At 49.2% G+C, this 71,015-nt stretch overlaps 2 protein-coding genes across 2 annotated transcripts in view; one reads left to right on the forward strand and one right to left on the reverse strand.

Annotated features, from left to right (window-relative positions):
- Positions 1–1,083: 1,083 nt before the first annotated feature.
- GASK1A (golgi associated kinase 1A) lies at positions 1,084–60,155 on the forward strand. The gene is made up of 5 exons (XM_058555959.1): positions 1,084–1,368; positions 37,731–39,026; positions 56,329–56,451; positions 58,311–58,414; positions 59,053–60,155. Exons 1-5 carry the CDS (start codon positions 1,366–1,368, stop codon positions 59,261–59,263), a joined length of 1,737 nt encoding a protein of 578 aa, XP_058411942.1. The 5' UTR covers positions 1,084–1,365; the 3' UTR covers positions 59,264–60,155.
- A 7,860-nt stretch (positions 60,156–68,015) lies between these two features.
- POMGNT2 (protein O-linked mannose N-acetylglucosaminyltransferase 2 (beta 1,4-)) overlaps positions 68,016–71,015 on the reverse strand; it is a 19,295-nt gene continuing 16,295 nt past the window's right edge. Inside the window, exon 2 of the mRNA XM_058555974.1 lies at positions 68,016–70,350. Within this exon, the coding sequence (XP_058411957.1) occupies positions 68,504–70,246 (1,743 nt within the window). The 5' untranslated portion in view covers positions 70,247–70,350 and the 3' untranslated portion in view covers positions 68,016–68,503. The remainder of the gene's footprint in view (positions 70,351–71,015) is intronic.

The raw sequence follows: 71,015 nt of genomic DNA on the forward strand, positions 1-71,015 counted from the left end.
CCCCATACACACACACACACACACACACACACACACACACACACACACACACAAACAATTTAAGGACACTCTCTGGGTCTTTGCTCACCTTAAGAGGCACTGTCATCAGTGACAAGCTCAAAGCATTCTGCAGCAAGTGACTCCTGGGAAGATGCCAGTTTCTATCCATCTAATAATGATTTTTGTTAGTTTCAATCTTGGAGGGTAATATTTCAGTCTGGTTCCCAGATTCTCTCAGGCACCCTACTGCTGACTCTGCCCCCATCTCCACTTTCTTGCCTATAGGCTCTTAAGAATCCTGAGATCCAAACAGTGGACTTACGGACACAGGTTTCAAAGAGGTCCAGGCACTGGTTGAAGGTCACTCAGCTGTTAACAGAGGGGCAAGCCCCCAATTCCACGGCAAGCCCAGTCCTCTTTCCAACAAGGAGCATGCAGACCCTTAGGTCCTGCCCCAACTGCCACAGCCCACGTAGGTGACCCGGGGGACACAGGGCACTGTCTATGCATCCGTAGCAGATGGGTCAGTATCAGCCACTTACTCCAGCGAGTTAAACACTGATTAGTTCTCAAGGAGAAAAATTGTTCGTTTTTAATGACCTTAAGTGGTCAACGGATTTTCCTTCCAAACCGCCCTTGGAGATAGAGCCCAAACAAGGGTATGAAATGCCAGTAAAAAAAGACTTGTCTTTCTGAGGCTTTGCAGGGGAGAGCCATGTTTTGGCGACCCTCTGCAGGTCCCCCCAGATTGCCGCGGGCTCACACAGTACCCGCACACCTTGGAGGCGGAGTCGAGGCGATGCACCCAGACCCTGCTCCGCGCTCCTTGCGGCCCGGCCTGGCGCCCCTCGCCGCCCTGCCTGGGCTCACCATCCGGCGGGCAGGACCGTTTCTCCTTAGCACCTGGGCCCGTGCTCCAGGCGGCGCGGCTGCTCGAGCCCGGGGCAGGGCTTTTATTGTGAAAGGAGCTCCCCCCTCCCGCGCTTTCGGGGAAGTGGAGAGGCTGGGCCGGGACGCGCGGCAGGGACTTTGCAAACTCTGCAAAAGTCCCTAGCTGATCGCGGAGGCTCGGGCGGCGGGAGGGCTCCCGCAGGACCGCAGACCCTCGCAGACCCGCAGATCTCGCGTGCATTCACCCAGACCTCCTCTAACAACCCCACCCATAGAGCATCCTGGCGCGCGTCGCACGCCCTAGAGTTGTCGTGGGGCCACTTGGCCGCTGGGAAGCTGTGGACCTTCAGTCCGGGAAACCCGCGTCCAGGGAAGCCTGGAGAGCCACGGCGCCAGGGGCGGCCCGGGGGCGGCGGGATGAGCTGGCGAGCCGGCTGAGCGCGCCGAGGAGCTGGTGCAGTCACCGCGGAAGACATGGTAGGACTCGCGGGCGGGTGGAGTGGGCACCCAGACAGGTGGCTGCGGGCAGCGCGCACCCGCTCTGAGCGCGCGGAGCCTGCGCGGTTTCCCCGGGCGGGAATTATTCCCCAAAGGGTGCGTGGGGGGGCGGCGGCTTTCATTTCTGCACCTAAGATGGGGGGTGGGGAGTGGGGGAGCAATCAGCTTTGCTGCTTCCCTTGGCGGAAAGGACCGTAATAAGGGGTCTTTCATTATGGACCGGCACACCCTGGCTGAACCGTAACCCACTCGCAGCGCTCCACAAGCTTCATCCAACCCGCAGGGCGGGGAGAGGAGCGGATTCCATGGGGGCAACCACGGTAGCCTCTGATGGGAGAGACGCCCCTGAAGTCACTTTATTCCTCTGAAAAATGCATGTGATTTTTGTATTATCTTCTATAACTTAGCCATGTTTTAATATTAAAAAGTAATGCCATACTTTTATACGTTTATTACCATAGAATTAAATTGGCCCTGGTAAGGTTCCAATGCTTGGCTCTCCGTGCCCCACCTCCCTCCACCTCTTGGGACCTCAGGGCAGATGTGGGAGCGCTGGTCGGCCTGGGATATCATTCGTGAAGCCAGGGACCCTGTGAACTTTGCCCTTCCATTGATAAAGCTCACGGACACCGACAAGCAGAAGATAGACCCTTTGAGAATGCGATCCGGGCGGCTTCGCTAAAGCACATGTGTAGCCTCAGGGAAGGGGCTTCCCCCGGGACTGGCTGCTGATTAGCTCCCCTTCCAGGTAGAAGCTACCTGCAGCCCCACCCCCATGCACTTCTGAAGTTCACTGCCCTGGCCTGGCAGGTGTCAGCCCCTAGGATGAGTTTGAACTCTGAAGGAACCCCCAGGGGCTCTCCTGTCTGCTTCTGTGGACAGCCCCCCTCCCCAAGCTCACAGAGGGCTGACTGGAGCTCATTGGAGACACTTCTCAGGGAGTTTAGCTGTGGGCCTGGAGTTCAGAAGGGCACCTAGAGATTCCCCTCTAGGATGGAGGGCCTCTGGGAGAACAGCTGCCTGCGTGCAAGGGTGTTCTGGCAGTGTCAGGGGAGAGGCAGCGGCTGAGGGCTGGTCCGCAGGAGCTGGGGGCTCAGGGACAGGTGCCTGTGAGGCTGTGTGTGTGTGTGTCTGTGTTTTGCCTTCCCCCCACATAACACTGTCCCCCCAATCCTCTAGGTTTTTTTCTCAAAGCTGCTAAAGAGAAAGAAATAATGGAATCTTAAGGTTGGAAAAGGAGATTGATCAGAGGTACAGGATGTGAAACTGCATAGTGTGGAGATTTTTACTACAGAATTCCCTGTTCAGGGGCAAGAGTGTTGCCAGAAGAGAGTAGGGGGCCAAGGCCATCCACTCAGAGGGCCATTACTGCTGTGCAGGAGTCTCCTGGCTTTAAAGGTGTCTGTGGTAGAGCCTCTCAGGCCTTCTGCAGTGGAGGCAGAGTAGCACGGAGGGGAAGGTTCCTGGCAGCCTAGGGCGCAATGCTGTGTTTGCTCCACTGCCAGTGTGGGCTTCCTGTTCCTGTGAGTAGCAGTCTCCTGGCTTCTCATCCTTAGTCCTGGGGTTGTGTTAGGAAGAGGACTTGAGTCAGGATCTCACTGTGTCAGGGTCCACTTGCCAGAGAGAGGGGCCTGATGGGCGACCTCTGGCAGCAAAATGGCCTTGGAGATCTAAAAGTTTCCTTTGCTTTTACCTCTGAATGAAGGGTCCTGTGGTCCAGAGGCCTGGGGGCCCAAGGGGCAGCCTGGCACTGGCTGGAACCAGCAAAGGAGGAGGAAGGGACCTGGGGATCCTTTGGGGAGCCTCAGTTTCCTCCTCTGTAAAATGAGAGATTGAATTAGATGTCCTCTGAGTTGTCATTTAGTTCCGAGAATGGATGATACATGAATAATTCTGAGGTTGGACGCCAACCCTGGTGTTGACCTCTTCTTAGCATGGACAACTAAGAGGGTGTGAGGAAGAAGTGGTTCTCAGCCCTGGGTCTGACTGCTCCCAGACCAAATCCAGGGTGGGACCCCAGCAAGGGATTTTTTTTTATGGCTCCCTGTGTGATCCCAGTGTGCAGCCAGGAGTGAAAACCACGGGGCTAGAAGGCTGAGGGAACAGCAGCTGCACTCACCCAGATGTGCCTGCATCTGTAGAAGGTCACCCATGGAGAGAGTCCTAAAATAGAAGGCTTTGGGGAACTTCATCTGGGAAATGATACGTGTGATACGCCCCTCTGGGGGTATCCCTCCATAGAGTAACCTCTTTTAATTCATTAAAACTGAGATGTGAACTTCTCCAACTTGTTTGAGTAGGCTATCCTTCATCCAGTAATTCCTTAACACCATCATATTACTCACCCAAGGTACATAAGATAGGAAAACCTGGGTTAGAAATATAAAGTGAAAAGTCTGGAATCCTTAAATGTCTTTTTGCAGAAGTGAGCACTGAGCTGCAGGCCCTGTGAGGGCATTTTTGATCATCCTGAAGGGGGTGTGGGTCTCTGCGGGGGCTTGCTGTGTATATTTCCAAAGCCAAGATTGGAACAATTGGCACCTTTCCTTATAATAAAGGAGGGAGACTTGATGTAAGCCAAAGACTCTGAACTCGGATGAAAAATATTGATAGAAGTTAAGACTATTCCTGCCAACTTAAAAAAAGTTTTCTTCCTGATTCTTGGGGAGTAAATATATATATGTAATATAAACAGCCATGCTGCCAACTTCTACAGGTAACCACAGTTATCGTTTCAGTGTATTTCCTACTCTCTTGGAGTGTTATTTTAAATAGTTGAGATTATACCGAATATGCAGTTCTGTAGTCTGATTTATTTTAGTTCACTTTTTATCAAAGCATATTTCCATGCTAAAAAAAACTTCATAACTATGCTTTTAATGCTCAGTACCATGATTTGGATGATCATCTCCCTGCTTGTGGCCTTCAGGTCGTTTACGCTTTGGGGCTGTTTTTAGTGGCGTGTGGCCAGCTTCTGATTATCCGTGGAAATGGGGATCTGAGTGCCTGGCTAAGTGGAAATTAGACAAGCGCACAGGAACAAATTGCTTCAGCCTCTTTACTACAACCACCCCCGAGGGCCCAGAGCATGGGTGTGAGGGGAGTTTCCTCTTGTCTGTCTTCACTCTGTGCTGTGGGCGTGTCATCAGGCAGGTGGCTATGGAGGGACAGGGGTTCCAGGAGAGCCCCTACATGGGTCACTTCTCCTCAGAAGAACCAAGAGCTCAAGATCCTGGAGGTTAAGACTCGGAGGGGGAATCTCCAGGTGAGGCAGCTGAGGCCAGAGAAGGGATGTGATTTTCCCCAGGTCACTCAGAGCTGGGCTAGAGCGCAGGTTTCCTAGTTCTCCCCCTGCCTCTCTCCACCAATGGTGGTCCCATCACAGACATGGTGGCCTCTTCATATGCTTGAGGCATTTGGTGCAGCTTGGAGTGGTGGAGAAAAGGCACAAGGTTTTAAATCAGAATGAGGTTTGTGCCAGACTCGGCTACTGTGTGGCCCTGAGTAAACACTCCAGTACTCTGGCCCTCAGGCCCCACATCTGTAAAATGGGGTTATAATATGGGATTTTATGAGGAGCAAATGGAATCATGGAGGTGAAAACACTTGGTGCCCCAAAGGTGCTATAAGAATGGGGGTTTTATAGAGGGCCCACAAAAACAGGTTTACTTTTTGTTGGGACCTAAAACAAACGGCAAGGAAGCCACCGATGCATTTCATTCCATACCAGTCAAGGGAGTGCTTCTGGGACTCCTCTCTAAGTGTGGATGAAGTATTCTATTTATTCTATTCTAAAACAATTTTCTTCCTCCTTTAAATCTCTCTTCTCACCAGGCAGGAAATACCCAGCCTGTGGGAGTTGTTTGCCCAGTCTGTGTGCCCTGGGCCTCCTTGCTGAATGCTGGCTGAATGAGAAGGCACCCTCCACTCAGCTGCAGGCCCCTGAGTGTCTAAGGCTGAGTGCCTGGCAAATCACGCTGCCAAAGGTCTGAGTGAGTCCCTCGGGTTCTCAGGCTCAGCCGGAGAAGAGGTTAAACTGGTTTTGGAATCAGAATTGGGAAACATGACATCCAGTCTTTGGAGCCTGTGGGGAACTGGATGCCCTCTCTCTTATGGGCACCCCCTCGACTTGCAGCTCCTGCTGCCTGCGTGAGCCAGGCTCTGCACAGAGCTGGCCGGGGAAGCAGAGGGTTTTAAACAATCCACTGGCCCCAGCCAGACCAGGCAGGGGTTGGTTCAAAAAATGGTGGAATGGGAGTTGGGGGGAATAGGCCTCACAAAGAAATGAGTTCCTTAGCTGTTTCAGGGACCAGTGAGAGAACTGTGCTTCAGATGGGCCTCAAAGATGCTTACAACTCCCTCAGAAGAGGCCTGGGGGGTCCCAGCCCTCCTTTGCTGCCCAAGGTACCAATGTAGAAGCCGAGCACATCAGGTTTCCTTGAGGCCCGGGTGCTCTGAGCACCCTGGGCTGTCTTTGCTTGAATCATTTTCTGATGTGACTGCTAAAGCGTTTCCATCTGGGCTGTTTGGGGTGCAATCCCTGTATTGTCTGGATGTGTCTACACAAGCCTGTGTCTGAAGGGCCACCTGGTCTGAGAGTGAGGAGGGAGCAATGGTTTGTGGGTGACCCCCAGGCTGTCCTTCTCTGTGGCCCCCCCCCCCCCACCACACACACAGACACAGACACATATTCTTGGAAGTGGCCTGTGGCCTGGGGTCTGGCCATATTCCCAAGGGCCTGGCCTGGTGGCTCCAGAACTGCTGAGTGGAAGCTGGAAAGTGCTTTAAGATGGCAGCTGGTGAGTTCAGGGGTGAAGGGAGTAAGAGTGAAAGGGAGGGAGAGGACGTGGAGGGTGGGGGGACAGTAGGGGCCTCACGCTGGGCTCCAGGCCTTGACTGGTTCTGAATGAACGCACCTCTCCTCTGGGCAGGGCCTGAGTTTACTCCCAGGGGCTCTGGAATTCTTGAGCAGCACTCCTAGAAGGCCATGAAAGGGGAATTCACAATCAATGTATAAGTGTGTATTAGTGCTCCCTCTCTCTCCCTGCTGCCTTGCTATTCATTTGTTCATCCATCCATCCATCCATCCATCCATCCATCCATCCATCCATTTGTTCATTCATTCATTTAGAAAATACCTGTTTTAAGCCAGACATTTTGCTAGGGCAGAAGATATAATGGTAAATAACACAGATCCTTTCCCTGGGGAATGTGCACTCCAGTGATACTGCCTGTGTGTGCCTGTGTGTGTGCCTGTGTGGGTGTGTATGTGGGGCGGAGCAGGTGGTAGGTTCAGGGGAGAGGGAAGCACAAAGAAATGTTTCTGTCCTGTGATCTAAATGCTCCAATGAGGATGCAGAGAAGGGTGCTCCTCATGCTGGATGCCCCCCAGCGTGAGGAGTGAGGGGCACAGGAGGCTCCAGGAGTGTCTCAGGATGGCCTGATTTTATCAAGTGAAGACAAGAGAAGCCACTACATATCTATTAGAAGAGCTAAAAAACAAAACACCCTGACAATATCAAGTGCTGGCGAGGATGCAGAGCAGCTGGAACGCTCCTACAGTAAAGGTGGAAATGCACAGTGATGCAGCCACACTGGAAGTCAGCGTGTCGGTCTCTTATAAAGTTAAACACGCACTTACCATATAATCCAGCAATCCTATTGCTATGTGTTTACCCAAGAGGAATGAAAACATGTCCACTCAAAAACCTGGATCCAAATGTTTACATATGGATAAATGTTTATAAATACAATGTTTATATCCAAAGCTTCATTCATAATTGCCCCAAACTGGAAACAACCCAAATATCCCTCAACCGTAGATTGGATAAACAAACTGATCCAGCCATACCTCAGACTACTACTCAGCAATAAAGAGAACAAACCATGGATATACGCAGCAACGTGGGTGGATCTCAAAGGCATTATGCTGAGTGGAAGAAATCAATCTCGAAAGGTTACATTCTACGCGATTCCTTTTATATGACATTCTGGAAAAGGTGAAACTGTGGGGATAGAGAACAGGGGTTAGGGATGGAGAGGCTGTGACTACAAAGGCACGGTATGAGGGAGGTTTGGAGTGATGGAGCTGTTGTATCCTGATTGTGGTGGTGGTTCTATCCATGTGCTAAAACCCACAGAACTGTACACAAAAATGTCAGTTTTATTGTACGTAAATTAAAAAAATAATATAACAAGAAGAAGAGGGAAAGGCAGTCTAGCAGAAGGAACAGCATGTGTAAAGCCCTGGAGGCAAAAGTGAGCTGTCAAAAGTTGGCTGGGAGGGAGTTGGGGGGAACCCCCTGGAAATGGGGCTAGAGGCAGAGCCTGGCTCTTGTGCATGAGTGGTCTCCCCACCCAACTGGGGGTTTGTGTTGTAATCCTGAGGGCAGAGGGGGCAATGGAAGGGCTTTTGAGCTTGGAGACTTGGGATTGTGTTTGCATTTGAGAGAGAAGTTTGGAGGGAGGGGAGACTGCAGGGAGTGCAGTGGAGCGGGAACACCTGGGGAATGATCTTGATCCGAGGGGACAGGATACAGGAATGGGCCCTGCGGCTGGCCAGATGGAGCAGGTGGGAGGGATATATTTGGGCAGGAGAAGCTCCAGTCCATGGCAGCCTCAGATGGAGCCTAAGGGCAGGACAAGAGTGACTTCGGTTTCTTGTTCAGGCATCTGGGTATACAGGCCTCTGTCTGCCTTCCTCCTCTCTCTTCATCTTCATTTTTATTTATCTTATGGTGTCCTTCAACTAGTCACACTTAGAAGTAATCATGATATAGAAGTAACATTTAAAAATGATACTAATCATTTTAATTCTATAAACTAGATTATTATGTTATATTCTTAAGAGCCACGGTGAAGTGTTTGACGTTTCTCCCTTAATCCTCCCAATTGGTTTTACCATTATAATCATTAAAATAGGATGGAGATAATTGCAATAATGAATGAGTCCGGCATTATTTATGTCGCCCTAGCCACCTCGCCTGCAGTCCCCAGTGCCCTCTGCCAGCCAGTGCAGCCGCAACGGTTCCCTTCCTCCTGGCCCCCAGCCCCCACTGACCACCCTGCTGGAGGGTGGGCAGGGGCTGCGACCACTCTCTCTCCTAGCCCGCCTTCCCCTAGTCCTGTCATGGGCTTGGACTCGGGTTTCTGCTAAGTGGCCACAGGAAGGGGCTGTGTCACATGCTGTTTACTTGTGGGCAGTTTGTGTTTGGCTTTCGAGGGTATTTGCTTGCAATGATCAAACAGCCTGTTTCAGAACCATCTGGAGAATTCAAACCCTTCCATCTTGGCTTGGGCAGCAGGTTCGTGGTTCCATGTTTAGGAGCCAAGTCAGGTAGGGATTTTTCCAGAAACACCATCAGCCAGAAAACTGGTCAAAGACAGCAGAGGGGATAGCACTAGAAGAGAGAAAGGGAGAGAAAAAAGAGAAGAGTCAGAGCCAGAGATGTCTGGATGCGAGATGAGGAGACCGAGGCTCAGAGACAAAAAGGATCGGCCCGGTGGGGGTCCTCTCACCCCTCGGGCAGCTGTGCTGGAGCAGGCAGGTGTCCTCGCAGCCTGTGAGCATGCCGCTCCGGAGGCTCGGGGCCCCAGGGCTGCGTGGGCACGGTGTTCTGGGCTGGGTTTCAGCAGTGCGTCGCCCTCCGGCAGAGCAGTGATGTTTTCCCCTGGCCTGGCTGGCGAGGGCTGACTGCCACTGCCTCTCTGTGCTTCACATGCCCGGGCGTCAGCCCTGTGCTCCTGTTGGGGGAGCGTTATCGCAGAACAACTCAGCTCGTCCAGCGGCCGGCCTTGCCTCTGTCCAGACTGGTTTTGCACCAGTGCTATGAGGTGACTTCCAGTGCACCGGACACCGGGGAATTCTCAAGACCTTCTGCCTCTTACATCTCATTCTCCACATTTCCTGGAAGGAGACCATCCCTGTGAATCTACTCCTCCATTCCAAATTCCCTTCATACACACACACAAGCAACTTACACCTCCCTCAGTGATTTCTCCAATCCAACTAAGTACTTGGTGGGTAGTGTTGTCTGTGGTTGTCTTCCCATCTGGACTGCAAACTGAGGACAGAGGCCACACCTTTCTTCTTCATTCTGGCAATGATTTAAAAAGTTGCTTTTGTACTTTTAAATGCTTGGTGCCAGGGAAGACCCAAATATAGTCAAACCTGCGAATCAAAGGGTCGTAATTTCAAAAAGTATAGGATCCATATCCCCCTTCATCCTTTTCCCCGAAGGAGGTAAATGAACTCCAGCCCCAAGGATAGGTGATAGCCAGCCAGGTGGGAGGCAGGGAGTAGGAGTACTAGGCTCAACCTGTGCCCAGGACGGGGTGGGGGTGGCTTTGGGTCACACTGTCTGGGATGTCTGGGCCTGGTGGAGGTGGAGGCTGCAGCCAGTTTGAGGGCTGGAGGCTGGGATGGCCAGTGAATGGGCCATTTGGATGTCCATCCCTGTGTTGGGAGGAGGGTGGGCGGGACACACAGGCCTCTCTCTCTGGGACAGAGTGGCTCTGTTGTCTGTTCACACAGAGGCTCAGTGTGTACCTCCCGGGGAACCTGGACCCTGGCTCAGGGACTGGCCGCCGGCGAGGTGGCCTCCTGGACAGCACGAGCTCTCCTCCGGGCCTCCCACACACCTGGCCACTGTCTGCAGCCCCAGTCCGAGTCAGCTCACACAGTCAGTGACCGAGTTCTGTCTCACCCCCTCCCCCAACTCCCCCCACTTCTCCGGATGCTCTAGAGATCCTGTTGCAGCTACAAAGATGCTATTGTATTCCTTTCTTTCAGGACATTGTCTCTTGAAACTCTAGTTAAAATCCCTTCATTTCCCTTTGGGGAGGGGGTGCGGATGGCTGACTGGGCAATGCCACCCTCTTTTGTCACTTTGCTGTGAGTCAGGAAAGGCTTCTGGCTCCTGGTTCACACTCACTCATCTCCCTGGCAGTGGCCCAGGGTGAATGGGATTAAACGGTAATTGTCACAATTCCTTACTTGGTACAGTTTAAAGCATGAAGGGTTCTGAGGGTGAGTTGTAATCAGAGCTGAATTCAAACCCTTCTTACCACCTTGGGCAAGTCAGTGAACCTTTCACCTCTCAGCCTCAGTTTCCCCATGAAGATAACACTGCCCCCTTGTGGGCTTGTGTGTTTGATGCTGTGATGAGTGTAAGGCACCTCATACAATAGTCATCAGCACATGGTAAGTGCTCACTTAATGGGAGCTGTGATGACATTGTCCCTAGATCACAGACAGGGCTGGAGATGCAGCATGGCTGGGCCCTCTAGGATGTTAGTAGGACCCTTCAGTGCATCAAGGGAAGCAGGAGTTGGGGGGCAGCCTTGGACCCTCGCTCCCCTGCAGAAGGGGTTCTGGAGTGGGGGAATATATGCTATAAAGAGACTGCCTTTATACCAGCCATGTGGATCCATGCCTACAATGGTGAACTAGAGAAAGGCGGAATCAAATGGTAGGGAGAAGGGGGACAAAGTTCAGGTGTTCTTGACCTGGGGTCCATGCTAGAATTCAGGGGAGCCCTAAACCTGGTTGAAGAAAAGTTACATCTTTATTTTCGCTGGTGTCCAACTGAAATTCAGCATTTCTTCGATAATGAATGCAGGCGTTAAACACAGTGGTGTCAGCAGGACCTGTGACTTTGTTACCAAGAGGAATCAGATGTTTTCTATCGTGAGAGCAGAAGCAGAGACTTTGAAATATAGTCTTTACTCCTCACTGCTTTGGAAGTACGTTTGTTATTAGACCTGCTGATAGATCTTGTTATCTAATGTGTTAATAAATAAGCACATGTATTATTATATCACACATTTATTTTTTAGAATATTTTGATCACTGTATTTCAGTATAATTGATTGCCTTTGTAATCCTATGTCTTTTATTTTATACATTTAAAAAAAAGCGTCCTGAGAAGGAGCCAGGGCTTCACCAGGTGGCCAGAGTAGTCTTGGGTACTGAAAAGATTCAGCACCCCTGCTTCTGTGCAGATATTCACCTGTGTGATCTGATCTTGGGGCATGCCCAAAGCCCCCTTTGCCTAAAAGTGTTTTTCCTCAGCTTCTACTCCAGGGTCATTAAAAAAATTATCTGCAACAAACTTCTAGTGTGTGCTAGACACTGTGCTGGGTGTAGGAAGATAATTCCCCCTTATACTAATAACATTTATTTGCACTGGGCTTTGTAGCTTTGTATTTTTTTATTATCTCATCAAATCATTAATCCTTCAAATGTTAAGGCTGGTATTATTAGACCCATTTTAGAGATCAATACATAGAGTAATTTAGAGATCAATGACGCCGAGTAATGGCCGAGTCCCGCCGTTCATAAATATGAAGGACTTCAAGTGGGCTCTCCAACCACAAATGTGATGCTCTTCCCACTCAATCAACTTGAAAATTCTTACACTTAGACGTAGCCCTTTTATTTTGATAGCTAGTCTTTGGAAATTTTCTGTTAAAAGTAAATAGCCTTGGAAATGAGTTCTTGTGTAGAGCGTTGCCCTGAGGGTCTGTCCCGGGAGCATCTTGTTTAGACACAGGAGAGGGAAGGGCACACAGCTGGAGCAGGAAGCACTGGAATTGGGCTGGATTTGGGGAGCCTGGGGAGAGGACAGCCTCGGGGGGCGTGAGGGCAGGAGACACAGGTGGTGGGGTGTGTGGGAGCCAAGTGTGGGGGGATGGGGAAGGCCAATGCTGGGGGAAGGAGCTCTGACAGGGAGGGCGAGCTCTGAAGCCCGACTTGTCTCTCTTTTGGTGTTTTGCTTGGGGAGCCTCCAAACCATGTGGGGCTGAGCCCCAGACATCTAAGTGGCATCTCCATGAGGGGCTGAGGGAGTCTCTGTTTCTGGAAGCCTCTGACGAGAGTGCCTGGGACTGGGCCGAGAGGGCATGTGATGGACAAGCAGAGCATTTTCTTTGTGAAAATCATGAAAACAGAGACCTGCTGCTCTTCTCTGACTCTGAGAGCGTCGCTATGACACCGCTGGGCACTTCCCATTGTCTCCTGTCCTTGGCACGGCTTTCTCCCTCAGTAGACGGTGAACCCCTGGAAGGCAGCAGTGCCAGTGCAGTGTGGATGCAGAGGACGTGCTCAACAAGGGTTTTCATTGGTTGGTAGCCTCTCCCATCTTATATTTCAGCCTCTCCAGAGTTATCCAACAGAACTTTCTGAGATGACGGAAATGTTCTATGCTGTGCTGTCCACCATGGTGGCCAGTACTCACGGGTGGCTATAGAGTACTTGAAATATGGCTAGTGCAACCAGGAATGGAAATTTTTCCTTTTAATTAATTTAAATGTAAATAGTCACATGTGGTTAGTGGCTCTCATATTGGACAGTGCAGCTCTGCACCAAGAAGTATAAACTGAAGTGCTGATAGAGCCCAGGCTGCTGGCATAAGTGAGAGAAGTGGGCTGGAAATAGTGAAAAAAAAAATCAGTCTATGTTTTATTTTCTCAAGTTCTATTGAACTATGGTCAAAGAAGTGTTTATCTTCTATGAAAAGCAATAAGGCAAGTGAGATTCCCAAGGTAACTGTCCTTCTTCCTCCGTGTTGGGAGACAATAGGGAGTGGTGGGGCCTGTGGTGAACAGCAAGGAGGATGTCATTGAGAGAGGGAGCCATACTCTACTCCGGCCATGTGAGAATATGGGCCCAAATTCTGGCTAAAACTACCCCTTTTTCAAGGGAAGCTGGCAACCTGTATTTTTATGTGAAATATCCTGGTTTTTAAACACTGGCTCAAATTTATTTAAAGTATTTCAGGCCAAACAAAACACATCTGCAGGCCAGATTCAGCCCAGGGATCCCAGTTTACAAACCTTCCTTTAGGCCCTATCCTGAAGAAGTCCATATAACCTACTATGACGGGGATGAATTTCAAGCAAAGAGTGAGGTGGATTCTTCCCTGAGCATCCCTAAATGGCTCAGCCTCCCCTGTTGTCACGAGTTGGGTTAGAAGAAGGGAGAAGTGTGTCTGGAAGACACAGATCTGCCCCGTCCTCTTCTTTGGGGTGGTGTCCTAGCCTCTGAGTACTCATAGAGTAGAATCTCTGGAAGGCTGGAGCTGATCCACCCAGAGAGCAACTTGCTTTATTTTTTCAGCAGGAATCTCCACTCCCTCCCCACCCCAACCCCACTCCCTCCCCGCCCCAACCTCACTCCCTCCCCGCCACAACCTCATTCCCTCCCCGCCCCGACCTCACTCCTGGGCCTGAGAGCAAAATGTATGGCTGTTAATATGAAGGCAGCCAATAATTCCAACAAATGACAGGGTCTCCAAAATTCCATCTGGCCTGTGGTGTTCCCACACTGATGCTCTTGTGAGCTGGAACAAAATGGTAATTCAGTTATGGATATGGAGAGGGCTCCTGGGGCCAGCAGGGCTGCAAAAGCCCCAACAGTATAATCAATGTAGAGATTGGAGCAGAGCACCAGCCAACAGGGAGGGGGAGATAAAGGACACCAGTTAACCCCCTCCCATCTCAGGAGCAGGCAGAGGGCTCACACGCCCACCTACAGGGCTTACTTTCTCAACAGAGGTCCAGGAGCCCTACCCTGGAGGTAATCCCATGGATGTTGCTAGAAAATTATGATCATATTAATAGTAACAATACTCACACTGACTGAACTGAACTATAGGCAGGCTCTGTTTTGGATGCCTTACCTACAACAGCTCATACAACGCTCACGGAACCCAGTGGAATGATTTTGTTCTTATGAGTGACAAGTCGTATTCTTTTCCCACCAGAATGTCACCATCATAAGGGGAGTGACTTTTGTCTGTTTTGTTCATGATGTATTTCTTTTCCTGGAGCAGTGCTTGGCTCAGGTATATCTGCTCAGTGAACTAATGAGTGGACCACCCTATGAGGGAGGTACTGTTCTTATCCCCATTGTACAGAGGCAGAAATTGAGGCAGAAACACGGCAAGGATGCAGTGGAGCTAGAATCAACATTGGGGCAGTGTGGCTCTGAGCCCATGTGCTATTCATGGGCTGGTGGTGGTAGGCAAGCCTGGTGAGCTGCTGCCTCCCTTTGGGCCCAGCGATGAAGCTTGTCAAATAGTTTGGGGACTGGAGAAAGGTCGTGATGAGAAGATTTGTTCTGGGGGCTGGTCCTGTGGTCAGGGACTTAGTGGGTACCTGGGGCATCTATACTGAACCCGAGGACTAATGGCCTCTCTGGAGAATGTGCACAAACCCGGAGAGGCACTCTGTCCCTGGAGCAGAGACCTGGCAGCTGCATGTGCAGAGGACCCTGTGCAGAACCGCACATTCCCCGCTCCCTTCATGTGCTGAGCAGTGGGTCAGAGCTGAGCTTGGAACCTGGGCTGGAATACTGTCCCCTCTGCTGTGAGGCCGAGGGGCCCTGTGATGGGAAACCCCAGCAGCCAGGATCCTTGCTTGGGGGAGGAGATGCAGAAGTTTTCCTTCCTGCCCATCATCTACCCTCTGTGACCCACACCTTGGCTGACACCTGCAACTCCCTTTAGGAATCACAGGAAGGTAGTTTTGTGTATGACTGTGCCTGGGGATCAGTGAGGGGGTCTGGGATCAAATTGCTGGTCTGAGGTGGGCAGGCCCTCAGCAGGTCCTGCTGGTCGTACCTCTGGGCTCTGCTCAGCAGGGGCTCCCTCTTGGCCTGACTGTTCCTTTTTTGCTGAGGAAGATCGGCCCTGGGCTAACATCCATGCCCATCTTCTTCTACTTTATATGTGGGACGCCTGCCACAGCATGGCTTAGTAAGCGGCGTGTAGGTCCATGCCCGGGATCCGAACCCGAAAACCCCAGGCCGCCAAAGCAGAGCACGTGAGCTTAACCACCATGCCACGGGGCCAGCCCCACTGACTGTTCCATTTTTCAAGTGGGAGGTATGAAGTGTGCAGCTGCTGTTTTCTTGAGAGAGATCTGGGATCCACAGATGGGGACAATCTTCAGATTGGAAAACAACATTTTCCCAAAAATACACCTCCTGCGGGCTTCTCATCCATGGGCAGCTCTGACGCTCACTGTGCAGCTCTTCCCCCAGCTGCACCTCACGTGACGCTGCAGGGAGGAACCTGCCTCCCCCTCCATCTCCCCCCCGCTCCTCCTGACATTTATTGAGCATCACTGTGAGTCTGGAGTAATTGTAAGCTTCCGGCAGTTATTTAATTGGCATAACTTTCCTATAAGGTTGTGTCTCAGGTTGGCCTCCCCCAGAAGCTGACATTGAGACGAGGATTCCAGCAAGTAGTTTATTTGGACGATGTCACCAGAAGACAGCAGTGGGGGGCTAGGGGAGTGAGACGGGGAAGGCAGCTGATGCAGGGTGTATGGATGAGCAGGTTCCTACCGTGGGCAATGGGGGCTCATTCCTGCTGGGGACTTCGGGGAGACGGCAGAACATGCCTCAGAGTTGTCCGACCTGAGGGGTGAGGAAGATGGAGCCTTCACTCGCCAATTCCTGCCTGTCATGGTGGCGGGCTGGGGTGTTAGCCTCCCAGCAGGCATACTCCTGCATCTGAAGGAAGCCTGCAGGCAGGGTGCACAGGGTGCCTGTGGGAGGGAATGTGGGCGGGGCACAAACAGCACCTACTATAGGCAGGTGTGTCTGTTTCCCTCGATTTACAGGTAGGGAAATTAAGGCATATTCCACATTAGTGGGTCACTACCAGGTTCTTTTTTTAAGGGAAGGGAAGAGAAGAGAGAAGAGAAGACAAGAGAGAAAGAAAAGATGAGACATTATACCTCTTAAGGGTAAGTATCACTTCATGAAACTTGTATTTCAGTTATACACACATACATACAAATACACACACACACATTGGGTCACAATGTCAAACGTATTCCTGTGGATATTGGTAAAAAGAAAGTTTGAAGGCCAGTGGGTAAAGGACACAGCTGTGGCAGTTAGGACCCAGTAAGAAACAAAGAGGGTAAGTCACTTGCTCAAGATCACACAGCAAGTAGGTGGTGTTGCTGGGATTTGAGGCCAGACAGTCTGACCCCAAAGTCTCTGTGCTGAATGCTGTGCTGCCGTTGGCCACTCCTGAAGTCCTTTCAGTGGTGCTGGTCATTGCCTGTTGTTTATCGGTAGGGAGGATACTGCTGGGAGCACAAACTCTGTAGAATGAACAGCTGGAAGAACTCAAAATTTAAGGGGTCTCCACCCAAGAGTCTGTTGGGCAAAAGACCAGCTGTTCTGGAATATCCTGGGGACCTCAACACCGGAATGAGGAGAGGCTAAAGGAGAAGAGGTGGGGCGAGAGTGGGGAGAGGGCAGGGCCAGCGAGACGGGCATGCTCAGAACCAGGCCTCCAGAAAGAGCTAATGACTGGTACCTGGCGTCTAGGGATTGGACCTGTAGCCAGCTCCTCAGCCCAATTTGTCCTTTGTTGTAGTGCACCCTTAGTGGGACAATAATAATGGCAGCTACTGTCTTTCGAACAGTTGTATGTCCCTGCCACTTCTTTATGAGTTTGATACACATTAACTCGTTAAACTCACCGTTAAAGAGGTCGGTGCCAGTATTTCCACCATTGTAGAAACAAAGAGCTAGGACACTGGCCCTGGGAGTCCTCCCCTAGCAAGGGCCTGAGCCCTCTGCCTCCCGGGGTGATGGGCATGGCCCTGTGTGGGGGGCCCTCCTGATGGCTCTTCCTTCCCACCGGTTCCCCACCCCCTCCCTATGACCCTTGTGCTAACTGGGGTTTTGCTGGTGCGAATTCACCTGTTACCACCTCTCTGGTCATGACTAGCACTGACTTGGTCTTTGGGGTCATTGGCAATGCCCACATTTGGGTGGGAGACTTTCCTGTCAGTGTCAGCTTTCTTAGGATAAACAGCGTGGGAAAAGCCTCTGGTTTCTTACCAGGTCCTGACTGTCACAATGTCACTTAACCCATTGGCTTTCAAAACTTTCTTTTACCAATGTGCCTAGGAATACATTTTACATCGTGACTCAGTATGTGTGTGTCGGTGTGTAAAACTGAAATAAAAGATTCATGAAATGATACTTAAACTTATGAGGTACGATGACTCATGTTTTCTTTCTCTTTTCTCTTTTCTTCCTTTCCCTTCCCTTAAAAAAATGTTGATGGTGACCCAGATACTACTAATGGGTTTCAACTCACAAGGTGACAATCTGATTGAACTCTCCACTCATTTTAATAGAGCCATTCCCCTTCTTGAACTTCAGATTCCCAGGAATGAGGCCAGTTTGGAAGGCAATGTGCCTGTTTTTGCATTTTCAAATCATGGTGCCTCCCTGCCAACATATATTCCATGTTCTGGACCAAGCTGGTGCACACTGGTGCTTCTTCACAGGCCAGTGCCCGCCACACCTGGCAAACTCCAGGTGAAGGTACTCAGCAACCTCTGTCCGGGACCAATTGTCAGCCCTAAGACCACTTCCTTGCTGTTCCTCCTAGAGTGGGGTGCGGGGGAGGGGGTTGTCCATTGGGTCTACTATGGCTGCCTTCCCCTACTGTCCACCCTGCCATAGACACCCAGATTCCTGAGGTAGGCATGCCAGACATGGCCCTTTTGGAACCCTTGTGCTCAGGGACTCCTGCAGTAGGAAGACACCTTCAAGTAGAGGCCACATGGCCAATCCCGGCAGCAGCCAGGTTAGGGGCTGTTAGTTCCCTCTTGCAGCTGTAACAAATTACCATGAGCTTGGTGGCTTAAAACAACACAAATTTGTTCTCCTACAGTTCTGGTCAGAAGTCTGAAATCAGTTTCACTGGGCTAAAGTGAGGGTGTCAGCAGGGCTGGTTCCTCCTGGAGGCTCTAGGGGAGAATCCTTTTCCTTGCCTTTTCCATCTTCTAGTAGCCACTTTTATTCCCGTGGCTTGTGGCCCTTTCCTCCATCTTTAAATAGCATCTCTCCGATCTCTGCTTCCATCATCACATTGCCTTCTCCTCTGTAGTCAAATCTCCCTCCTATAAGGACACTTGTCATTACATTTGGGCCCACCCAAGTAATCTACGATAATTTCCCCATCTCATGATCCTTAACTTAATAACATCTGCAAAGTCCCTTTTTCCATATAAAGTAACCTTTGCAGGTCCCAGGGATTAGGATGTGGATATCTTTGGAAGCCATTATTCAGTTTATCATGGGAGTCATCCAGCCTTTCTGCTTTAAGGACCATGAGTTACTCCCCCCTCATCAGCTGGTCTAGTCCTGTGTGGAGGTCAAGCTAGGGCTGTGCGCCCCTAGGGGTTGAATGAGACCAATGTGACCTTCAAATCCTTTCCCATTCCCATCTACCAAAATAGGGCAAATCAATACTTATCAGCTATGTAACAAATAACTGCTGTGTTCTACCACTTCCAGAGTTAGGTTTACAGCTCTTCAGTTGAGTTCCTCTTTGGGCTTTTGAAAACACAGGGAGCTGCAGAATCTCAGAGGTGGAAGGAACTTAGAGATTGTATAAACCAGGGGTCTCAAACTGGTGGTCCCTGGGCCGAAGCACCAGATTCTCCAGGCTTGGCCCTTGGTGCTAAAGAGAGAGATGAAGGAATCTGGGAAATCTTCTCTCAAGACAGCAGTCACGCCTACAAGTCCATGTATTTCCACATAATTCTGTTTCACACATCAGAAGGTGAACACTGGTCTAACTCTTTGCATCTCTTTTGTCACATTCCTCTGTAACACTCCCAGGTAGATGGAGAAGGTGAAGCTCAGGTTCTCAGGAAAGGAAACAGGAAAAGCACATTAATGCTTTGTAAATACTGTCCTTCTTATGTGAGTTGTTATAGAGTGCTGCTTTCACGAGATTAACTGTATAATCATCCAACAAGTGGCTGAGGTTATGGACAATTTAGTTTTAGTTGTATTTGGGGGCAGGATGGGGCATGGAGGACACTGAAGACTAATTTCTCCTACTTGCTAGTTTGTTCTTTTAGGTCTTGCCCTGGCCCCATTTCCTGAACTAAATTTTACATTTTCTTGAGGACACGGAAAATTTCATTCTTTTGGACCCCCATGGTACCACCGTGCGCTGGTAGAGGTACCCATAGATGCCTGTCACAGGAGGGAGATGGAGTTCAGCCCACATTTTCTGTCAGGAGAGCTCTCTCATTGGCTCTTCTTCTCCTTTCCACCTCTGTCCCTCCCCTGTCCACCAGATACAGCATTCCAGATGCCCCAATGTTGGGAATGCCCAGCATCAGATCTTTACCTTGGCAGAACTCTGTCTAACCAGGGCTCTGGCATTGTGGGCTAGTCCAGAAAGCCTACCCTGGGTCATGTGCCATAAGAAGTTCCACTTCATGACACAGAGGAGAGGAGTGTAACCCTTCCAGCTCCTTTTCTTGGCGGAACTTGGTGATACACAGTCCAGGATAAGGGATCATTCCTCCTAACACTGGATGCAACTTAATTCAAACAGCATGTGGTCACATCCAGCCTGAGATGGGTTTGGCCCGGCCAGACCAGGGCAGGAGGCCAGAACAGAGGAAAAGGAGCCAGCTGTTATGAAATGTTGGTCTGTACTCAGTGGGCTCACGCAGCCCTTAGCAAGTATGTGGATGAGGATGCAGTGCTTGCTTATTTATTCATGAACACAAAGTTGCAGACAGGGGAAACACTGATTGACTTTATCCCTTTCAAAAGAGGAGAACTGAGATTCAAGGTGAGGGGCTATACTACTGACTTCCAGAAACACCTAATTTTTCCAGGAGCCTGAATGAGAAACTAGAGGATGTGAGGAAGGTAAAGGTGAAGGTGAGGACAGGTGGGCCTCTAGGGGCGTAATTAGAGTGCTGGCCTTGGGGACTTCTGGGGCAACAATACTTTTTGAAACTTATGTGACCAATGAATGGGCAGTCAAGCTTGCTTTGGAGAAAGAATCTGTGAGGGCTGGAGGCTTCCTGCCAGCTGCATCCTTGCTCGCTCCTCTTACCCCGCAGGATCCAGGGCGCCCTCCCTCCGGCCTGCTGCCTCTCTCCTCAGCCTCCTGCTCTCCCACCTGAAGCTGTGTCTCCGCAAGGCTTCCTGTTGCTCATGAGGCAGCTCCCCGACCTCCTTTCCTACCTCCTTTCCTACCCACGCCCTCCTTTCCTTTTGGATTCTTCTTATTACTAGAAACTATACAACACAGAGACTTTGCTGATTGGAAATCTGGTGTTAATCGTCGCTAGTCTCCTTCCAATGTGAATGGAGCCAGGTAGGCCTGCGTTCAAACCTTCTCTCCCAGAATCTCTCGTTAGATGGTCCAGCGTGTTTCTCAAGACTGATGGTCTCAGAGGCTGGGTATGCTGCTACAGTTTCCCAACTCTGTGGTTTTACTTTGTTGAGACAAAAGACTCAGCATCTGTTCTAAGGTTGGAGGAAAAACTGATGTGTATTAATTTCTTTCTTAAGGGATTTTCAAGGGTAATTTTGATGGAGACTTCATTTTTGCCCACTCAGCTGTATTAGAATCTAACTCTTCCATAAGTTGGAACTCCACTGTACAATTTGTATGCTTGCCTTTGTGTTTGTGTTTATAGTTGCACGGGTCCAAGTGATCTGGTGCTGTTTATCCTTTCATATAGCATTTCTCAAACACTGTGTGGACTCCTGGGGTTCCAAGGATCTATGCCTCAGTTTAGAGCTGTGCCATTCAATCTGGTAGCCACCAGCTACATAGTATTGAAATGTGGCTAGTATGAACTGAGATGTGCTATGTGTGTGAAATACACTTGGATTTCAAAGACTTATTACAAAAAATGTAAAATATCTCATTCATATTTTTTTATATTGATAACATGTTGAAATGATAATATTTTGGACATATTTGGTTAAATAAAAAATATTATTGAAATCAATTTCACCTGGCTTTTTTCCCTTTTTAAAATGTGGCTACTAGCAGATTTAAAATTTCATTTGTGGTTAGCATTATAATTCTATTAGACAGTGCTGAGTTAGATAAACCCTGGCTCACAGCAGAACCTCATTCTTCAGCTCTTTTATTCTTGAAAGTCAAGCTCAACAATTCCCACATTCCTTGTTTCCTGACCCTTTTCTCTGATTTTCATCTCTGAACATTTGGGGACTACAGGTATTCATTAGACTCCGATTTTCTTTTCAAATGTACGTGGACTCCATTTGATTCATTTGATTCTGAGAAGAGTCTCTAGGCTATTGACCTCAATCTTGATGATTCTCTTGACTTACACAAGAAAGTATTTACTTTATTTGGTCCTATAACCCCTTCAAATGATCTTTAGTAGACTATGGGTAAGTATGCATTTTTAAAAAATAATAGATGAACACAATTGAACTCAGATCACTCCCTGCCGAGTCATCTTGTGTGTGAAGAAGGCAGACTGCTTCTAGATCAAAGGTCTCCAAAGTGGGGCTCACTTACCTCAGCAGGTATGCTAGATAATCCACTGGGTTACGGTATGAAAATATTAGAACTTCTGTTTACATTTATTTTACCTAATCCTTTTAGGATTTATTTCTTATTCATGTTTTATAATGAACTTATTAATATAGCACTACCTGCTTATAATTTGTAAATATTGAGAAAAATAATTTGTAAATATTGTAGTGATGTGCTCAAAATTTTTACCAGTAAGGGTGTCATCAAAGGTTTTGAGACTGCTGGTCCAAAGAAGGTGATTTTTCTCCCCTAGTGTTCACTGAAGCCCACCGCTGTGTAAGTTACTCTTTTGAACAAATGCAATTCATTCATTCATTCATACATACATGGAGGATCTACTAGGTGGCAGGTGCTTTGGTGACATTTACCTGTCCTCTGGGAGTCTGGATTCTGAAACTGTTGTTTTCCTGCTGCCTCATGGCTGGAAGAAGTTTTGGCAGGCTTCAGGCGTTTGGGGATGGAAGAATGAGTGAGTGATGGAGGCCTTTATTCTTGGGTTTGCCAAGGTGGCCTTATAGTACTTAGCACGTCTTCACTGAGGAGAGATGTCTGGGTAAGGTCATGGGAAACAAAACCAGATGACTTCAGGTGCGAGCTATTCAGTAGCTGCCCAGAGCAACAGTTAATTGTTCCTTACTTCCAGTTGAGACTGGAGATCTTAGACATACTACTTGCCTTCCGTTCCCCCAGGTGTCTAGGTTAACTTGTCAGATGTTTTATTAATCGATTAAGAAACAAAACATAAACCAGCTAAAGAGTGATCACCACACAAGAGCCCACAGTCACCCACCTTCTTCTCAAGAGAAGTTAATTCATTGGATAACTCAACCACAGCCTCACTGGGTTTCTTTCTCCTCATCTATAAAAATGGAGTGGAAAACCAGAGCAGCACTTCTTAAACTGTTTTCAGTTATGACCATTATTTATTAACTGCCCTCTGTGAAAGATGAAGATTTGGGTCTTTCCCCACCTCCAGCACACACAGACCATTCTCATCCATCCATCCTCCCAATATAATTAGATAATTTTGGTTATCTGGTTTTTGCTGTGTCTCAGCACCAGCTCACATACTGAAGAGACAGACCCAGGTATTTCTCAGGTCTTCTAAAGCCTTCTGCTGGCACTGGTTTCCCCATGTCAGCTGGGAGCATTGGAAATGCTTCTGGATGAGCATCTGAGGCCTGAGCTAATCCTTCCCTCCTCGTCTCCAAATCCCCAGGCCCAGACTGGCTCCTATGTGCTGGGAAGGGCTTGGTCTCTGGAGGCTGAAGACCTGAGATGAAATCCCAGCTCTTCTGTTTAGTTGGCGTGTCACCTTGAGCAAATGACTAGGCCTCTCTGAGCTTCGAGTTCTTCATCTGTAAAACAGGCATGATGAGAATCCTTCCTCCCTGCCAGGGTCTTTGTGAGAATGTCTGGAGGCAACATCCTTCAAGCCATAGTAGTGAAAAATGCTAAACAAATATGAGATGTCATGAGACTGTGGTGGAGTCCTCAGAGAGGGGCACCCAGCTCTGCTTCCTGGCTTTCCATACTCTGCCAACTGCACCCGTTCAGGCTTGGGAAGATAAATGTCCTGGATGTAGGCAAGGCCAGTTTTGTGGGAAGCTTTGGGATAGCCAAACTGGTGTGGGGCAAATAATTGTATCGTTTTCATTTTTACAAAGAGACAGTGAGTTGCTTGAGGGCACGGCCAAGCCTTCCTCACACTGGTGTCCCTTTTCCTGCCCAGTGCCTGGCTGAGGGGGGGGACTCAGAATAAAAGGATAAAACTGTGATGCAGCAGAATTTGTCTGGGGAGCAACACTTTTCCATGCCTCAGCCCTATGCTGTCCCTTTGGAGGAGGCTGCCTCCCTCCTGACTCAGGGTGCCTTGAATCCCCATACTGGTGCCCTGAGGTTCTCAGAAGTGCCTGATGTCACATGACTTGCCCAGCGTTCTCCACTCCATGGCGCTAACCAGTCACATGTTGGGTTCCAGGCCATTGTAGATAACAGCTCAGTTGCCAAGAAACCACTGCAGTGAACGAGGAAGACTAAAAAGACGAACCCACGCTCAGGTGCCACCCGGCCAGAGCCTTCTTCCTGCCAGGCAGCGTCCTCAAGTAGAACTCGAATGCTTGCAAGGGCCACTTCCTGAGGCTTTCTCAAATCTCCAAATTTGAAAACACCTTATAGCATTTTATGTTCTAAATAAAATGTAGCAAAGTGGACTGGGCGAGTTAAAATTTCAATTTCTATTACTGTTCTTGAAAAATAATTTTTCTTTTGGCTGAAGCCTTTGCTGAAACAATTTCTTGAATTGCTTTTCTTATTTTTATGGGGGTGTGGAGAACTCATTTGGATCGTAGATATCTGCCATCTCTAAATATAACACTCTGCTCATGATTGTTTTTAAAGCTTGCATTTTCTGGGGCTCTTCTCCCTGTTTCTTTTCTTCCCCCAGAATGAGAACCATCACTTTCTGAGACTCCATTTGGTCTTCATTTCCATCCCCAGCACTAGCTATTGCTATTTGTTCAACAAGGAAGTTTCCATCACATCACAAGGTCACTGTGTCCCTGAAGTTATGCTATGGAGGCTAAGTAGCAGAACCTGGGCAGACAGCCATGGACTCATTGGCTTGGGGCAAATGAAATTAAAATCTAAGCCTCAGGAGAACTTCAAATTACCCCCTGCTGTGGACCTTCAGCCCCCCCCACCCCCGCCATAAATCCCCCCAGGCCAAATATCTGCAGTGCCTTCACATGTTCAAAATGCTTTTCTTTAAATATGCCAATGAGAGCATTTGCTTGGGCAGATTAAAGAAGGGCGAGGAGGAGATGAAAAGAGATTTTCATTTTCAAGAAGGACTTTTCTCTGGGCTTAAGAACCCACTGTGTGGACCACCATTTACACGACTGTGCTGGCTTCTGAGACTTAGCACCCACTGAATTGCTGCAGGTCAAGACTATGTGAAGCCACAGCAAGTTGTGGAAAGAGGCAGCAATAGGGGCAGCAAAATCCAGGTTCCTTTCCCATGGTTAGCCCCTTCCTAACCTCACCTGTCTCCCAAGGCTCTGGAGTCTTCTTCATCATTCTGGTGGAGTACATGGGCTTTGGGAAAAGTACATGGGTGTTGGGAAAAATTCAAATGCTGCCTGCCACTGACCAGCTGTGTGACCTTAAGCAAGGTACTTCTCTAAATCTTAACTTCTGTCATTGTAAAATCATCGTATTAGTGCTTACACTGTGGGGTTTTGAGAGTGCCTGGCCTGTGGTATGTGCTCGGTAAGTGGCTACTGTTAATAGGATCTGCTGGATTCACCTCTCGAGTCAGATTATTCAGTTTCCTGGCTAGTCTCGAGAATGCTTGAGCTGAAAGGAACTTGGGCACCATCTGGTTCTGGAAGGAGCAGGGCATAGAACCTGCCTGGTTTTGAGATCAAGCCCTAGATCTAATTTGAGGATAATAGATTATTAGAAGGCTGCTTCTGACGTTACCCCTCAAATATGCCCAGATTTGAGCAGGTCAAAAGGTGGCATTTTCTTATTGATATTCTTCTATTTAATAAAGTAGGACATCAGACACAATAAGGTTATTTTCATTTTGAAAGAAAAATAAATGTAGCCCCAAAACATTTTTGTTTTCCCTCAATTTGCCCCAGTGCAAAAAAGGCTACCACTTCCCCTGGATCTCATTCAAGCCCCATTTTACAGCTGAACTGACCAGTCCCAAAGAGGCAGACCTCCTCTGAGAGCAGGGCCCACCGGAGACCCACTGCAGTCTTTCGGAACCAGGGCTGGAGCAAGGTCTTGGGTGCTAGCCCCTTCCCAGGGTGGCACAGCAATTAGGTCACTGGCTCTGGAGCAGACTGCCTGGGTCCATGCCCTGCTGCCCCCTCGCTGGCTCTGTGAGCTTTGGGTCCCCCCCATTCTCTAGGCCTTGTTTCCCTCACCTGTAAAATGGGATACTGCTACTAATACGCACCTCCAAAGACTGGCATGCAGATTAAATCAGTTAATAGAAGTAAAGTTCTTTTGTAACAGTCCCAGGCACATAGTGAACACTGAATAAATGTTAGCTATCATTCCTTTCGGGCTTTTTTCCTTTTTCCTGGAAATTGGTGGGGCCAGAAATTACAGGGGCAAAAGTCCTTTCTTGTCTTGAAGTTGCTGATGTGGAAGGAAAATCACAACTCTGATGGGGCTGAGCGAGGGGGGCTGGTTGGGTGGTGGCTTAGGAGACGGGCAGCCTGGGATTCTGCCCGCAGTGGAAGACACAGTGCCAGCCTCCCAGGACCCAGCAGATCTGACTGGCAGAGGGATGCTCTGTGCCTGGAGGAGGTCCTGACGAGCTGTGTCTGTCGCCTTTGCCCCCCAGAGGTCTGTGCCAGCCCAGCGCCCCCGCCTGGGGCCTGACTCTGGGTTCAGCCAAGGGAAGCAGAGTTTGACCAGGTCTGGACTGCAGCATTACTCACAGGACTGTGACATGTGGTTTTAATCCAGCCCTCTGAAAATATGCTTATGTATTCCTTCTTACCCAGCCATGGTTTTGTTATGAAAATCACTTAACTGATCTTTAAAAAATGGAACAGAAACTCCAAATTCCAAAATCTTTGCCAGCCTCACTCGAGTCTGAGTAGTGATGAATCAGTGGTCAGCCAGTGGGGGCTGTTTGGAAGAGGGCAGAGGTCAGGGGACAGAATGGTCCGACCTTTAGCGATGACTCCAGAACCAGAGCCAAACTCGATTTTTATTACACACACACATGCATACACACACGTGTATACGCACACGTATACACACACGCACACATGTATACACACATACACATATACACACACACATCATCACATGGCTTCCCTCCGCCCCTTCTCCCAGCCAGAAAACTCCCACCAAGAAACACTTTACAAGTGCTGTGTCATTCTGTCTGTTCTGAGGGGAGAGGAACGTTGTGGTCCACTTTATCCCGGTCTTCCCTGCCCAGCATGCTGTCCCATCATCCAGGGCAGTTGGGTGGGGGACCAGGTTTTTGTCATCTTTTTTGACATCTGGGAGTTGGGAAAAGATGGCTTTGCCTCTGTTCCTGCCAGTTGGTTCCTGGGCAGCAGCCAGTGGGAATCATAGTTGTGAAGCACAGGGATGTCGGGGTTTAGAGGAGGGCATTCTGGGAGGTGGTCTGGGGAAGGGAGGGCTAGGGCCAAAAAGCACGGCAAAATCCTGACTGGATTTCCCCAAAGTAGAAGAGCATTCCTTTCCCTGTGACCCTTTAGGAATGAGAAGAAGTCTCCTGCTGGCAGTTACAGTGCAAACTGTAATCGAGTCCTTTCCTCCCAGTGTCCATGTCTCTCAAACTCTCTCTGTGCAGAGGCAACGAGCTTGTGTTGGAATTTTTCAAAAAAGTCTTTCTCAAAAGACCTCTCTGGTTTCCATTTGACAGAAAATTCTCTCCATGCCATTTGCTCATCCTGTGGGGGAAACTGGTTAATGGGATGTATCTGTGACCAGGTTGCACCACCGTTGTCATCACAGCCTGAGTCCCATGTGTAGTGCCAGCACTGCGCCCTTATTACTCAAGGGAAGGACACTACACTCAATTACTAAACTGCCTGACTGCTATCTGCCCAAGGGTACACAGTGAGCCCAACAGAAATCACCCAAGGATCTGTACTCGTCGGGCTTTGCTGTGATAATGCTGCGTAACAAACAACCTCACCATCTCAATGGCTTACAGGGGGTAGGCTGGACCCAGCAGTGTGGCTGGGTTGGCTCCATGCTAGAGGTTGTGTTCAGGTTGGCTCCAGGTGTCTCACCTGGGGGTGCTCGTCTCATGGTGGAGGACAAGTTTGCAAGGAGGCAAGTGAAAGCCCATGAGAGCATTTAAAGCCTCCAGTGGGATGTGGCATATGTTGTGTCCATTCTCGTTCCATTGGCAGAGCAAGTCACATGGCCAAGGTCAAGGACAGTGGGCAGGGAAGTGTGCTCCGTCTTCAGGGAAACACAGCAAGGTGAGGAGGAAGGAAGGGTTGTGAACAAATAACACCATTGATGACACTGCCCTTCATTCACATTTAAGAGCTGTCTTCCACCCTGCACGGAGGCAATGACAGGGATTTTGGTGGTGGCTCTTGTCCCCAGCCCGGCACAGCCCCCCAGCTTCTCAGTGCGCTCTGTTGATCACTATTTTCCTGGCTTTCCTTCCCACAGTTGCTAGGGAACCCAAACCCCACTCTTGTCAGAATCTCAGTCTTTTCCTTTTAGCCCCTTCACATATTTCCCTCCTGGCTCCCACCCTTTCTCCCCTCTCCTTCCTGCATGCCTCTAAGCCAAGCAGTTCCTTCCTCTTCCATCCTGGATATATTTAGATGGCGACTCTGGGACAAGCCCTTTCTCACTGTCAAGGTGGCCTCCTCCTGGTTTACACTCGTGGTTTTATAATGAGAGAGTTTCTCTTTCTGCCTCTACCTTGAGTTGTGCTCCAAAATATCTCCATTTTTCACTCTGACATTACGAAGTGCCAAAACCCAGGCAAAGAGGGGGAGGGTATTTTTCAAATCCCAGAAAGGTAGAGGGGGTTCAGAAAGTGGAGGCAGGAAAACTCTGATCCCACCACTCAATTAAAAGTACTAAACCAGGTAGTCGGCCCTTTACATATTTCAACTCATGTCTTTCCCATGCCAATCCTTGGAGGGAGAAATTATCTCATTTTCCCCCATTTTCTAACTGAGGAAATGGGGCAGAGAAGTTGTATAACTTGCCCATTGTAAGCTCAGAAGGGCAGAAGCTGGTCTAGAACTTAGCTGTGTCTTCCCCAAAGCCCATGCCATATGGTTTTCTGGCTACCCCACCTTTTCAACTCTTCTTCCTCTGCAGCTGTGGGTGGATGTGGCTCTTGAGCCAGTGGGCATCTTCTCTGAGGAATTAAGGGGGAGTCTTGGTGAAAGGGTGGGAGTGGGGATTTGAGGAGGGAAGAAACATAGGGCAGCTATAGAACCAACAATGAAGGTCACACCATTCCTCTTTCCCTCCTGCCGTCATCATCTCAGGGCAGAAAAGACAGTGTGTGTGTTTTGGGCAGTGAGACCTGGGGATGGGCGGGGTCAGCTGGCAAGTGTGCAGCGATGGGGTCAGTTGGGTTCCACCAGCAAACTTTCTAGTACATCATGCATCATTTCCCTTTCTCGTTTCTCTAATGTACTCCTTGGTATTCAGCTGAATATTTCTCTGCAGAGGATGTTTTTTCAGTTTGATCAAAGCTGCTTTTCTTCTCCCAAAGCTTTACTTGGGTGGCCCTGCAGGGACATCTGCTCATGGCCGTTTTGAACCTTTGGTCTCTGCACAACTGCACAATTGCCAAGTTTCCCCAGGTTGTCTGAAGCCAAGCAAGGCCGAGAGAAGAATCAAAACAGTCTGTCTTCTCGAAATATTTTTAAAAGATGATTTATTTTTCCCTGGTGGTATCCAAAACTTGGAGAATACAGATTATGAATGCAACTTGAAGACATATTTTTCTTTTTAAAAGGAAAAAAATCCCAAACAGACTTCTTTGTCTATGGCCATTTCTCCTCTCTAGAAATCCTTAGAATTGTTCCGAAAGCTGCAGGTACTGGATGTTCAGGGTAGCATTGTTTGTTATAATAAAAATTGGAAATAATCTAAATATCCTTCCTGTAGAGGAGTGGGTAAAGAAATTATGGCATATTCCCACTGTGAACTATTATGCAGCAGTCAAGTAATTCTATACAGACAGATACGGAAAGAGCCTCAGGACATATTGTTATGTAAACCAAAGCAAGTCGTGGAATAGTCATCTCCTTTATGCTACAAATAATTACCGTATGTAGTAGATTGAAAAATGATCCCCCCAAAGATATCCATATCCTAATCCCTGGAACCTGTGAATGCTACCTTATTTGGAAAAAGGGTCTTGCATATCTGACTAAGGTAAGGATCTTGAGATGGGGAGCTTATCCTGGATTATCCAAGTGGGCCCTGAATGCCATCACATAATCCCTTATAAGAGGCAGGCAAAGAGATTTGATACACACAGAAGAGGAGGAGGCCACATGACCACAAATTGGAGTGATGCAGCCACAAGCCAAGGAATGCTGGCAACCTCCAGAAGCTGGAAGAGGCAAGGAACAGGTTCTCCCCAAGGCCCCCAGAGGGAGCATAGCCCTGCTGACACCTTGATTTTGGCTGAGTGAAACGGATGTTGAACACATTTCTGTTTTTTAAGCCATCAAGTGTGTGGTAATTTGTTATGGCAGTCACAGGAAACTAACTAATACACCAGGACATATGTGTATGTCATCATGCAAAGAAAAGAAACAGGTCTGGGAAGATGTACACCTAAACTGTTGACTGTGGCTCCCTCTGGGGAGGGGAAGAATAATGTTCACATTTTGCTTGATTTTCTTAGTATTATCTGGGTTTTTCACAGTGCTTGTCTATGCATCTATTACACGTGTGTGCTTTAAATAGTAATGAAGTATTTATGACAAAAATTTAGAATCTATTTATGACAAAAATTTAGAATCTCACTTCAAAAGGATCATCAGATAAAGGCATCTTAGGGGGTGACAAGGATCATCTGTTTTATAGAAAAAAGGCTCAGTCCCACTGGGGACCCTATGGGACCATATAGAATGGCTCTCAGATTTGTCCCTCCAAAGGATGGAGGCTGGGCATTTGTCCACTGACTTTTGTCCCCTATTGGCTGAGGGTTGTCACCAAAGGTGTTAATTTCCCCTGTGCCTCCCTGCGGAGCAGGCAGGAAGCAGAGAATGATTCAGGGGCTTGAGGTGGGAAGCTGGTAGTGTGCAGCGGGATTGTCTGCTGTGAAGGCAACTGGAATCAGTCAAAGGGCACAAAAAGCATCTTCTATAGAGGGGGGCTCCTGAAGCCCCAAATAGGGAAGCGCCCCAGAGACTGGAGGAGCCCTTCTTGCCAGCAGACTTGCAGTGCCACAGGCCAGGGGACGGTGTTTGCACCTCCCTGATAACCCCTCTTATCTGAAGGCTCATTTCATAGAGAGCTTCCTGTGTGCCAGGCACCGTGATAGTCCCAAGATACAATAGCAAGTGAGCCAGTGTCACCTGCATGGATCAACTCCATTGGGAGAGACAGACATTAAATGATCAACTACAGTGCAGAGTGAAAGGGTTGTGCCCAGGGAAGAAGAGCATGTTATGGGAGCAGATAGCCAGGGCATCCAACCCACTGAGCCTCCATGGAAGGCTTCCCAGAGGAGGTGGTGTCTAAGCTGAGACCTAAAGAATGAGAGCAGGGAGGAGGGGAATGTTCCAGCAGAGGGAATGGCATGTGTGAAGTATGGAGATAGAGAGGGTCTGGCACTGTCCAGGAACTGAAAGAAGTTCGGTATCACTCAAGCGCTTAAGGTATTTAGACATTTTCTAAAGAGACTTTGAAGGGTATGAGCCCGTGTGTGGAGAGTGGGTTGCAAAGGAGCAGGAGTGGAGGCAAAGAGACCAATTAGGTGTCCTGGCAAAGAAGATGGTGCCTGCCTGGGCTCAGGTAGGCACAGAGGGGCCAATGAGAAATGAACTGATTCCAGAGATGTTTAGGAGGAAAAATTTGCAAGTCGTGGATGTATAGGGCAGAAGAAAGGGTGGAATGCAGATCAGGCCCAGATTTCTGGCTTGGGTATTTGTATCTGGGTACACAGTGCTACCTTTCAGCAGATTGGAAACAGAAGGAGGGGCACATTTGGAGGGGGGGGGATGGTGAGTAGATTATAAAGTGGAGAACTTCTATTGGACCTAGGGGTCCCTTCCCCTCTCTCTGACTCCTAGAAATCTGACTGTAAGAGGTGGGCCACCTCACTTCTGCTCCATGACACTCTTCAGAGGGCTTCAAGGGTGGTCTCTGGGGGGTCCTGAGCTGTCAGCACACCTGCACTAAATTCACACAAAGCTGGTGAATAGATCTTGTAGAAATGTGCAGACGGAGAAAGACTCTTGGAATATCCAGGGCTGTCTGGGTGCTGTGGCTCCTGACCACAGAAGTTGAAAAGGTTGGTTGTTCTGTGGGCTGGTCTCGTCACCGCATTCTATAAAGGCATACTCCTTTCTTCTTAAAAATGTGTCACTGAGGGTTGCTGCTATGACTGTGGCTGCATAAACTCTGCATTCTCACTTCCTTCTCAAACCATCTGAAAGAAACAAAGAGAATGAAGACAAAATACAAATTCCTTTTTCAGCTAAATCAGGAGATAGACACCAAAATACTTGGGAGCAGAGTGAAAAACAGTCCATTTCATGCAGGAGGAGTGTTGGGAGAAATGAGAAACAGTGGAGGAGAGAGCCCAGTGGTGGCAAAATCTCCATCTCTTCTTGTCTGCAAAAGGGAGGGGGATGGAAATGGGGGTGAATTTAGTGGCCCAAAGGCCCCAGCTGGACCGTTAGGGTGAGAAAAGCAGAGGAAGCTGGGATACATGAAGACCAGGCTCACAAACCAGGTTTGCAGGAAGGAGCCTGGCTGTGTGGCAGATGGGGAGAAGACAGCATCTGCATTATGAAAACCTGCTGATTTCAAATTCCACTCCAGCTCCTCTGTAGGAACCTCTTTCAATTGACTGGTCCAACTCATACAATAAAAAGTGTTCAGCATCCATACAGAGACACTGTAAGAAAAAACAAGACAAAGAACAGCTAAGTTTATGAACTGATGAAGGCTGGTCACCTGAAAATGTTACCCTGAAACAGGTGAAAAATTTGAGCAAGCATTTCACAAAGAATTTTTAAAACAATGAAAACATACCCTCTATGAAGGAACAAAAGAGAAATGCACGAATTCAAGAAAAAAATGGTATGATAGCAGGATGAAGTGAAATATGCACTGGAAAGATATAAGAATAAGTAGAAATTAACGGAAATTAGGTAGAAATTAGAAAGTACACAAGGGTGAATAAATATTGGGGAAAACAATAAGCGAAATAGAGTATAGAACTAAGAAAAGTGAACAAAATGAAAATGAAAATGGAAAGAATTAGAGAGAAGATGAAAGATACACAAGACAAACAAAGGAGATCCAACATATACATAATTGAAGAGCTTAAAGAAAAAAATGAAAATAAAATAGTGGAATGGAAAATATTTAATATTTTGTCCAAGAAAACTTTGATGAAATAAAATATTTAAGTCTACCTTTTCTAATAGGGCATATTGCATGCCAAGAAAAATTGACCCAGAACGTCAACATTGAGATTTATTCTAGCAACATTACTAGATTTCCAAGAAAAAGAAAGATCACTTCACACCTGTTAGAATGGCTGTTATCAAAAAGACAAGCGATAACCATATGATCCAGCAATCCTACTTCTGGGTATAAATCTGAAGGAAAAGAAATCAGTATCTTGAAGAGATATCTGCACTCCCATGTTCATTGCAGTATTATGCACAATAGCCAAGATATGGAAACAACCTAAGTGTCCTGATGGATGAATGGATACAAAAATGCATATATGTACAATACAATATTATCCAGCCCCAAAAAAGAAGGAAATCTTGCCATTTGCGACAACATCGATGAACCTGGAGGGTATTATGCTAAGTGAAATAAGCAAGACAGAGAAAGACAAACACTGTATCGTATAATTTATATGTAGACTCTAAAAAGCAAAGTTGAACTCATAGAAACAGAGAGTAAAAACATGGTTGCCAGGGGCTGGGAAGTGGAAGAAATGGGGAGATGTTAGGGTACAAACTTTCACTTATAAGAGGAATAAGGTCTGAGGCTCTAATGTACAGCATAGTGACTATAATTGATAATACGGTCTTGTATACTTGAAATTTGCAAAGAGAGTAGATCTTAATGATTCTCAACGTATACAAACAAGGTACTACGTGAGGTGATGGATGTGTTAATTAACTTGATTGTGGTAATCATTTTATCATGTATACGTATATCAAATCATCACGTTGAATAATTTAACTATATATAATTTTATTTGTCAGTTATACCCCAATAAAGCTAGAAAAAATGAAAAAAAAAAAAAGGAAGAAAAAGAAAGAATCCTTAAGGCAGTGAGGCAGGGTAAAAAGTCAGTTTAATCTTCGATTTCTCCACAGCATCATTCAATGTTAGAAAACAGTGGAGCAGGACCCACAGTTATTCTGAGAAAGAAACTGTGACACAGCATTCTTTTATACCCAGCCAGACTTTCCTTCAGGTATGAATGCTATAGAAACATAGTTTTCAACATGCAAGAACTCAGAGAATATTGCTCCCATGAGTACTTCTTGAGAAAATTATAGAGTTTTAACTTCAGTCAACGAAGAAATAATGGAAAACTAGGGCAAAGAAGACAGGAGTATGCAAAGAATATATTTAACTGAAGAACTAAGACCTGAGCATATGTGAGTATTGTAGTAATGGAATAGAATGTACATGTTTTATATTCTAACAATGGAGAAATGGCACAAATATTAAAATTTGGAAGGGGAATGAGGGACAAGGTGGGAGAAAGAATGAACTTGCTCTTCACGAATAATAGCTGGGGACCAAGGAATATCATTTGATGCTGACAAATATAGTAGAAATGTAAGCATATGTAATTGTACAAAGGCAAACATAAAAAAGATAATGCTAGTGATTAGATGGAATGGCAGAGGAAGGGTAGCGTGGGGAAGAGGACATAGGCTAATGTTATGGTTACTCTTCGTAGGGATGAAGAGCTACTGTTTAAAGAACGAGACAGTGAAGGGCAGATGGTCATAAAGGCAATCGTTAGGACCCAATCAAAATTTCCTAAGTATTACAAGAAATATACACCAAAGTGAAGGTAGCTGAAAACATAGTGAAAGATTTCAAAATTATAAACACAGAAAATATACTATAAAGTATTATGACAGAACAAAGACTAAACAAGGATGGCATATCAAGTAACATAAAGGGGCTAAACCGACCTTGTGAAGGAAGAACACAGAGCTGTTTTGGTGGAAGTGTGTGTGCGTCTGTGTGTATAAGTGCGTGGGCATACGTGTGTGTATCTGTGGATGTATATGTGTGTATGTGTATATATCTGTGTGTATGTGTGTTTCAATGTGTATATGTGTGTGGGGGTATGTGTGTGCATGTGTACGTATGTATGTATGTGCGTATATATGCATGTATGTGTCTCTGTGTATGTACGTGTGTGTGTGTGTGTGTGAGGTGCAGAGCACACACAGTCCTCTCCTAAACCCCTGCACCGTGGTAGACCATGAAGGAACCCCCTGGGCAGGTTTGAAAACCATGTTCCAGCCCGCCTCCAGTAAGTAGGAGAGAGATTCCAGGTGAAATCCAGGTCTGGGGAACCCAGGGTGTCTAGAGGACCCCACAATTTACGAGGAAAATATTCTCCTGGCTTTGTCTCCCTGCCCTGTGGCCCTGGAAGCATTGGCTGGAGTTGGGGGAAATCAGAAACCTGCCCTCATCTGACCTTTCCACTGCTTATTCAGCTCATTGGTCCTCACCTCGTCCCACCCCAAGCAGGGTGTACGTGGCCCTGGGACATAGACCCACCTGCTAGCTCACAGCAGCACAGGCATCTTGGAGTCAGGCAAGAATCAGATGGGAATCTTCCCCATTTCCTCCTCCTCCAGTGGTGAGGGATAGTTACCTTAGGTGGGGCCTCCAGCAATAGCTGCAGGTCTTAGAACCAGGTGGATGGAGGGTGTTTCTGGGCCTTGGACTTTAAGTCACCCTGGTGTTGACAAATCCCACTGGGTGTTGGGGGTGTCAGCCCATAGCTGTGAGGGAACATTTGGTTATTATGGTACCACTGCTCAGGCCTAGGTGGGTGATTGTGTCTCCTGGGGGTGACAGGGCAGCAGCAGAAAAGCTCACTCATTTCAGCCTCTCTTCTCCAAGAGCCTCCCTCAAGGGCCCAGATTGCCTTATGGGGTGGCGGTGGTGGTGGTGTGGGGTTCCACTTGTCCAGCTTTGCTCTGCCATAGATGCTCGATGAGCAGTTGGGGCAGGGGGAGGCCCAGGAAAGCCCACCGATGGCTCAGTCCACCTCCGACTGTCCACCAAGAGCTAAAGTCACTGGATATTGGGGGAAGTGAGGAGGCCTTAAAGGTCATTTCATCCAGTCCCTTGTAGATGTGGACGCTGGTCCTGAGACTGAGGTCACCCAGAGACTGCTGCCTGCTGACTCCTGGGCCAGTGCTCTTTCCACCACCACGCACCAGCACAAAGGGGGCCCAAGGGACTTGAGTGTGCCAGGCCGGGAGGCGCTAAGAGGGTGAGGTAGGATGGAGGGGCCAGGACGGAGGAAGAGCAGCATGGAGGGACTGGAGGCAGGAGGGATCTGTGGGGAGTTTTTAGGGCTGTGCTGCAACTTCCTTTTGATTCTCTTCTGATGCTCAATGTGCTGAGAAGAGAAATATGTTTGGTTCCTGTAGAAACTGCCACTGGTCCAGAAAGATGCTGAAGGAACAGACAAATAAGAGGATGCATGAGGGGCCCAGTCCCCCAGGCCCCTGGCTGGAGGGAAGGGGAGGCCTGAATGGGACTGAAGGAGGGAGGGGAGGCTCTTTATCACAGAGGGAAGGGAACCCACAGGTGTCTTAATTAGTCCTGTTGGTCTCCTGCACAGGATCAGCCTTGGTCCACAGCTCCAGTGCCAAGGGAGAGTGGGTTCTGCACGGATACTGCAGAGTCTCACAGAGCTCAGGCAGTGGCTGCAGCTGTCCCTGAGCCAGGCTCAGAACCGGAACCAGAAGCTTCAGGAAGCTGGGCAAGGTGCTCCCTCCTGTTTGGGTTTCTGGTTTGTCTGCAGCTGTTTCTTCTCTCTCCATGTAAAGTAGCTTTCAATAGAATATGGCCACTGCCGTAATCTTTAGCTGGGCAGCCATGCGCCCCTGCTCTCTAGTTCATGAGCAGAATAAGCCAACTTGGCTGACTTGCTACAAGCCTATGTTCCCGGGGTGGCGTGGGGGCTGAGGAGCTATTTGGCCCAGTGTGGGTCAGGTCCAGGACGGCCCCATCAGCTCTGGTCAGGGGTCAGGGATCAGGGTGCCTGGACAGATGTGGCTGCTAGGGTATTGTGGGGGATGGAGATGGTGCTGCAGGCTCACAGTTACAGGGACTCCAAAACACAGTGGCTCAAACAGCACTTGGCAGCTCTGCTCCCATGTGGTCAAGCTCCTTCCTTCTGGTGGCTCCGTGGTGGCCGAGCATCAGAATCACCTGGAGAACTTGTTAAAACACAGGTTGCTGGGCCCCTGTCTCTGATGAGTAGATCTTGGCTGGGGCCTGAGAATTTGCCTTTCTGACAAGTTGCCAGGTGATGCTGATGCTGAGGCTGCTGGTCCAGGAACCAGATGTTGAAAAATGACTGCCTCGGTGTGTGTCCTTACCAACATGTGCGGAGCTGGCGCTGCCACATTCATGTGCCAAGAGAGAAAGGCCAGGGCAGCCAACTTCCTTTTGAGCAAGTGGGGCATGCAAAAGTGGCTGATTTGTGCCATGGGCAAGGACTTAGTCACGAGGCCACAGCTGGCTGCAAGGGAGGCTGGGCAGAGTCATCTGTAGCTGGGCAGCTGTGTGCCCTGGAAAAGGGAAGAGCGTGTTTGTGGGAGACAACGAGAGGTCTGCCAGAGTGGGCCCTGGGAGTCACACGGAGGTGAAAAGAAAGGGTCAGCATCTAGTGGTGGGACAGGTGTGGAAAGAGACTCCTGTGCTGCTTGGTGGCCACTGTCGTAATGGCGGTTTATTCTGGAGGAGAAGCCCATGTCCGCCTGCAGGCATCAGCAAAGGCTGCCTGGAAGGAAGCAAGCTAAGCTTTGAAGCGGGAGAGGAGCTGGCTGCACTGGGCCTTCCCTCTCTTGAAGGCAGCTAGGTGTTGCTCCACCTGGGCTCTGCTCTCTTCCCTCTTCAGCCATCCAAGATGGTCCTTTGTTCACTGTCCCCAGTATTTTGTTGAGGCTGATATTTTCCCAGGTCTCCAACTTTCTTTTTCTCTCCCGTCCCCAGGCATCCTGGCTCTGGAGAAAGCTGCGTGGCAAGAGGCGGCTGGTGACGGCATTCTGCCTCTTGATGACTCTGTCTGTAGTGGCTGTCACCCGCTTCCCCCCACAGCATCCTGCTGCTGGCCTGGACCCCGGTCCCATGGAACCCCAGGAAGTAACCAGCGCCCCTGACCCCCGCAGCTGGCAGGCTCTGAGCTCCAGCCGGAGGCAGCGGGCAAGAAGCCTGGGGTTCTGGCGAGACTGGGCCTTGCCCAGGAATTCCGACCTAATGTGTGCTGAGGAGCAAGGCCACAGAGGGAGAGTGGACAAAAGCAGGCAGTCCCTGGGAGGGGACAGCGGACGTCCAGGGAGGGTCAGGCGAGACATTACTTTGGCATCTCTAGGAGATCTGAGACTCAGTACCCGGCGTCTTGTGCTCCTGAGAGAGGATGAGGTCAGACGTCCAGGAGCCAAAGAACTGGGCACCCCCTGGCACAACGGTCCCACCCAGGAGGCACAGAATGAGACTGGCACCCTGTTCAGCCTCCTCACAGGGCGTGACACGGCAGCTCGAAGGACTTGGAGAACTACTGCTGGACCGACCCTCCGGCTGCGTCCAGTGGAAGGCAGGGATCTGCCAGGAGCTGGGAACAGAGCCTTGACTGGTGGGCAGGGAGCAGGGGATCCTGCTCCGGTTGCAGGGGCTCGTCGGTGGCCTGACTCTGTTGGGGAGCTGCAAGGATCTGTCTGGTGTGACGCTGAGACCCCTGGGCTGTTGACTGGCTCAAGGACAGAAGGGCAGGTTCCCCCATGGCTCACAGAGCACGATGTGCAGACCCTCCGGCTGTTGGCCCAGGGGGAGGTGGTGGGCAAAGCCAGGGTCCCCGGCCACGGGCAGGTGCTGCAGGTCGGCTTCTCTGCCGAGGGTGCCCTTCGGGACGTGTCTCCTGGGCTCAGCCCACTCTGCTCCCAGGGGCTCTGCGGCCTGATCAAGAGGCCTGGGGACCTGCCCGAGGTCCTGTCCTTCCACGTGGACCGAGTCCTGGGGCTGCGCCGGAGCCTGCCTGCTGTGGCCCGGAGCTTCCACAGCCCCCTGCTGCCCTACCGCTACACGGACGGTGGCGCAAGGCCCGTCATCTGGTGGGCGCCCGACGTGCAGCACCTGGGTGACCCAGAGGACGACCAGAACTCCCTGGCCTTGGGCTGGCTGCAGTACCAGGCCCTGCTGGCACGTGGCTGCAGCCGGCCGGGCCAGGCCCCGTGCCCGGGCATCCACCACGCCGAGTGGGCACGCCTGGCGCTCTTTGACTTCCTGCTGCAGGTAGGTGGGGCCGGGCGGGGCGGGGCGGAGGGCAGCGGAGGTAGGGACTGGGGGAGATTGAGGCCCTGGAATTGCCCGCCTGAGGCTGGATGGTGACTCTCCCTCCAGTCCTTGGCTTTTGACCACCAAGCGCCTGTTTTTATTTTTCTGCCTCTGTGTTTATTCATCCAGTGGTGTGCTGGAACCAGCTCATATGGTCTCACAAGAGGTGATTGCTAAAGTTTTCAGGAATTTTGTGACTTGATTGTGAAACACAAGCATTATTAAAAATTAAATTATATAAACTAACAATATAATAAATTATATTAGAAAAAAAGGTAATGAATACTCAGAACGGCGTAGCTGTTCCAGGGCCTGTGAGCTGGATGTCAGCCATGGAGCCACACGTGTAGAACTGTGGCCAGAGAGACACAAAGACAAAAATATGAATAAAGCTCAAAAAGGGAGGATATGTGTACCGAGTGCACAGTGAGCCAGCCCCCATTGACCGTGGTACGTCCAGCTCCTCCAGTCTATGCCTCCGTGGCTGCTTTGTGGAAGGGGGATCCTGGAGCCTGGTGGTCGGCATGGGCTTTGACATCACACAGACCTGAGTTTGAACCTGCTGCCCTCAGGCCACTTCCTGCTGTGTGACACTGAGTAGGTCACTTAGCCTTTCTGAGCTTCCCTTTTCTAACCTCTAAAATGGGACTGAGTGTCTGACCTTATCCCCTCGGGCCTGACCGTTCTAGCTCGTGGTGGCTCCTAATTGCCAGCACCTGCTTCTGTGGGTTTGCTCTGGGTCCTGAGCTGCTCTGCCCTGCATGTGACAGGCTGGGTGCTGGGGAATTAACGCCCTCCGGATAGTGTGACCAGCCACCAGGATAGGACGGAGGGGTCTCCCAGACCACAGGACTTACAGTCCTGGGCAAACTGGGAAGGCTGTTGTCACGCTGCCTCCAGGAGCAGCCTCCAGGGACTGACGGTGCTGGCGTGTCAGAGCCCCGGCTCCCTGGCTGGGGCAGCTCTGGTGCATGTTCTATGTGTCTCTCAGAGTTCCCCCTGGGACTGGGCCCCAGCTACCCACAGTGGTCATGGCTGGCCCTCCCTGTCTCATTTCCCCGCTCCCTGCTTGTGGTTTTGGATTAGCTCACAAATAAACTGCTTTTGCTTGAATTCTTGTCTCGAGGTCTGTCTCTGGGGGAGCCCTGCTTACGTCAGATGATAACGCTGGCCTTGTGTGGTTTCTGCACTCGAGATCATTCCTGTAATGTACTTAATGCAGTGCTTGGCGGGTGGCACTTGCTCAATAATAAGCAGGCACTGTCTCCAACACTTGACGACAATTAACTCGTCCAATCCTTATAGCAACCTTACAAGCAAGATACTACATTATCCCTATTTTAAAGTTGAGAACTTGAGGCCTAGAGAGGTTAAGTTACTTGCCCAAGGTCACAGCTGGTGGAACCAAGATGCAGCCTGGATGGTCTGACTCCAGAGCTCACCGTCGTAATCACAGAGTCGCCATTCAGCTGACCAAGACCGAGGGCAGGAAAGGGGGACGCTTGCAGGGATGCCCGGGGGCCACGAGATAGGACGCACCTCCTTGCCAGGTCCCGGTCCAGCTGATGTGCATGCAGCTGCTTTCTGCGCCACACAGAGCCCCTCTGTCCATTTCCTGGGGTTGCAGTGTGGGACCCTTCCTCGGCTGCCAAGCCCTGCTGTGGGGACGGAAGTCTCAGCAGCCAAAGCCCACACAGGTTGGGTGTGTGGTCAGATGCGACTTGGCTGGCCTTGTGCCACCTCTTCCCTGGTTTGCTGAACACCAGTCAAGTCAAACACCCCTGTCTGGCTGACGCCACCTTCTTAGAAACCACTGGCAAGTCAGAGAGAGGCGGGGCTGTGGATTTCCCAGCACAGGAACCGGAGGTACCTTCACCAGGGACTGGGTATAAACTCCATATACAGCCCACTCTGCAGTATGCTTGCTCATTTGTTTCGTTTTATCCAATAATAAACACTTGTTTTTTTGTGTTTGTGTATCACAACATACCATTTACCCAGACACAAAATATACACGCACTGCACACATACACATTCCTTACACCCCCACAAATCATACCCTATGCTTCGCAAATCCCACGTAACACTCTGTATTAGTCAGTGATTGCTGAAATAATGCTGTGTAACAAACCTCTTCAAAACTCAATGGCTTAAAACACGGGCTCTTTATTTCTTGCTCCAGGGTCTGTGGTCAGCTGGGCTCGACTGAGCTTGGCTCCAGGCTGTGGGCTGGGTTCAGGTCTGTTCTTCATTGCTCATCCTGGAGCCCAGACTGAGGGGGCAGCACTACCCAGAGCAAACTCTTCTCATGGGGAATGGAAGAAGCCCAAGAGCTCAACCAAACTGCAAAAGCACATTTAAGCCCTCTGCCAATGTCACTTCTGCTAATATTCCATGGGTCAAAGCAAGTCAATAGCCAGGCCCAACATCAGGGAAGGAAAGTGCATTCTTCCCAGAATAGAAGTGGGAGTAGAAGTGGGAGAGGAGCAAATATCTGTTAGACAATAATCAAATCAGTTACACACACCCCAAACACATGTATTGCACACTTATACATGAACCTTATATGCCCATATGTGCCATAGCCACACACACCTGCACACCATTCACATGAACCATACACTCACATACATTCCATATGCTGCCCAGATACTGCTGTGGGCAACTGGGCTCCATCCTGCTGAGACCTTTGGGGGAGTGTGCAGAACACGTGTCAGAGCTGTCTCACCTGAGGGCCAAGGAAGCTGGGCTGTTTACCCACTAACTCCCAGCCGTCATTGGTTGAGGCTGCTCCTGAGGGCGTTAACTTCCTGGCACTTCTAGCCTGGCCCACATGCTGGCCAGCCAAGCGTGCTCCTTCAGCCAGAAAGGGGCTATGGCAGAGAGCCACAGGCACTTGTAGAAAGCCATCAGTAGTACAGGAATAGTGAGTGCCAAGGGGACATGGGTGGGACACCAACAGCATCTGCTACTCATAATGAATGGTAAGTCAAGAACAAGTTTCACAGGCCAATGTGACCAGCATGGTGCTCTCAATGAAGAAACTGGTGTCTCTAAGAAAGATAAAGTACTAATAGTGAGTGGGTGCCCTCCCACCCCACCCTGAGCTGTGTCACAGGGAGAAGTAAGACCAAGAGGGAGCCCATTACTTCTGCATGGATCAGTGAAAAACTGGTTCTACTTGGATGGACGACATGGGTGGGAGAGTATGTACACGTGTTTGTGGGGGCTCCAAGACTCTACTCTGCTTAGTGTCATGGGCCACTAACAACTAGAGTCGCATTCACTCTGGTAAAAGGTACAAAGTTCTCCTCTTGGGACAATGACGCTGGTATGGCCAAGCCATGGTGGAGGAGAGCTAATGACCATCACATCCGCTATAGGCCAAATCCAGCCTGAGGGGAGGTAAGCCTGGACCCCAGGGGCCTTCCACCCAGAGGCCAGGGTACGAGAAGGGAGCGCCGAGGGATCAAGCACATCTCTCTCTTTGTCTTTTAAAGGGGTCTCTTTTCTCATGTCCTGCCACCTCTTAGAGGGCGTGACTGGCTGGACTGGGTGGGTGAGCTATGGAGAATTCAAACAGACCGAGTGTTGGTAATGTTAGCTCATAGAAGTCATTCTGCAACTTCTGCTTATAAAGGGCCTTCATGTCCCTTAAAAAGCCCCAGCTGCCACCATCTTGGTTCAGGTCACCATCTTTCTTACCTGGACTGACACAGCAGCCCCCTAACTTGTCTCCCTGCCTCCACTTATGTCCTCTCCAATCCAGTCTCCTTACAGAAGCTGGAGTGATTGTCTTGGTTTGGGTTCCCCCAGACCAGGATTCCAGTGGGGGCAGCTTGTTCTGGCAGGGGATCCCAGGAAATGCCTGTAGGGAAGTGGGAAGTGAGATGGAGAGCAGGCAGCCAATAAAGGGCATGTTATCAAGCAGGTCTCTGCTGTGGGTGACTGGGGCTTAGTTCCACAGAAGATTCTGAGAAATGGTATAAAATACATGCTCAGAATTAGCCCACCAAGAGGTGAGGGGGATGTGAGGTATTTATAGCCAAATCTCCCGTCAGTCTTTGGTTGAGGGCTGCTCCAGGAGGTGTTAATTCCCTGGCATTCGGAGAAAGCCCCAGGCAAAGCCACACAGCAGCTGGGAGCTGGAGGGAGAGCTCTGAGGTTCAGACCCTCCAGTCAGGTGCAGAGAGCGCACCTCTTTACAACTGTAAATCAGATCGCGTCACACTCCCCGTTTAAACGAGGCAAGGCCCTCGCAGTGCCCTCAATATCAGGTTCTTCAAGGACCTGCGTGATCCATCCCCTTCTGCTGTCTCCAGCCCCCTCTCTTGGCAGCTGGCCTCGGTCAGTTTCTAAACACGCTGGCTCCTTCCGGGGCAGCCCTCTTGCTCTAACTTGCTTCTGACCCCCCTCCTCAGGCCTTAGCTCTCCTGACTGCCCCTCCTCCATTGTGAGTCTCTGTCTCTTTCATGGCACCCTGCCTACGCCCTTTCTCATTCCCAGCACAGTATGTAAATATTTTATTTATCTGTTCACATATTTACCATCTGTCTCTCTGTTTTGTTCACCACCACAGCCCCAGCACCTAGCACAGAGCCAAGCTCTTGGTTTGGTCCTGGGTAAGCACTTGTTAAATGAAAGAGCCAATGAATGAATGAACAAATGAACTTCTAGGCCTCTGCATGATTTCCTGTCTAGGTGCTGCTGTGTTCTGCTTCCTCAAATACCACTGCTTCCCCTAGACTGAAAAGAATCCCAAGGCTTTCGACGTTTCTTTTAGAGCCCAGTGTAGAATCACAGAGGTAGAAAACAACACAACCATCGAGCCCTGGCCTTCTGGCAGGTAATTCACTTAAGCGTCCAGAAGAGATGACAACGTCTAATGCTGTCTGATGCCCTCGACATCGGGCACTGTTCCAGCACTCTGCATGTGTTACTGCACAACAGCCGCAGGAGGCAGACAGTATTCCTAGCTCCATTCTACAGATGAGGAGACTGAGGTTTGGAAGGCTAAGGACCTCGCCCCCAGTCACACAGCCTTCAGTGTTGGAGCTGGGATCTGATCCAGTGCAGTGTGGCCACAAAGCACGTGCTCTTGCCCTCTTTGCTGCACTTAAAAAAAATCATTTCTTGAGTCTCCTCTGGGTGAGGCTGGCCCAGTTCCTTCCTGGGGAGCCCATTTCAGTCACTTGTGATCCTGTGTGTGTTCCTCATTTTGAGTCCAAATCCATGGCTTCACTTAAGGTGTACCTCCTCTAACTTGGCCTGCTGGGGACATCAGGTGTTCTATCAGCTAGAGAGGAGCCCAGATCCGTGACCACTGCCGACCTCACAGGCTTCCAACCAGAGACATGGAATATAAGAGCAGCTACCACTTATGAAGTGCCTACACCTGTCTCTCAATGTCTGCTACAACCACACACATGAACTCACTTAGGTCCCACAGTAGACCCAAGAGATGGGTGCTGTGCTTCTCCCCATTTCACAGATGGTGCAGCCAGTGATGGAGGGGTGGAACAACCTGCTTAGACAAGGGGGTTCAAAGGGTGACACTGCGCATTTCTTCATATGTTTAAAAGCAGGACCTCAATTAGGGTGAGGTGTGATGGGCAGAATTCTAAGATGGTCCCCAAGATTCCCACCCCGCCTAGTATTAACCCCTCCTCTTGAGTGTGGGCAAGACCTGTGGGTATGCTAGAATATCACTCCAGTGATTAGGTTACCGGTCAGTTAACTTTGAGTGAATCAAAATGGAGGCTATCCTGGGTGGGCCTGACCTAATCAGGCGAGTCTTTCAAAGATGAAGCATCTGAGAGATTTTCCTGCTGGCCTCAAGGAAGGAAGTAAACAGCCATGCTATGAACTGCCTATGGGAAGGGGGTGGCCAAAGGAGGACCCTGAGATCCCCAGGGATCTAGTCCTAGAACCGCAAGGAATGGTTTCTGCCAACAACTTGAATGAGGTTAGGAGAGGATCCTGGGCTACAAATGAGATGTGGTCCTGGCCGACACCTGGAGTTCCGCCTCATGAGACTGAGCAGAGAACCCAGCAAAAATGTGAGGGACTCCTGTCCTAAAGAAGCTGTGAGATAATAAATGTGTTTGTTTATGCAGCAACAGAAAACAAATTGATGAGGCCAGGGCACACCCAAGGTATAAACATTTTAGGAGGTGCTCACTCTTGGTGCCAACCCTGTGCTGCACGGCCCTGAGTGTGAGCATCTCCCTCAGTTTCTTCTGCCTCACCCTAGTCCTGTCTCTGTCTAGATTTTAACTGCCTTTTTAAAAAAACTATCTGTTCATATTTTTTACTCATTTCCTGTTGGGTAGTTGGTCTTTTTCTTAATGATTTTAAGAGCTTTTTATAGATTAAGGAACTTAGCCTTTTGTTTTCATTGTATTGTAATATTTCTCTCAGGTTCAGTTGTCATTAAGCTTTGTTTATAGTCTTTCTACTGTGCAGAAATTTAAAAAAATTTTATGTTGTTAAAATTATCAAGCTTTTCTTTTACGACTTCTAGGTTAGTGTATCATGTTTTTTTTTTTTTTGTGAGGAAGATCGGCCCTGAGCTAACATCCATGCCAATCCTCCTCTTTTTGCTGAGGAAGACTGGCCCTGGGCTAACATCCGTGCCCATCTTCCTCCACTTTATATGGGATGCCGCCACAGCATGGCCTCACAAGTGGTGCATCGGTGTGCACCCGGGATCCGAACTCGGGCCGCCAGGAGCAGAGCACGCGCACTTAACCACTACGCCACGGGGCCGGCCCTAGTGTATCATGTTTTAAAAGGCCATCTTCACTTCAGGGCTACTTAAAAAATTCTCCCATGTGTTTTCATATATCTTTGATCCATCTGGAAGTTATTTTGGAATAAGAGATAAGGTGCAAAACAACGATTTTCTTTTCTGATGGCAACCCAAATGTCCCAGCACCATTTGTTGAATAATTAATCTTTCCCCCAATCTGAAGTGCTGCTTCTATCATATAGCCAATTTCCATATGTATGTAGGTCTATTTCTGGACTCCTTTCTGTTCCAGTAAAGGCTCTGTCTCTTTATATGCCAGAATCACACTGTTTTAATTACTGCACTTTATATTTTATGTTAATAACTTGTAGGGCTTGGTCTTTCTCATTGCTCTTTTTTAGAATTTTCCTGATATTCTCGCATACTATTCTCATATGAAATTTAGAGTCAGCTTGTAGCTTCCTTCTCCTTCCCAAATCCTTTTGGGATTTTATTGGAATCCAATTAAATTTGTGTGGACTAATACAAAGAGAATTTACATCCTAAAATATAGAGTCATTCTAGCCAAGAATAGGATGTGTCTCTCCATTTAGTCGTGTTCCTCAGAAGCATCTTGATATTTTCTCCAGCTGGATCTTCACTTTCATGTTGGGTTATTTCTGGATATTTCGTCTTCTTTCGGCCACTGAAAATGGGATCTTTCCTTCCATTATATGTTCTGGCTGGTAGCTCTCAGTCTGTGTGAAGGCTATTGTTTCTGTGTATTAGTCTGGTTACCGGCCACCAGCTAACATCATATTGCTTCTAACAGTTGCTTGGTTTATCCTCAGGTGTTCCAGGCAGGCCATCATTTCGTCTGTAACGAATGCACTTGGTCTTCTCATTGCCTCTTCTTTCTTTCTCCTTCCTCATTACATTGCTGGTGCCTCCAGAGCAATGGTAAATATTAACGGAATGATGGACGTGATTTGATTCTACAGACTTGGGACAATTTCCAGCTTTGCCATTGTTGATGCAAATAATCCATAATCAATCTATAAATCAAAATTGGGGTGAGTTTATTATATGAGCCAGGTCTGAGGACTGTAGCCCAGGGGCTTCCTTCCCCAAGTAAGGAAGCACACCAAAGAAGTGGGGGGTACAGAATGGTTGTCTACTGTCTTGAAACAAAGAACACACATCACATGTGACAGGAATATCCCTTTTACAACAGTCATGAGATTGCTTTGCTGCACAGCAGGTCAGTGGTCACAAGGTGAACACAGCAGGTTGGTAATTAATCTGTAGTTTCTAAGAAGAGATGCCTATCCTTAAAGAAATGCCGATATGGGGAGAAGCCATATGCCTATCTTTAAGGGCATCATTCTTGTCTTTGGGACACTGTAAATGTTTAAAGCAGATGTACATTGCATGCTCAACAGGCCACGTCAGGCCTTCCCGGAAAAACAAGGTCAGGCCAAATTAGTTTTAAACTGAATGGCTTCCTCGTGTACTCCAATATATCCTATTGCTTTTCATTTATTCATCACTGTTAAACATCATGCTGGCTTTTGACTGAAGATATGATGAAGAACTACTCATTATTCGTGCTTTATTAAAAGTTCTTATTGTTAGGAATCAATGTAAAATTTTATCAAATGCCTTTGGAGTATCTGTGGAGGAGATTACAATATTCCCCCCTCTAATGTGTTAATGTGGAAACTTTTTGTGAAAGGTGTTCTAATGGTGACTCATCCTAGCTTTCTTGGTTGGAACCTACTTTGCTGTAGTGGATTCATCTTTTCAAAGCTGATGGTTTTTCTGTTGATGTTTAAAACTTAGAGTGTTCTACAGGTGTCTTTTCAGATAAGACCTAGTTCTTCTCAATCTATCTCCTCAAAGCCCATCAGCTAGTCTATTCAACCGGCATCCTCAGCTGGTGCCGAGGCTTCTGGCCTTGGGGCAGATGAGGCATCCAGATGTTCCTCCCTGGAGCTTCCGGGAAGACTGAGACCCGCAGGGTGAGTCCTCAGAGGAGAGTGAGAGTCAGTGCTGAGTAAACCACTCCTTCTCCACGCTCTGACCTCCCAAAGCCTTCTGAATTCTTTAAGATCCAGTCAGTCAGTGTGGGACCAATGGCCTCCTTGGAGAGAGGTGCTGCCACCCTGTGGCAATCTGGCCCCCGGGCAGTGAACCTGACCAGCCAAGAGCCACCATTCCATCTAGAAGGACTCAGGCTGGTGACTGCTCCCAGGTTGGGGGAGGGTCGCTGCACTGGGGGCAGAGGCCACCAGGGACAGCAGGTGGCTCTTCTGGAATCCACCAGCCCCAGATCAGGCACTGGCTGAGGAACCCATCTTGGCCCAGGAGCCTGGTGGGTTGGTTTGAGAGCCCTGTGCTGGGCTCTCCCCAGACCTCCCCTCCCCACAGCTGGGTCTGGTCTCCCTCCTTGGCAGACTGCCGTGTCTTGTCCCACCCAGATGTCCTGTTTGGGGGCCACAGAGCAGGTGTCCCTCTGAAGCCTTCTGGTGATGGCATCGTGGACAGGGAGGCAGGGCATGATGGGTAGGCTTTCAGTGACCGCAGCCCTCCTGTGAAGTCCCCACTAGAGCCTTCATGCTGTCATCCAGCCACGCACTTCATTCATTCATTCTTTCGCTCAAAATACTTCCACTAAGTCTCTGGTTGTGCTAAATATGTGCTGGGCGCTGGTGATCAGACTGAACCCTGTCTTCCTCTTTGCCATCAAGGAGGTTGCCATCTCTGACGCCAGAAAACACATGCCTGCCACGCAGTCCGGCTCAGTGGTCAGAACCACACTGCCTGGGTTTCAGTCTAGGCGCCCCCACTTGCTCTCTGTGGACCTCAGGCATGTGGCCCAGCTTCTATGACTCAGTTTCCTCATCTTTGCAGTGGGGATAATAACAGTATCTACCTCCGGGCTACTGGGAGGGGTTAAATGTTGGGAAGGGCGATGCACAAGCACTGGGACTGGCTCCTGGCAGAGCAAGGGCCTTACAACTGCTTAAGTAACATTAACAACAACTGCCCTTCCCATCATGATTACGCAACATTGCTGGGTTAGCCAGAAAACTCCAAGTACAAAGGTTTATCATTTTTTCTTGGTAACTCCTCATTTTTTCAAAAAAGGGAAAAAGAATAAAATCCTGAAGGAATGTGGGAATGAAACTTAATCTTGGTCTTGTTTGGCTGCTAGTCTGTTTAAACTGAATTTCTCTTCAGTGGAAAAAATTCACCTGACAGTGTGGCGAAATAATCCAACTGGCAACTGGGCCCGGCCAGGCCCTTCCTTTAAACGTTCAAATGGGTGTAGAGTTTGGGGAGCCAGGAGTATCCTATGGGCCAGTATTCCTTGTAGCTTCTTCTGGAAATAAATGCTGCTGCAAGTTGAAATCTGCACAGAATGGCCTGGAGCTGGGTCTGGGAGGGTCTGGCGGGAGGAAGGGGTTTGGCTGGCTGTGCGTCAGGCATATCGTGAAATCCAGCGCAGTTCTTGTATTTCAGTCTTGCTGGAACTGCTCTGCCAGCCAAAGAGAACTCAGCAGGTGGGCGTCTGTCTCACGGATAGGTCCATGCTCCAAAAACTAGGCTTGCACGTAGAAGAGAGTGGCTACGCTGCTGTCGCTCTTCCTTTATTTCAGACTCCGGTTCTCTGGCCTGTAGTGCTGGGTGATGCCAGGCTTCCTGGAGGGGAACCCTGAGATTCCTCAAGGTCTTTGGTCCTGTCCCTTCCAGGGCCAGAGACAAATGAGGGCTGTCCACAACAGCCACCTCTGCTTTACTTGTGTCATCACCCTCTGTGGTCCTCAGCGCAGTCCCGTGGGACTATCATCACCCTGTTTTGTTGATGAGAAAGTGGAGGCGTATCGAGGTTAGATAGCTTCCTCCGGTCATGTAGCTAGGACAGAGTGGGACCACGAGTCAGCCCCAGATCCACTTGGGCTCCAAACCAGGGGTCACAAACATGGCCCCAGTGCAGGCCAAATTCCCCTCTCCACCTGTTTTTGTACCGCCCATGAGCTAAGAATGGTTTTAGCATTTTTAAATGGTTGAAAAAGATCAAAAGAATATTAATATTTTGTGGCATCTAAAAATTATATAAAATTCAAATTTCAGTGTACATGAATAAAGTTTTCTGGGCACAGAGCCATGCCCATTTGTTTGCATATTATCCATAAGAGGTACAATATGCACTACAGAGGCAGAGGTGGGTAGTTGTGAGAGACTCTATGGTCCCCAAAGCCTCAAATGTGTACTCTCTGGTCGTTTATAGAAGAAGTTTGCTGACTTCTGCACTAGACCACTGCGTGGGCAGCCTCTGGAGTGGCTCCTGCTAGGGGTGACGTGTGTATGAAAGCACAGAGTAGGATCTCCCTCGCCAAGTTCAAGGACAATATGGAGAAATATGGAGGTATGACACCAGCTTCAGGAGGATTTGAGACCACTTGGAGGACTGGGAGGTCTCTGGTGGCATGCCACAGGGCTCCGTCTTTAGCCCTGCCCCAGTCAGCACTTTCATTAGTAGCCTGAGTGAGGACACCGGGGCTGTGTGGACCCGGCTGGTTGCTCTGCGTTCTTCTGCACAGAGCCCTGATGTGATTCACCTTCCACCCATTCCTGGGTTCAGGGATCAGCACATCACCATCTTCCACTGACACCTTCTGGTCCAGGGATGAGTGTTTGTCCTAATTTGGTCCAATCAGGCTGAAGGGACAGACTTCTATTCCATTGTTGTTGAGGGAGAAGTTCCTTTTCTTTCTCTTTCTCTCTTTCTCTCTGGACATGAACGAGGGAACACGTTCTCACAGTGGCCACCTGCGGGCTTTGAGATGACACTGAGATCTTGTCAACATTGTGGGTGGTAAAGTGGAGAGCAGAAAGAAATCTGAGTCCTTACCATGACAAGGAGCTGCTAAATCTCCCCCGCCTGCCCTATCGCGAGACTTCCTGCCATAGACCATCTTGATTTTCCCTATGGTTAAAGCCTTTTGAGTCTGTTCTTCTGTAACTTGTGGCTGTTGTCGTCCAAAGTCCAGGAGGCCAAAGCAGTGATGGTCCACCTCACGGGTCCTGTTAATGGGCTCCCTACATGAATGGGGCTGTGGTGGTTTGCCACTCTGGCCAAGCCGGACCATCCTCAGGGCTCTGTGCACTGGCCACTGGGCTCAACTTGCCTTTATCAGTAGTGCCATAGATATCCTTGGTCCCCCACCCCTGGAAACACTACCTAATGTGGCCTCACTGAAATGCCCTCAGCCTGTGTGGGCTATCGTCTAGGCTCAAGGTAAGACTTCTCTATGTTGAACTGTTGTAAAACAGAAAACAAAGTATCTGGGGACAGTAGTTGAACACTGTCTCATTTCTGGATGTCTGGTTTTGTGAGGTTGTCTGGTGAATAGAACTATAGTTATTTTCTTGTTTGTGTTGAAGGAAATCAATTTTGTATTTCTTTAGAACATGTGCGAGTTTTCCTACAGAGGCATATGGAAATGGACCAAGACCTTTTATTGGCCAGTGTTGAGCTGGAGTGGACCGAGAGGTGGCTTTGATGAGGCTGCATCCTGGAGGTGACAGATTGTATCCCCACCCCTCTTTGTGGAGAGGGGTTGGCTGCAGGTGGGCAGAGGGAGACAGGATGGTGGTGCTGGCTAAAGCTGAACCAGGTCAGTGGCTTGAGCTGGCTAAGGAGTGACCACAGAAGATCGACGTGGACCACCCAAACACCACCCTTGCCTGCTGCCTCAGCTGTTGTCATGGAGGACGATGGGCTCTGAGTCTTCTGGTTCCTCCTCTTCTTCCTTCATAGTTTTGAAAGCTCTTCTTCAGCCTTAATTATCAAGGCTGAGACAAAATTAATTAATGAGTAATTAATCATGATGAGTAATACGGAGACCTCATTTGACCTCTGTAACTGGCTCACCCTCCCTGATCTTTAGGGAGGCAGGGCAAGATAACAGAGCGAGCTGAGCTTCAAGCCAGGCAGACTTTGGTTCAAATCCCAGCTGTAGTGCTTTCACATTTATGACCTTGAGCATGTCTGGGGTCAGGTGTAAAGTGGGGGATAATAATATCTCCTTTGCAAGACGGCAGTGAGGAGTAAATGAGACAGAGATGGCAGTGATGGTGGTAGTGGTCATTTGAGTTATGTTTTCTTCTGACACCAGCCAATTCTCCAGCACCGACTGGGTGTACAACAATTCAATTGGATTCAATCTGACACTCCCTGGAGTCAGGGTCAGACCCCACAAGTTAAAGGGCTCAGTCCCACAAGACTGCCCCCACTTCAGATGCCAGTCACCAGTCCTGGGCTACCTGTACTTCTGACCGACTGGCTATAAATCGGGGGTTCTCACAACCCCCTCCTCAGGTTCGATAATTTGCTAGAACAGCTCACAGAACTCAGGAAGACTTTACTTACGTTTACTGGTTTATTATGAAGAGGTATATAGGGTGAGGTCCAGAAGGATCCCAAGCACAGGAGCTTATGTTCCCGTGGAGTTGGGGTGCCCACCCTCCTGGCATGTGGATGTGTTCACCAACCTGGAAGCTCTCCAAATCTCACTGTTCAAGAGTTTTTATAACCCAATCTCCAGCTCCCCTACCCTTTCCAGAGGTTGGAGGGTGGGGCTGAAAGTTCCCACCCTCTATTCACGTGTCTTGCTGGTGACCAGCCCCCAGCCCGAAGCTGTCTAGGGGCTCCTCTGAGACACCTCACTAGCATAAACTTAGGTATGGTCATAGGGCTCATTACGAATAACAAAAGAGGCTCCTATCACTCAGGAAATTCCAAGGGTTTTAGGAGCTCTGTGCCAGGAACTGGGGACAAGGACCAAACATATATTTTATAATACCACATCATCACCATCTCTGAGGGACAGACACTGCGTCCCTGCTTCATTGGATGAAAACACCTGCTGTTTCCCCTAGGGTAAGCCCATGGCTGTTCTCCATCGTCATCACCACGGGGGATGCGGGTGCCCGAGATCCTGCCTGAGCTGGAACGGTGCGGTAGAGCAGGGAATCACAGGACGCTCCTAGGACTGAGAGAGGGAGCAGGCCTCCCTTTCTGGGCTCATCACAGCTTAGTGCCATCTGGCTTCCTGCCCGCTGCCTCCCTCTCCTGACTTTCACTCACCTCTGCCCTGACTCCGTCCCTTCTAGCTTGCTCTGGACAGTGGCCCCAACCAGAGTATGTTACCTGGAGCTGGTTTCTAGGTGCACAGGCTGGCACCTTCCTCTCCAGTGGTGTCCCCAGGCTTCCTAATTTAGACTAGCCATTCTGCAAAGGCGGGACCTGGGTCTTCCCCACACAGGGCTCTTTCAGGAACTGAATACATTTTACACCCTGAGAGTTAGGCGCCTGTGGGATTTATCATCCTGATTGGTAGAGCCCAGGGGTCCGCAAGGCCTCTCCTTCCCCCCAGACCCTGGCACCACTTGGAGATTTAAGGAGATGACTCAAACGCCTGGTCCCACAACCTGAGAGGGTCTGGAGCCCTTCCTAGATTTGGATAACTCCCAGGCGCTGACTCCTCCTGTTTCCCGTGCTGTGGGTATGGCCTTGATTTGCCCCACACCAAACCTGAACTCAAAGCTCAGCCCTGCCCCCACGACCACCAAGCTTTTCACAAGGTCGCCAACTTCACTCAAGGGTGGAGGGGTCATGGAGGGCACATCTCACACCCGCAGCCTCCTGCGGCTCCCTGCTTGGCCTCTCTATTTCTCTCTCCTCTCCCCTTCCACAGCAAGTGTCCCATGCAAAGCAAGTCCTCTCACACACAGACCTCTTGAGATCTCACCTTCTGCCTACACACTCATCAAGGTATAATATCCAACCAAGTTTCCTCCCAAAGAAGAAAAGAGTGCCTCTTCTCCAGCTCGCCCACCCTGTGAGTGACGGAGACTCCCTGCTGCCCCACCTGTGCCTCGTCTCTCATCCACTTCCTAGCACACCCCAACCTTTTCCAAACTACCCCCCTCAACTCCTATGCCTTTCCTGTCTGTTTCCCCATAGCAAGACCCTCCCCCTCTTCGTCCCCAGAGGACTGTCTCTGCCTCCTTTGTTTTTAGGCCTCTCCTTTCTCGACCTCTTTGTCCTTGATGCACACAGAAGATACCATCCTCAGGTAGGTCAGGGCTGGGGCAGATCCATGTTTCTACTTAATTCCTGACCTGCAGGGTAAGTCCTGACTTCTGAAGAAAGCTCAGGGCAGCAGAGAATGGGAAAGTGTTATTATGAGACTGCTCTAATCCCCGCCACAATATCGTGCATGTCATCTATGTGTGTATGTGTCGCAGATGGATTGTGTCATCTGAGTATGTGTAGCAGACAGATTGTGTCATCTATATGTGCATGTGTGGAGGACGGATTGTGTCATCTACGTGTGTATGTGTAATGGACAGACTGTGTCATCTATATGTGTATGTGTAATGGATGGATTGTGTCTTCTATATGTGTATGTGTAGCAGATGGATTGTGTCATCTATATGCGTATGTGTAGTGGATGGATTGTGTCATCTATATGTGTATGTGTGGCGGATGGACTGTGTCATCTATGTGTGTATGTGTAGTGGATGGATTGTGTCATCTATATGTGTATGTGTAGCAGACGGATTGTGTCATCTATATGTGTATGTGTAGTGGATGGATTGTGTCATCTATATGTGTATGTGTGGCGGATGGACTGTGTCATCTATGTGTGTATGTGTAGTGGACAGATTGTGTCATCTATATGTGTATGTGTAGTGGACGGATTGTGTCATCTATATGTGTATGTGTAGCAGAAAGATTGTGTCATCTATATGTGCATGTGTGGCGGACTGATTGTGTCATCTACGTGTGTATGTGCAATGGACAGACTGTGTCATCTATATGTGTATGTGTAGCGGACGGATTATGTCATCTATATGCGTATGTGTAGTGGATGGATTGTGTCATCTATATGTGTATGTGTGGCGGATGGATTGTGTCATCTATGTATGTGTGGCAGATGGATTGTGTCATCTATGAGTATGTGTGGCAGATGGATTGTATCATCTATATGTGCATGTGCACATATGTGCATCCTATATGTGGCGGACAGATTGTGTTATCTATGTGTATATGTGTAGTGGACGGATTGAGTCATCTATATGTGTATGTGTAGTGGACAGATTGTGTCATCTATATGTGTACGTGTAGCGGACAGATTGTGTCATCTATATGTGTATGTGTAGCGGACGGACTGTGTCATCTATACGTGTATGTGTAGTTGACGGACTGTGTCATCTATGTGTGTATGTGTAGCAGACAGATTGTGTCATCTATATGTGTATGTGTAGTGGATGGATTGTGTCACCTATATGTGTATGTGTAGCGGACGGATTGTGTCATCTATATGTGTATGTGTAGTGGATGGATTGTGTCATCTATGTGTGGTGGACGGATTGTGTCATCTGTGTATGTGTGGCAGGTGGATTGTGTCGTCTATGAGTATGTGTAGCAGATGGATTGTGTCATCTATGTGTGTATGTGTAATGGATGGATTGTGTCATCTATATGTGTATGTGTGGCGGACTGATTGTGTTATCTATATGTGCATGTGCACATATGTGCATCCTATATGTGGCAGACAGATTGTGTCATCTATGTGTGTATGTGTAGCAGACGGATTGTGTCATCTATATGTGTATGTGTAGTGGATGGATTGTATCATCTATATGTGTATGTGTAGCGGACAGATTGTGTCATCTATGTGTGTATGTGTAGTGGACAGATTGTGTCATCTATATGTGTATGTGTAGTGGATGGATTGTGTCATCTATATGTGTATGTGTAGCAGACAGATTGTGTCATCTATACGTGTATGTGTAGTGGACAGATTGTGTCATCTATGTGTGTATGTGTGGTGGATGGATTGTGTCATCTATGTGTGTATGTGTACTGGATGGGAGGCAAAGCTCCTGGAACTGACCCCACATTACACTTGCGAATTCCCACTTCAGCATCCAGTATAAAATGAGCCAGTAACGGGAATACCCTCCTCCTTCCCGACTTTGATTCAGGCCGACTGCAGGGTGGAAGAGGGGTCCACTCAGGAGCTGTCTAGATAGTCATTATAGGACTTTTACCTCTGAAGAAGGAGGAATCCCTGATGTAGCATTTGCTTCTTAAAGAAAAAATGGAGTCATGTGTGGGTCTCCCCAGGTAGACAGATGGTCCTGCATTTGGAAGCCCAGTGGCCTCAGGCCAAGTTCAGGAGCAGTGGTGTAGACTAAGCAGTGGGCATTGGGTGAGAATCCATGCTGGCCTGAGGCGTGAGCCAACAGCTCCTGGTGTGCCGGGTGAACTGGCAAAGGAGCAGAGCAGAAGCCCCATTAGTAGCTGGCGGCCAGCAAGAGAACTGACTAGCACCGAGAGCCACTGAGGATTGCCCCGATTGTGTGACCCAGGGGTCCGGTGGCCTGAGTGCTGGGCCTGGTGGAGGCAGGCACCATGCCACACCCCTCAGAGGACAGGTGTCCCCACAGGTCCATGACCGCCTGGATCGCTACTGCTGTGGCTTCGAGCCTGAGCCCTCAGACCCCTGTGTGGAAGAGAGGCTCCGAGAGAAATGCCAGAACCCGGGCGAGCTGCGACTGGTCCACATCCTGGTACGTCCTCTTGTCACCCCAGACTCAGGTCTTCTTGTCTCCTCCAGAATATGCTGTTAGCAAGTTTCAGAGACCATGTGATGCTGGGGTTTCCCAATCTTGTTCTTTTTAGCAGCAGAATGCTTTGTTTGAATAATGTTTCCAGGAAGCCACAATATATAAAACTGACAAAAGTGTGGCTTTGAGAATGTGGTTGAAGTGGGTGTGGGGTGGGGGCTGGAGCCATTTTCCCCGACTCCACTGCCCCTGAGAGACTCCAGGGAACCCTCCAGGGCTCCTGGAAGCAGAGTGTGAGGATTGTGTGTCTGCTCAAACCTCATTGTGCCAGTAAACGCAAAATTGTGGCCTGGAGCGGGGAAGGGAGTTTCCAAGGCCACATGGCTGGTTGGTGGCAGTGACAGGGCTCTCACCCAGGACCCTGATGGCTCACAGGCTGTTGCTGATCAGAGAGATGTTGTGTTGCCTCCTGTTAAGACCAAAAGCCAGCGTGGGAAGCAGTGTGCCAAAGCCATCAGAAAGAGGGGCTGGTGTGGCAGAATAGCCACTTCTCCTGCACGAGGAGCAAGGTGCCACCCTGGGGAAGGGATCCTCTATCTCCTCTCCAGTGAGGCTTAGTGTCCTTGCTGCCTCACTTTGGTGGGTTGCTCTTGGAGGGGAGCTGTCAGCATGGTGCCCTGGGCTGAGCTTCAGGCAGTCCACACCAGCCCGGAGGCCAGGGCTGCCTCATGCAGATGCTGGGTGGTGGGAATTCTCCATCCCCTGCCCCCAGAGCCATCTCTCCTCTTCCCTGGTAAAAGGCAGTTATCCCTGAAAGAAGTAAGGCTTTTATATCCATCATTTACCCCTGGTGGGCAGCCATTTCAGAGTTCCTTTAGGAGAGAAGTTTTTGGACGGAGGAGTCATCAGACTTCGAGAAACAGATGATCCCTGATGTGTGGAGAGGGGTGAGGAGGGAGAAAAAGCAGAGAGAGGGGAAGCTGGGGTCCTGGAGACAAAAGTTCATAATCTAAGCTTCCATCGCTGGAGAGGATTATGGGAAATTACCATGGAATCTTGGAGAATGTGTAGGAATAGCGGGTCTGCCTGGGGGTGGTGGAAGGGGGCCAGAAGAGATGGCCTCCCATTCCCAAGCACACCATGGTTTTAAGGTGCTAAAGAATTTCCTGTTGCTGATTTTAGTTTTGAAGAGGTTTAGGAGATGTTAAACTCTCCTGTGGGGATAGAGTATGGTCAGTGCTACCTGAGGGTGAAGGGCGTCGTTGTGTGTTCTTGGTGATGCTCAGGGGAATGCCCAGGTGTGCAGGCACAGGTGGCACAGAGGGGGTGAGCATGTATGTACATGTGTGTGAGCATGCACATATGCAATACCTCCTGAAACCACAGCCCTGATGGTGGCCTACCCACTCATGCCAATTCCCACTGCCAGTTCCCACCCATGCTTCTCACCCCTTCAGCCAAGAGGACAGGAATCAGTCCATCTGCCTTGCAATTTTGCAGGATATGCTGTGGCTTGGCACTATGGGTCCAGGTTTGAACCAGCCCGGCTACTAACTGTGTGATCTTGTGCAAATTACCTAACTTCTTTGTGCCTCTCTTTCTGTAAAATGAGGCTAATCCTAGCGGCCACCACCTAAGGTTGCTGGGAGGGTGACTGAGATGGTGCCCGCAGCACTAAGCACAGTGCCAGCATAGAGTAAGCTTACTGCTCAGTGCGTGGGGGCCATCTGGGCAAGCAGCAGGGTGAATTGTGGGAGTGACAGCTCAGGGCCCCCCAAACCCTTTAACTCTGACAGAGTCCACGGGCACCAGCCAGGCTGCACCCTTACCCACCCCTGTCTCTGTCCTTCTTCTTCCCTGAGGTCCGGAGCAGCGATCCATCTCATCTGGTCTACATCGATAATGCTGGCAACCTTCAGCACCCTGAAGACAAGCTGAACTTTCGGCTGCTGGAGGGCATAGACGGGTGAGGGTCAAAAGGACTGGGTGGAGGTTTACGGGACTAAGGCTTAGTGGCCCTGCTGTAGACTATGGGACCTTGAACCATGGCTCCCGAGAAGTCTGCAGTCCATCAGACAAAAGCTGTTGGATCTGAGCTTCGGGATGGGGTGGGGAAAGCTGAGAGGGGATTAAGCCAGCAGGCCCTTCAACTCCTAGTGCCCCCACCTCCAATATCCAGAGGGCCTCCTGGCCCTGCACAACACCAGCTGCCCTTCCTTTGCCCTGGCTAGGCGAGCCGGCCTCGGGAGCCTACCCTTCCCTGCTCACTCTTGGCAGGCAGCTCAGCCTTTCTAGGGCTCTTTCTGGCATTTGCCAAGCAGAGCAGTAGGTATTTCACCCAGGAAAGCAGAGTTGATTCACCCGGCTTCCTTATGGGATGGGACCCATCTGAAGGCTCTATCCCTCTGCTTTCACAGCAGAGTCGGTCAAAGGGTTCCCTGATAACTAATCAGCAGGTGCGGCCCCGGGGACTTCGCAGGCTGACCTTGCCAGGGTTCCCCAGCTGTGCAAGTTCTGGCCACCTGGCTTTGCCTTTCACAGAAACTCTCTGAGATCACTTTTGCTTTTCCTTTCTGTTATGGGGCTCGGGGGACCTTCCTCCAGGTTTCCTGAGTCTGCCGTGAAGGTTCTCGCATCAGGGTGTCTAGAGAATATGCTGCTCAAGTCACTGCAGATGGACCCGGTGTTCTGGGAAAGCCAAGGTGGGGGCCAGGGGCTGAAGCAGGTTCTCCAGACCCTGGAGCGGCGAGGACAGGTCCTGCTGGAACACATCCGGAAGCACAACCTGACACTCTTCAGGGACGAGGACCTGTGAGCCCCCTGACTGCCCAGGCAGGGCTCTCGCCTCGCTGGTGGGGCACCTCACAACACGACCTGAGTGGATGAATGCCCATGCTGATGGCCACATTTTCTTGGGTTCACTCATCTTGACGACAACTAGGAAAAGCCAGAAACCAGAAGGGCATCATGGATGTCACGGGCTGTGTCACCTGCTTGGGGTGGTGGAGATGGTTGTGGGTGCTGGGTTTTCAATCTCACCGCATTCCTTTCTGCCTTCTTAGCTCTGGCTGTTTACTCCCTTGCACCCATAAATGCATTCAAGAATGTTCTATGGACTGCTCCAGATACTATAAAGTCATATATCCCACATGCATATGCAGAGCTGGACAACTGTGTGTGTGGAGGTGTGTAGGTATATGTGGCATGTGTGCATGTCCGCACACATACATGAGATGAGAAGAATAAAGGATCTTCCTAGAATTGTACATGCGGCCCAGAACTGCCTTGGCTGAAAGAAGACTCAGTCTAAGGAAGGAAACACTAAGCGTTTCATCTTTATAGGCTTTAAATGTTCAATTCTTAGTTATGTTTTTTGGTTTAAGAATTATAAAATTAATACATGCTACTAAAAACAAATTCATGAATAATAGAAGCATATAAGATAAAAAGAGCAAGTCCCAGAAGCTCCCTAGGGATGTTGATGTGTGTATTTTATTCACACTCACACTACATGCAAGTTAAAAAATAATAGAAGTAGGGTCATCTATGTTTGCCAAGTCACTACTTTAACTTTACTCTATATTAACCATATTAAGTATCAGCCACCTGGGTTGACTCAGTTCTTACTGATGACTGCATGGGATTCCAAGGCAGGGTGGCGTCATATTTTATTTAGCTGTTCTCATTATGATGAACCTTAGGTGGCTCCAACCCTTCACCAATTATAAACAATGCTGCCATGAACATCTTTGCATGGCGTGCAAGTATTTCTGCTAGCTAGAGTCCCGTAAAGTGGATTTCTGCGTCAAAGGGTATGAGCAGTCTTTATTTTGGGAGAAACTGCCAGACTGCTTTCCAAAATGATGGTGTCAGTTTATACTCCCACTAAGAGGGAGGGGTTGATTGTCTTCCCACCACCTCATCAGCACTTGCTATTCTCAAACTTTTTGTTTTTATCCATCTGATAGGGAAATCTATTTTTAAAACTGCATTTCCTTAACCACTAATGAGGTTATCTTTCCAGTTATTCACTAGTCACTTGTATTTTATTTTCTGTGAGTTGTGCTTTTCTTTTGAGATGTTTGTTCTTTCCTTGTTAATTTGTTGGAGATCTTTGCATCTAATTAGTGTAATCAATCTTTCCTCTGTTAGATATATTGTAAATATTTTCTTCCAGTCTGTCATTTGTCTCTTGACTTTGTTTATGAGTCTTTTGCCAAGTGGAAAATTTTAATTTCCATGTAGTCAAATCTGTTTATCTTTTCCTTTAAGTCTTTTGAGTTTCATGCCTTCTTAGAAAGGCTGTTGCTATTTCAAGATTATTAAAATAATTTCCTGTTTTATGCTAGTGTTTCTTTTACGTTTACTCTAAATCTATATAAAATTTATATTTGAGAATGGTGTGAGGTAGGGATCTAATTCAAGTTTTATTTTTCCCCCAGATAGTTGTTCCAACATCATTATTCAAGTCTACTCTTTCTCTACTAATCTGAAAGTATACTCTCACAATATACTAAATTCCCACATATACAGAGGTCCATTTGTGAACTCTGTTCTGTTCCATTGATATTTTTTTCAGTTCCTGCATCAATATGATACTGTTTTAATTAAAGTTACCTTATTATTTTGCTATTTCATAGGGCAAGTTCACATCTTTTTATTCTAATTCTTTAATTTGCTCTTTTTGTGCGTTTGTCTTTAAATATGATAGTGTCAATCTATGAAGCATGCCACCCCACTCCCATTGTCCTTATGTGTAGATTCGTTAACCACCATAGCAGTCAAGATACAGAAGAGTCCCAGTGCCACAAAGACCTCCCTCCTGCTACCCCTAAGTAGTCACCTCCACCCCTTTTACTCTCTCTTGTCCCTAATCCAATTGGTGGTTTGATTGGGATTGTATTGAATTTATAGATTAATTAGCAGGAATCTGACTCATTTGTAATATTGAGTGCTCTTGTTCAGGGGCATGGTTTATCAATCCATTTATTCTTTGATAATTTCCAGTAAAATTTTAAAGTTTCCTTCAACAAATAAGCTCATTTTAACGATATTTTGTAATTTTTATTGCTATTGAGAATGAGTTATTTTTCTTGATTAGATTTTTTTCTAGACAGATTTTTAAATGCATATCTTAGAATTTTTAAATAGAAAATCACATTTTCATCTAATGATAATATCACGTTTTTATCTCACAAGTGTGTGTGTGCGTGAACACCTTTCAATTATTTTTGCTGTCATTACTTTGGTGGGGATGTCTGGAGGAAAGCTGAATAATAGTAACAACAGCAAGCATACTCATCTTATTCTTGACTTTAATGGGAACACTTCTAGAGTGTCACCATTGAGTATTATTAGGTTTACAGGAACAGTTTCTGATAAATATTTTTCCTTAAGTTAAGGAAGTTTCTTTTATTCTCAGCTTACTGAAAGAATTGTCCAAAAATCAAGAAGGGGGATTGAATTTTATTAACTGCCTTTTCAATGTCTATTGGACATATAGTTTTCCTCCTTTATTTTCTAATGCTGAATCATCTTTATTCCCAGAATAAACCTATTTGGCTGAAGTATATGAATATTTTAGGAACTACAGGATTTAATTTGCTAATACTTTATTTACTATCTTTGCATATATATTCATATACGGTCTAAGGTTTTTCTTTTTTGTGCACTCCATGACCATCTTATTATTAAAGTTAAGCGGGCCTCATGAAATGGATTCAGAATTTTTTCATCTTTTTAATGCTCTGGAACAATTTAAATAGGAATCACGTATTGCTCAAAGGTTTGATAGCATTCTCTCATCAAACTTTCTGGGCCTTGTGCCTTTCTCTAGATCTTTTATGACCTTTTCAAGGAGCTTCCAACCTTGTGCTGGAGAGGGCAGTTGGACGCCTGTAATCAACTATCATGCCTGGCATGGGAATGCAGAAGTATCCTGCGCAAGATTTAGGCCCTTGGAGTCTAGCTTCAGTGATTCAGGTATTTCTCTTAAGATCATCAATTATGTTTGTTTTCTTTTGACTTCTTGTCTTCTCTCCTCATTCTCCATTTTTTCTCAGTTCTTTCCAAGGACACCTTATCAAGTGATGCTGCCCCTCCTCGGCTAAACCAGTGTCCATTTAACAGCTCGTGCTCTGCATTCTGCCTGGTTCCCTTCCCTCCTTCCTGGCTGATGGACTACACTCAGCCAGAGCGGAGTGAGACACCTACCACTCTAGAAAATGTTAAGGAGAGAGGCATATGGAGAAACATTTCATTGCCAAAGCAGAGTTAGGGCTCTCACGTCAGGATGAGACTCATTCTATCTTTGTGACTTAACCTGCTCCTTTGGAAAAACAGGGCTAATACTGTCTCATTACTGAGAGACTGAATATACAAATGGACAATGGCCAGACCATCTATGAAAAAAGAACTCTGACCCACAACCTCTGCAGCAGCCAGCCCAGGAACTCAAACCACAATGTCTGCAGCAATTGGCCCAGAATGGTCAGGACTTGGTCAATAACTGCCAGCTTCACTATTTTTTGTCCCCACTTTCAATTCAAGACCACCCAGAGAAAGCCAAATATGCTCCCCTAACCAATCACATAGGACGCCACCCCCACTTCTAGTTAGCCCGCCTGCGGTTCCCCCACGTCCACAGCCTTCAATCAGGGCACAACTGAAGCCTTCCCTCTTTCTCATTATAAAGCTTTCCTGCTCCCCTGCCTGCCTTGGAATCTCTGTTGAAGGCAAGTGATGGTGCTGACTCACTTGCTGTAGCAAGCTCTGAATAAATAGCCTCTATTTGGGTGATCTCAGTTGGGTGGTCTTGATTTTCACACTGTGTGGCTATGAGGCTTAAACAAAGTCGAGGGTAATCTAGGTGAAGGCAGCTGACGGGGGCCCTCCAGGGAGGCAACCTGAGCCCTGCCCCAGAGCAGGTTTCCTTTATACTGAAATAGGTCTGGGGGCTGCCAGGAAAGGAGGGGAAATCTGCTCAGCGGGGGTGTGTGTGTGTGTGTGTGTGTGTGTGTGTGTGTGTGTAGTTTCTCTCTGAAGACACTGTGTGTGTGTGTATAGAGTTTCTCTCTGAAGACACTGTGTGTGTTTGTGTGTGTGTATATGTGTGTGTGTGTATAGAGTTTCTCTCTGAAGACACCAAGCCAGACTCTTCTTGTCAGTAAGGTTGCAAGCTTCCAGCAAGCACTTCTGTGTCCTGATGTGAATGGGTCTACTCAGCATAGAACGGGGGATGGGCATGCAGACACTGTGTGGCTGGCCCCTCCCAGCCTACCCAGTGCATGTCAACCACCCGTGGCACTGTGGGACAGGGCCCAGCTCTCCCTGCTTATTAGCCCACCCAGCAAAGACACCATCTTCAGGTGCTCCCCTCAACACCGACCTCTTCCTGCCTTGTGGATGGAGGGAGTGGGAGGGTTGGGGTTCGACCCTGGATTTCTATGGACTCGGGCAGAGCTGGGCTTGAAGGCTGCCCCTCACACACACCTCGGCTACTCCTTAGCCATATGGGGCCACAGCCCTCTCAGTGTGCTGTTCCTCAACAGGGGTCCCTTGGGTCCCTACATTCTGCCTCAGAACAGTCTTTTTAAAAAATATATCCTTGAAAAATTTTCTATTTTTGATTTTCAGAACTACTTTAGGGAAATAACTTCAGCAAGAGAGAGGACTGGACTTGAATGCAGGAGCTCTGGGTTCAGATCTGGGCTTGGCCACTTAATGGTTAGCACTTGACAAGTGTTTACGGAGCGCCCACTATAATACCACTAACATTTTTTGAGTGATGACTATATGCCAGGCACTGTGACAGTAGTTTACATGGATCAAAGCATTTGATAAATAAATGGCAAGCAATAGGATATATTGGAGCATATGAGGAAGCCATTTGGTGTAAAACTAATTCGGCCTGAGCTTGTTTTTCCAAAAGGGCCTGTGGCCTTTGAACATGCACTGTATATCTGCTTTAAGTATATACTATGTCCCAAAGACAAGAACAAATGCCCTTAAGATAAGGATGCAACTTCCCCCACAATGGCATTTCCTTAAGGATAAGCATTTCTCCCTAGGCTAGGATTTGATTGCTGCACTCACCCTGTGACCACCCAACTTGAGACAACAGACCTGCTACCTGCTGTGCCCACCCGAGAATCGTTGTGCAGGCATGGCAATCTCGTGACTATTGTAAAAGGGACATTGCAATCATATGTGATACATACTCTTTGAAGGTATATAACCACTCTGTACACCCCACTTCTTTGGTGCCCTTCCTTCCTTGGAAAAGGAAAGCCCCGGGATATATGGTCCTCAAATTTGGCTCATAATAAACTTATCCCAATTTTGACTTAGAGATTGATTATGGATTATTTGCATCGACACATTTAACATCACCACAACCCAATGGGTAGGTGTGATTATTATCACCTCCATTTTACAAATGAGGCAGAGAGGGGTTAAGTGACCTGCTCAAGGTCACCCAGCTTGTAGGTAGAAGGGCCAGAATTCAAACCCAGGCAGGAACTGTGCTAGCAAGTCTTGAGCCCAGGACCACCACTTAAAGTCGCTCTCACCGCCCTCCCCAGCTGCTCTGACAGCTCCTCTTCCTCTAATCCTTTTGGATTCAGAGCTGACGACAAGGCAAGGCCAGTTCCCTGGAATGTGGAGCAGCAAACGGCGACTCCATCCAGGCACATTCACATGCATTTGGCTCCCTGCCCATTGCTCTTTGCTTGTTAAAGTCAGCTCAGTCTATGAACTGTGTCTTTCTTGCAAACTTGAAACTTCATCCACTTTTTATGCTTTTCAAAAAACACTCTCAGCCTCAGTGTGTGCTGGTGTTCCTTGCCCTATTCCTCCCCCAGTCGTTACCTCTGAACGATGTGCCAAGCAAAGCAAACAGCCGGGGATGGCAAATCAGGACATTCCCACCAACCTTAAAGAGGCGGCGAGGCCAGAAGCTGAGATGGGTCTCCGCAGCTGCAGGCAAATCGGCCTCAAGAAAGAAGCCGCTCAAGGGGCTCTGCCAAGGCCATCACAATCACCAGGCACCACGCTGCCCAACTGGCCTGACCCCTCACTCCAAAAGGGCTATTCCAAGGGAAATGATGGCATTTCCATGAGGGAGAGGCTGATGATAATAATAGGTTCACAACCCTCTAGATGCAATTCCAACAATCCCCAAAGCTCTGAAAATCAAAAACTTTTTCATGTGTTCGCTGTCAAAACTCATGTCCCACTCAGCGTGAATATTCATACATTTCACTGCAGAAATACCAGTGTATTTGGTTGTCGGGTGTAACCTCAGACCCTGCTGAGAGTACTGCATATTATCTGGTACATGCACCATATTACCTTTCTATATCTGAAAAATTCAGAATTCAGGATCATGTCTGGCACCCAGGGTTTGAGTATGGGATTCTGGACCTGTGATAACATATTACAAGTAGGGCATGGTGCTAAGGGCTTTACACAGATGATTTCCTGAATGCCTTACAACAATCCCAGCTGTATGATCCTCACCCTACAGATGAAAAACCTCAGCCGGGGAGGGAGTGATTTGCCTGAGTCCACACAGACGGAGGAAGCAGAGTCTGCCCGTGGACCTGGGGGAGCACCGCCTGACATGAACTGAACACACATGGTGGCCCCCACGGTGCCACAAGCTTTACATGTTTCCTTATCGCAAACCTTTGCAACAAGTCCATGAGGCAGGCATTATTGCTCCCACTGACAGAAAATGAAACCGAGGTTCAGAGAGGTTGAATCACTTGCCCAGGGTCACAGAGCAGGTAACTTGTGGAGCTGTAATCTAAACCCAGGCAGGTTTGACTCCAGAGCCCCTGCTCCCAACCACTATAGCACCCTTCCTTCCTTCCTACATCCATTCATTCACTCATTCAATAAACCTCATTGAGCGAGTTTCCCACAGAGAACGTAGAATTTGGAAGGAGTTAGAGGCCATGTGCTGTGGTGGCCACTTGTTCCAGATGTTGGGAGAGGCCCGGTTTTACACATCCTGTCCGGTTGTCAGTGCATGTCGTGGCGTTGTTTGGTAAGCGAGGCCCCGTAACCGAGGATACAGAAGTGTGAGGCAGCACTGTGGACAGGAGGGGGTTCGAGGAAGGCTCCGCCTGGGTGGGGGAGGACAGGAAATGCGGGAGGGGTCTCCGGGAACATCAGAGCCGGTTTCCCCTGCGTCTGGGCTCCCGGGTGAGCGAGTGATCCCCAGCTGAACCCCTGAGGCTCGCCCGCCAGCTCAGGTCAGACCTCCCTGCAGCCCCCACTCCTGGACCACCCGCAGGCGAGGGCTGGCCCTCCAGGTTTTTGGCTCTGCTAGTCACCGTTCCCCTAGACTGGCCTTTCTTCCCCCCTAACCTGCCCCTGCTCTGCCCCAAGGCCTCTTCAACGTGAGGGTGTCCCAAGGGGCAGGAAGAGGACGAGTTCTTACGATCACTCTGAGGGAGGGACAGCACGGAGTTCTTCCTGCCCCTCTCCTCCTCCTCTTTGCATCACCTGCCCCTCCTTCCCTATCCTGGACCAGCAATGGTGCTGCCTGAGGTCTCTCCTCACCCTCCTAGGGTCCTAGTTAGCACTGCTCAGGGGATGCTCATTTGGGGGTCTAGGGGTTGGAGGTTTTTGGGTTGGGCAAGAGCTGAGGCTCTCAGCCAGTGACTAGGATACTCGTCTACTGGACTGCTTTGGCTTAAGAACTGATCAGCCTGCCGCAGCTCTCTTAGAGGTGAGCTGCAGCCTGAGACTCACCTCCTCGACTCCCCTCTTTCCCTCTCCTTCACAGGAGTCAGACTTGCATCGGGGTCTCCTCATGAAGTAAAGGCTAAAACTCTTTCTCCCTCTCTAAGGACAAATTCAATCTTGGATCAATTTTCTAGCTCTGTTTCCATGGAAGCCAGGTAAAAGTTGAATGTCAGGTGTGGTATTCAGCATCTGGACTGGAAGGTCTAGGAATGAACTAGAATATCTGGTAGGACACCAGAGCTGTAGGCTTCCCTGAGTGCGGTAACTCTTATAACTGGGCAGTTTCCTTGAGGGACCTTGGGAACACGATTGTGAGTTGTTTAAAAGACAATGGCTCCTATGGGGCTTCTAAGCCAAAGTGGCCCCACAACTACTGATGTGGATGTCATCTCCTCACCCCCGAGCAGTCCCTGGAGGGAGAGGGTAAGAGAATGGCCCTTGGACTGGTGTGAAGACTCCCTCTGTGGAAGAAACCATTTGACGCGGCCCTGCTGGCAGGCTGAGTGTCCCGTTCTATGTCCTTCTAAGTGAATCCGAAGCCAGGTGTGGTCTACCACGGTCTTGTGAGTCTGACTGTCTAGTTAAGCGTAAGAAGAACCCCTGGCACAGGCTGGTCTTCCTCACCACAGCCCTCTCCCACCCACTTCCAGGCTTTATCCCACTTCGATGGAAATGTGATATTCACCCAGCAGTCATGGTGAAACCCAATGCTTTCCCATCGCCACGTCTCCCTGGTTGACAATCAGGATTAAAGGGCATCTGGGTATTGACTACCAGCCCCCTTCCTACCGCCCAATAAAAGACATGACCGCGATGTTTATAATCATTTAATGAATGTTCCCAACATACCCTTCACTGGGCTACAGGTGAATTTCATGACGATGGAAGCTGATGAACCACCCACCCAAACAAGCACACAATTACCAGCAGTTTTCAGAAACTTCGATGTCAACCAGAAAGACTCAGTGGGGAACAGCATGACCACTCAGCCAACGAGGTTCTTGGGGATTCTTACTTTCCTTCTTCCTTCTCCTCCTCCTCCTCCCCCTAAGGACTTTTGCCAGGGCTATAGATGCTCAGGATGGGAGAAGGGGTGAGGGGTCCCATTGCACCAGTGCACAGAGGAGTGCTGCGAACCCCACACCTCAGAAGCAGTAAGATGACACGGAGGCACAGGCCTGGGGCAGGCCTGCTCAATAAATAAACAAATAATTCCTAGAAGCCACCACAGGGGGCTAGCGGGCTCAGGGACACTGAACTGGAGGAGCCGACCTCCCAAAGCCTGGCCACGGCCCGCTCGCTACGTGTTACACACCAGCACATCTGCAAAGGGTCCCAGGAGGCTCTTGTTGAAGATGCAGCGCACCCACACCAGGTAGGTGGTGAAGGGCTTGATGTTCTCAGTGAAGGTGTGGTTCTGCAGGGCCAGCATGTAAGGCACGTAGGTGTTCTCCCCCTGCTCCTGCAGCCACACCTCATACTTTACGTCCTTCACCTTCAGGTACTTGAGGTTCCACGGGATCTGCCAGGAGACAGTGAGGCGGGCCTCAGAGGCGCCTTGCACCGACGCCTGGCACCGCGCCTCCCTCACCTTGCCTGGGTAGAGACCGACTGTCCACTTCTGCTTCCGCGGCCCTGGCCGGCCCTTCACTATGCGCCGTATGCTTTGGATGAGGGATGGGATGTCCACCTTGGTGTCTTGGTAGATTCGGAAGAGCCATTCGGGGTTCCGGCAACAGAGATGCCGCGGGACCTCACGGCTTTGCAGGATACGGGCCTGCTCTGCCCGATCTAGGTGGGTGATGCCCCCCTGGTCCCAAGGCCGCTCAGGGTGCGTGACCGTGTTCTCTGGCATCATGTTGCGCCAGGCTACATACTGGAGGTCCATGCCGGGCAGCATGGCCAGCGTCTTATAGGGGGTGTAGTGGTCAGGATTGACGGCATATGGGAAGAGCTCAACCACAGTTGCCCCACGGGGCAGGAAGAGGGCGGTGACCAGCTGGGCCCCGTGCATGCTGACCAGCATGGAGGCACTGCTGACCAGCCGTACAACATCTGCAAAGGCATAGTCCTCCAGGGACACCGTCACTGTCTTCATCTGGAACTCCTGGGCCAGTGCCAGCAGCAGCTCTGCCTCATTCAGGATGAGTCTGTTCTGGGTGCGGCTGAAGACCAGAATGTACTCCTCGCCTAGGGGGGCCCCTGCATGGCTCACATTTAGCTTTTCCATCATGAACTGTGCAAACTGCCGGATCTCGTTGCCCGAGACAAGGATATTGGCCTTTGGGCCCTGGGGCTGGACGAAGCCGTACTGGTACCAGGTGGTGACCTTGGAGAGGCCCACAAAGGCATGGGAGAAGCACAGCAGCCCGCCCAGCGTCTTCAGCTGTGCCCGCAGGAGTGGCTGCTTGGGGCTGAGAAGCTTGTAGAGGTCGAAGTGTGCACCCTCGCCCCAGCCCTCCATGAAGAAGAGCCTGGCCTCACGGGCCAGGCCAGGGAACTGCCGCAGGGTATAGAAGAGAGGCAGCAGGTCGTCATGGAAGACATGCATGAGGTTGTCGGGGTTGAAGCGGTTGGCAATGAGGGCCACGTCAGGCACGAACACTGGCTTGGGCATGAAGCGCAGGGCGGCGGCCGGCAGCTCCACAAAGTTGAAGTACTGGGTGTTGTGGTCCTCCACGGTGGACAGGTCGAGCAGGGCTGGCTGGAAGCGCCGGGAGCCCAGGTTGGGCAGCATGACAGAGGTGTTGCTGTGGAAGAAGATGAACTCCTCGGCTTCGTTGGAGTAGCAGAGCCATTTGAAGCGGCAGATGCGGTCAGTGTGTGTGCGGCCTGTGCACACCATGTCTGTGCCGCCCTCCATCAGGATCTGCAGTGCCTTCGGGTAGTCGATCCTCAGCGCTGGGGCTGGCTCTGTGGTCTGTCGGCCGAGGGCCAGCTCCTCCTCCAGAGCGGCTGCATGCTCGCGCAGCCGCACATGCTTCCACAGGACTGCCGCCAGCACCGACACCAGGAGGGCATTGAACACCGCCGAGAGGTGCATCCTAACGCCACTGTGGGCCCTAGTGAGATGAGGGCCCCTGGGAAGTGCCACAGGCCTGGTGGGCTTTACCCATCCCTGCGGGCACCCTGAGGACTGGCAAAAGCCTGCAGGAGGAGAGAAGGAAAAGGAAAAGGTGTTGGTGTAGTCTGTCTGGAGTCATCTTTAAGCTCCCGCCATGTGCCAGGCGCTGTGCTAGGCTCAGTGTGCCTGTGCAGCATTGGATCTGTGCACTATCCTGCACATTCGTAGGTGTGGTAGATTAGACCTTTGTTCATAAGTATTCACTCCTTCCCTCCCCTACTGCTTCCATGGGGCAGTATACATTCCTGTACCTTGACTTTGGGCTTGGCCAATGAGATGTTAGCTGACAGAACATAATCAGAGGCTTGAAAAGTGCTTGCAGGACCGGCCTTGCCCTCTTTACACATATGACATTGCCATGAGAAGAATGTGTTCAGCCTAACTCACTGGTCCCAGGAGGAGGAAGACATGTGTGGAGCAGAGCTGCTCCAGCCATGCCCAGTCTAGCTCTGCAGACCCCCAGGTCTGTGAGTGAGCCCAGCCAGGACCATCAGAACCACTAGTCAAACCCAGCGAAGACTGACTGACACAGAGACACCTGAGCTGAGTAAGTGCTTATCATCACTGGAATTCCAGGGCTGTTTGTTAAGAAGCACTGCTGCCACAAAAGCTAGCCAACGTGGCTATCTGTGCTGAGAGGCCACAGGGAAAATCCCCTTTAGGGGCCTGACATTCCTGGTGCCACAAG

The sequence above is a fragment of the Diceros bicornis genome, chromosome 2 (genome assembly GCF_020826845.1).
Source record: "Diceros bicornis minor isolate mBicDic1 chromosome 2, mDicBic1.mat.cur, whole genome shotgun sequence".
Taxonomy (NCBI): Eukaryota; Metazoa; Chordata; class Mammalia; order Perissodactyla; family Rhinocerotidae; genus Diceros; species Diceros bicornis.

Excerpts from the sequence above, each read along its gene's own strand:
- GASK1A (XM_058555959.1), top strand. Across the intron at positions 56,452-58,310 it reads TGCGACTGGTCCACATCCTG|GTCCGGAGCAGCGATCCATC; the intron begins GTACGTCCTCTT and ends TTCTTCCCTGAG. Across the intron at positions 58,415-59,052 it reads CTGCTGGAGGGCATAGACGG|GTTTCCTGAGTCTGCCGTGA; the intron begins GTGAGGGTCAAA and ends ACCTTCCTCCAG.